Genomic DNA, 60,948 nt, shown 5'->3' on the forward strand with positions numbered 1-60,948 from the left:
ATCAAATTAGTTAGATAAAAATTAAAACAAAACATTCTACATTTCTAAGGTAGGAGCAGTGAAAAGACATTTAAATGCCTGTATAATCATGTGTTGGAAAATCCTTTCGTTACTAACCTTGAAATCAATACCCGACCTTGTCCATCCGTTCCTTCTAAAGCATACCAAGCCTTTAAATTCTTCATTACAAAATATTCAAGAATGTGACGTCATCAAAATAGAAGTGATATTCAGTAAATAATTTCTTCTTTCCCTCGTTTACACCACCAAAAAAACACATAAGAAATAGCGATGAAATCTAAAGTGAATAAAGTTCAAGGCCTTTACCTAGACAATGGTTTGTGTAGAGATCAAGAATTAGGGCGAGAGAAACAGGAAGCAACAGGCAGGTCGACTGGGGATCTGATGTGAAGTCTACAAAAGGTGGAGAAGAAGTGCCTTGGCATCATGTACTACAACTGCAATTGAAGAAAGCAAAAGTAAATCTTTATGACTATAGACAATAATTTATGCAAGAACATAAAAAAACGATGAATAACAAATGCAAATGATTAAACCATTTGGGATGTTTCTGGAAAACATGAGAAACGGGAGAAGCGGGGATAAGAAATGAAGAAGTATCTGAGGCGGTGGAGGGATTAATCCCAGAGAAGCACGGGAAAAATAATAACACTGATAGGAATTTGATTGGTTCGAGAAGCGGTGAAGCTAATCTAGAAACAACACGTGTCCACCAAGAATATAGATAATGCAATAAAAACATCCAAGGCAGAAAAGAGACGAATTTTAACATCCATAAATAAATAGGGAACCAATTTTGCAAAAGCCTTAGGAACTTTAGTGTTCCTAAGGATTGTTCTTCTTTATATATATATATATATATATATATATATATATATATATATATATATATATATATATATATATATATATATGTTAATAATAATAATAATAATAATTAAAAAAGTTTCATACCGAAAAATAAATGTTTGGATATATTATTTTTTAAAACCAGCTTATAGTGGTGTGGAACCAGAGATAAGTAATTTTTTATAAGTTATTAACCCCTAACTAGGGGTGAGCATTTGGACCTGTGGACCAGATTAGACCGGACCGTTTTTCTGGACCACTGGGCCGGTTTTCGGTTTTAGTATTTGAGAAAAACCAATTTGGTTCTTTTACTGCTCTGGTTCGACAGGTTCCGAGTAAAAACCGGTTTATTTTAAAAAAAATTATTCAGTAAAGTTTTTTAAATAAATGTATCTCATTCGTTTTAAGTTGAACTAACATGAGGTTTTCTCTAATGTGCAATTTAGAGTTTTTAGATGATTTTAGACTATAATTTTGTTTTTTTTGGTGTTATATTCGATGGGTTACAATCTTCCAAAGATGAGATATCAAAGCTGAAATATTTCAGCTTTTCAGCAAGAAATTTAAACTTTTGTATTCTGTGAAATTCTTTAAACAAGCACATCTCATTCATTTTAAGTCAGATTGAAATGCGATTTTTTCTAATGCGTAATTTAGAATTTGTAGATGATTTTAGACTATCATTTTGTTATATGCGATGAGTTACAATCCTTCAAAGATGAGATATTAAAGTTGAAATATTTTAGCTTTTCAGTAAAAAAATTTAAACTTTTGTATTCTGTGAAATTTTTTAAACTAGCATATCTCATTTGTTTTAAATCGGATTGACATATGGTTTTTTCCAACGTGCAATTTAGAATTTGTAGATGATTTTAGACTATAATTTTTTTTTGTTTTTGGTGTTATATTTGATGTGTTACAATACTTCAAAAATGAGATATCAAAGCTGAAATATTTTAGCTTTTCAACAATAAATTTAAACTTTTGTATTATGTGAAGTTCTTTAAACAAGAATATCTCATTTGTTTTAAGTTGGATTTATATATGTTTTTTTTCAGCGTATAATTTAGAACTTTTAGATGATTTTAAACTGTAATTTTGTTGTTTTAGGTGTTATATTCCTTGAGTTACAATCCTTCAAAGATGAGGTATCAAAGCTGAAATATTTCAGCTTTTGTAAAATTCTTTAAACAAGCATATCTTATTTGTTTTAAGTCGAATTGACATGAGGTTTTTTCCAACGTGTAATTTAGAGTTTGTAGATGAGTTTAGACTATAATTTTGAAACATCCCAAAAATACGGTCCAAAAATTTCATTTTTAATCATTAATAAAAACCATAAGTATCATTCATCATATAAAAATACTAAATTGAGTATCTCAAAAATATCATAACATCTGTAAATATATCAAAATCATATGTCAAAACATAAGAGTAAATCCTACCAGGCTAAAAGGCTGTGGTGTGTGCTATGAAGTCATCCCAAGCTCTTCCCCTTACTAGCGGAAGTACCTGAAATCAAAACCAAAAACTGTAAACAGGAAAGCTTAGTGTGTCTCCCCAAACTACCACATACCCTACACATAATCACATAATAGCATACATTGGGCCTTGCCCACTACAATGGGCCCCGCCCGGCATCGCACCAAAGTCCGGTATACATATAACATATCAAAAAGCATATAACATAAACACAAAATATAAACATATAAGCTAAACCTTCCTCGGGCTTGCCCCGACATCGGACCGAAGTCCGAAACATATAAACAAACATATGCAAGAATCACGTAGACATCAAGCATACAAACATTCCTTGGGCTTTCCCCAGTATCGAATCGAAGTCCGAAAACATATAACCTACATCAGGCTAACCCCGACATTGGACCTAAGTCCGACATACGCTAACATACATGAACGAACCGACATTGGTGCCTTAGACCCGTTCCTACTGGAGGAAAACTCACCTCACAAGCTGGCTACTGAATCTCTCGGTAAGGAAATCTCTATCGTCTGCTTCCGCGACTCCCCAACTAATATTATCACAGTAACACATAGTCAATATCCAAAATCATTTTTAGGGTAAACTGACTAATTTATCCCTGGTCAAAGTCAACATTCTTCGTCAAGTTCAACGTCCTAGGTTGACTCAACTCGTCGAGTTTTACAATTCAGAAATCCTGAAATTACGATCCAACTCGTCGAGTTCCTCTATGGACTCGACGAGTTCCTCAGTCTGTTTGGGCCTTCTTAATGGATTAAGCCCATACTCTTCAGATCTAAGCTTCTTACCTCTCACGCACTTTGAGAACATCATTTTAAGGGTAAAGTTTTCAACTTTACCCGTTAATACCTCTACTTCATGGGTTTAGCTCAAACCCTAACCCTTTAGGACCTAGATCTTGGTCCACAAGCCATCCATACTCCAAACTATGGCATATTCACTGAGATCTAGACTCTAATCACTCAATGAACACGTAAAGTTCGTAACTTTCCCCCCATACACGACCTTTTGGAGCTTAAAAGTCTAAAATGACAACTTATAGCATGCATGGAGCTTCCGTGGCCATAAAGTTTGCACCTTTATGCCATGTGAGCCCCTCGAGGTCATAGATCTGAAGGTATATGCACTTGGGACGTCCATGTCCCCAAAATCATGTTTCTTGGACCAAAAACTCCATAAAGTGATAACAAGGAGATCTAACAAGCTACTAAGCAAGTTTGAGACTTGCTTACCAGAAAATGAAGAGGACTTGACACTGTTTCTGGACCTACTAGCTTCCTTTTGAATCCCCAAGCTCCTCCTTCTTCAACAAGATTCAAAACACACAATATTCACTCAAAAACAATTCACAAGCTCATGCAAGGCACTAGGGTTTCGGGGATTAGGGTTTGGGAACTAGAGGCTGGAAATGAGGCCAACAAGTGGGGATTAAGATACTTAAATAGGGTGCAATACATTGAAATTAGGGTTTCATTCTAGAATTCCTACTCGCTGAGTTGAGGGCTCTCAACTCGTTGAGTAAATTGTTTAAAACCCGCGTCCCTTTCTAGTCTCTACTCGGTGAGTTTGGGCTACCAACTCGTCGAGTTGCTTTATAAAAATGAAAGAATTATTATTTAAATGCTTACCAAGAACCAGGCGTTACAATTCTCCCCCACTTGTCTTAGACTTCGTCCTCGAAGTCTTCTGCGTTAGGAAACAACTCCAGGTAGTGCTCCCCCATTTCCTCCTCGGGCTCCCAAGTCCACTCCGAGCCCTTGCGGTGCTGCCACTGCACCTTTATTGGCTCAACCCTCTTGTTCCTTAGTTTCTTCGTCTTCTTATTGAGAATAGCTACCGGTCTCTCGATGTAATTTAGGTTATCATCAACCTGAATATCCTCTAGGGGTACAATCGCTGAGTCATCCACTAAGCACTTCCGCAACTGAGAAACATGGAAATTGATGTGGATCTGGCTGAGCTCTACTCGAAGATCCAAATGGTAAGCAACCCGACCTAACCGAGCCAAAACCCTAAACATATTGATGTATCTGCGGCCCAGCTTGCCCCACTTCCTGAACCGGATGACACCCTTCCAAGGTAACACCTTCAGGAGGACCATGTCGCCCACCTGAAACTCCAAGTCTGAACGCAGCTTGTCGGCATAGCTTTTTTGCCAACTCTAAGCAGTTTGGAGCCTGATCCGGACCTACTGGATCCTCTTAGTAGTCTTGAGTACTACCTCAATACTCTCCATGACTCTCTGACCGACCTCGCCCCAACAGATTAGGGTCCTACACTTCCTAGCATAGAGCATATCAAAGGGAGGTCGGTCTATGCTGGAGTGGTAGCTTTTGTTATACGAAAATTCCGCTAACAGAAGATACGTATACCAACTGCCACCAAAATCTAAAACACATGCGCGTAACATGTCCTCGAGAGTTTGAATCGTCCTCTCGCTCTGCCCATCCGTCTGAGGGTGGAAAGCCGTGCTGAAGTGGAGACCAATACCCATCTTGTCGTGAAACCGCTTCCAAAATCTGGAAGTGAAATGAACATCCCGGTCTAACACAACCGAAACAGGCACTCCATGTCGTGCCACTACTTCGCGTATGTAGATATCGGCCAACTTCTCAGCCGATATACTCTCTTGGATCGGGATGAAGTGAGCACTCCTGGTCAACCGATCAACGATGACCCATATTGAATCTACTCCATGTGCGGTCCTGGGAAGCTTCGTGATGAAGTCCATAATGATATCTTCCCATTTCCACATGGGAATGTCTAACCGATGCATCTTTCTGTGTGGGCGCTGGTGTTTGGCCTTGAATTTCCTGTAAGTCAAACACCGTTCTACGTACCATGCTACGTCCCGCTTCATGCAGGGCCACCAGTAGTCAGGGTGAAGATCCCGATACGTCTTCGTAGTCCTAGGATGTATGGAGAACCTAGACTTGTGGGCCTCATCCATCAGAACCTGTTGTACTCCGCCCCAATACGAAACCCAGACCCTCCCATTCAAGGTCAACAACCCACAACTATCGTAATCAAATGAGGCCACCTGGCCTATAATTCGCTATCACTTCCGGCGCTCCTCCTTCAGGTCCTCGACTTGTACCTCCCGGATCTTCTCTAGCAACAGAGTAATCACTGTCATCCTCAGACATATGTCTCGAATCGGGTCCCCCACTGCCTTGTGGCTCAGGGCATCGACCACCACATCGGCCTTGCCTGGGTGGTAAAGGATCTTACAGTCATAGTCCTTCACCACATCTAACCACCGATGTTGCCTCATGTTTAGATTTGGATGATCCATGAGGCACCTCAAACTCTTGTGGTCAGTGTAAATGGTACAATGAACCCCCATAAAGGTAATGCCGCCAAATCTTGAGGGTGAAAACCATAGCCCCCATGTCTAAATCATGTGTCGGATAGTTCGCCTCGTGAGGCTTCAACTGCCTCGAAGTGTAAGTTATCATGTGACCCCCCTGAACTAAAACCACACCCATGCCCGTGATCGAAGCGTCACAGTAAACCACGAAGTCATCGACGCCCTCTAGGAAAGTCAGAATCAGTGCCTTGCATAACCGCTACCTGAGAGTCTTAAAGGCCGCTTGCTGCTCAGGCCCCTAACAGAATGTCACCGACTTCTTGGTCAGTTAAGTCAAAGGAACAACAATCTTGGAGAAATCCTGGATGAATCTCTGATAGTAACCTGCTAGACCAAGAAAACTCCGAATCACAGTTGGAGACCTCGGAACCTCCCATTGTATCACAGCCTCTATCTTGACCGGATCGACCAGAATACCCTTCTGGTTGACATGGTGCCTTAGAAACTTGACCTTGCATAACTAGAACTCACACTTGGAGAACTTTGCCAAAAGTCTCTCTCTCCTCGGTGTCTCCAGCACCTCCCTCAGGCGCTCCTCTTGCTGCTTCCGAGTCTTGGAATAAACCAAGATATCATCGATGAAGACTATCACAGACTGATCTAACATCGGTCTGCACATGCGGTTCATGAGGTCCATGAACGCGGTAGGAGCGTTGGTGAGCCTAAACGACATCACCACAAACTCATAATGACCATAGCGAGTCCTAAAAGCTGCCTTCTGTACATCGTCATCTCTGACTCGCATCTAATGATAACCCAACCATAAATCAATCTTGGAGAACCAAGATGCACTCTATAGCTGGTGAAACAAATCATCAATCATCGGGAGGAGATAACGGTTCCTCACCGTTACCTTATTTAGTTTCTGGTAGTCTATACACATGCGATGTGACCCATCGTTCTTCTTCACAAACAACATCGGGGCTCCCCATAGTGAACTGCTTGGCTTGATAAATCCCTTGTCTAGAAATTCTTGCAGCTGCGCAGACAACTCCTGCATCTTGGGAGGAGCCAACCGATATGGTGCCTTGGCTATCGGAGCCGCACCAGGGACTAGGTCAACCCTAAACTCAACCTATCTCTCTGAGGTATCCCAGACAAATCTGTCGGGAATACTTCCGGGTACTCTCGCACGACCGATACATCATCCACTGTTGCCTTACCTTTATCCAAGGTATCTATGAAATAAGCGACATAACTTGCGCAACCCTGCTGAAGGTAGAGCCTCACTCTCGTTGCTGAACTTAAGGTCAGTCCACCTTGCGCCCTCTCGCCCTGAATCACTATCCCTCCCTCACTAGGAGTCCAAACTCTCACTAGTTGCTGGTCGCAGTCAATCACTGCCCCATTGGGGCTTAAGCATTCCATACCAACTATAACCCTATTCCCTCATAGGGGAATAGGGACTAGATCCGTAGAAAACTGCTCATCGAACAATTGCAGTGTACACCCTCGGTGAACCCTTGCGACCCGAACGGTACTATCATCTTCTATCTCTACATCAAGTGGGAAATCCAGCTCCCCTGGAGCCCTTATGAACCGCTTGATGAACGCGAGTGACACAAAAGATCGGGTAGCTCCCGAATCAAAAAGTACTAAAGCTGATATACCGTTCACTAAGAACGATCATGTCACCACGTCGAGCATTGCATGTGCCTCCTCTGCTATCAACTGAAAGGCCCTGCTCTTCACCACATGAACCTCTGCTCGGACCTGACGGCCGTCTGTAATACTCAACTTAGCAGGAGCAGGTGCTGCCACCTGCCCTGCTATAGCTAGACTCGGACACTGGGACCACTTGTGTCCCCCCTGATTGTACTTAAAGCAAATCAGATCTCATACTGTCGGGGTGGTGGTAGTAGCTGTACAATCTCTACTCACATGTCCAGTTCGTCCATACTTAAAGCAACCTGAACTTCCTGCCTTGCACGTCCCCTCGTGCAACTTGCCACATTTGCCACAACGGTTGCAACCCTGCTGGCTCCTATATTTGTGATCTAACACCTTGGGCTTCTTCCCCGCACTCCCTGACCAAGCCCCCTCTAGTTTCCTCTTCTTCTCCATCTCCAAATCCAAATCTCTCTCTCTCTCTCTCTCTCTCTCTCTCTCTCTCTCTTTCTCTCTCCCCCCTCTCTCGAGGCCTAGCAATCATGTCTTCCAGCGTCTTGCAGCTGGATCGGCTCACAAACTAGCGGATATCACTCCGCAACATCTCATGATATCGGTCCTTCTTCATCTCCTCTTCCATCACGTACTGCGGAACGAGAAGGGCCCTCTCCCTGAACATAGCGGTGATCTCAGTCACCGTCTCAGTCGTCTGCTGGAGATCCTAGAAATCCCTAGCAAGTTGCCGCACCTTTATCACAGGTGTAAACTTGGCTCTGAACCTAGCCTAGAAGTCAGTCTAGGTCATAGTGTCAAGGGCAGCGTCACCTATAGCATACCCAACCTCCTCCCACCAGTTGCGTGCCCAATCCTTTAGGAGACAGAAAGCAAGTTGGACCTTGTCCCCCTCGAGACATTTGCTGGTACGGAATGCGTCGGCGACATCAGCCAACCATCTGGTGCTAGCAATGGGGTCCCGAGCCCCATGGTAGTTGGGAGCTCCACAAGCTCTGAACTCCTTGAAAGTCAGTGTGTGCGACCCCATCATGGCCGCCACCTCGGTGCGGAATACACTCAGCCTCTCATCCAAAAGCTCCAAGATACCATCCTTGAACGTGCCGAAGATCACAAAAGTCTGATCCAAAATATTGCGCATGATCTCAGATGAGATGAACTCGCTCCTCTGGTCATCTAGCTACCCAGCTCCAGAACCCGAGCCCGATTCCTCACCGGCGCCTGAACTGCCGATTGGTCTAGTGCATAGTACCACCATACTGAAAAACACATCATAACAACATCAGAATGCTCATCACATCTTAAGGGATCAAATATACTGCAAGTTCCCTGAATTCATCTTAGCCTTCCTTGATTCGAGTACGGGTCCTCTGCTTTAAGTAGTACAGGCCCATACTACCTTCAACATTATATGTACTTTCCTCAAGAATTGCCTTGACTTCACCAAGTCCCTCCTACTACTACTGCTTCGTGTGCTAATCTCATCCTAGGCTTGCCCTAAGGTAATCACCAACTCACTCTCCGCCATTAGCTGCATAAGCAGTCGCTGCTATCCCCCCTTAACTAGTTTGTGAATACCATTACATATCACTAAGACTAGATAATTCTTTGAATGAGAGGTCCTACCCTATAATGGTTAGACTCAAACGAGAGCTGCGAAAAAAGGCTAAACCTAACCTTCTGAAATTATTTAGTCCTCTCAATATGTAACTTAGTGTACTCGTTTACACATAATCAAGCATATCATAATCAGGCCATCATATCACTGACTAATCTGTACTAGCATGCAGTTCATAAAGCTGATACACATATAACAAGCACATAAGGCATCATTCCTAGATCCGTAGTCCTAATCTAGCATGTAGTTCCATAAGCATATTATAACATAAACTTGTATGGGTAATTTGGGATTACTTACTTGAGCTTGGTTGATTGCATGCATCACACCTTTTTCTCTTTTCAAAATTCATTTCTTTATTCAAAGTTCTTTTTATAAAAATTTTTTATACCAATTCCTTAGTTTGATTTTAGACACACCTGAGAGTGTGCCCGAATCCCTCAAACCAAGGCTCTGATACCAACTTGAAACATCCCAAAAATACGGTCCAAAAATTTCATTTTTAATCATTAATAAAAACCATAAGTATCATTCATCATATAAAAATCCTAAATCGTGTATCTCAAAAATATCATAACATCTGTCAATATAGCAAAATCATATGTCAAAACATCAGAGTAAATCCTTCCAGGCTAAAACGTTGTGGTGTGTGCTATGTAGTCATCCCAAGCTCTTCACCTTACTAGTGGAAGTACCTGAAAACAAAACTGAAAACTGTAAACAAGAAAGCTTAGTGAGTCTCCCCAAACTACCACATACCCTACACATAATCACATAATAGCATACATTGGGCCTTGCCCACTACATCGGGCCCCGCCCGACATCGGACGAATCCGGCATCAGGCCCCGCTTGGCATCGGATCGAAGTCCGGTATAGATATAACATATCAACAAGCATATAACAAAAATACATAACATAAACATATGAGCAAAACTGTAACAACGCAAATTTTCAAACAAATTTTTCATTTTTAAAATATAATTATTTCCATTCAAAACAAGGCATAAATAGTTTAAGTATTCTGTCAAATACAAATATTCAAAATCCCAAGATCATAAAAGCATTCTTCAGTGTGTATCGATCACGCCGGCGCCTTCCCACGGTCCTCGCTAGTACCTGAAACACATACATAACAACTGTAAGCATAAATGCTTAGTGAGTTCCCCAATATACAACTTATGTACATACGCCTTTCCAGGCCCTGACCTTCCGGTCCACAATACATTGCCTTCCGGCCCATAACGTATTCGCCTTCCGGCCCACATAACATACATAGCACATATAACAAATATCTTACCACATATAGCATACATATCACATATCGTATCCGACCTTCCGGTCACACCGTCAAACCCTTCCGGGTACAGTATAGTGAGAAGACTCACCTCGTGGTAATGAAAACTATCAACTCTTGAAACCACTCGCACTCGATCCGCCTATCTGCAGTCTCCCTATAATACCATATACCCTTATTAATACTCTTATCATCCAAGACAACTGACCCTAAGAAATTACATGCAGGTCAACTCTGGTCAACGGTCAACTTGACCGGACTCGTCGAGTGCAAAGGCGACTCGACGAGTCTAGACGTCCTCCCCAACTTTCCCTGTTGTTCCCTTTCTACTCGTCGAGTATCCCCCTTGACTCGACGAGATCCACGTGGAAGAATCGCGGGGCCACCCCGACTTCACTCGCCGAGTCTGAAGAACAACTCGGCGAGTCCCAGTGAATCTTCAAGCTACTCGCCGAGTCTGAAGAACACCTCGGCGAGTCCCCGTAAATCTTCAAGCTACTCGCCGAGTCTGATCATTGGACTCGGCGAGTCCATGCCATGCAGACGAGCAACTGCTTCCTGAAATACGTATGGTCCCGAGATATACAATCATGGGACTTTCTGGACTTCTAAACATCTTATTACTGGGGTATAAACGTCTGGGTAATAACATAATAACCCATCTAATCACTAAATGGGTTTCATAAACCCTAGATTCGTATACACATCAAAATAACAGAAATGGTCCGAGTATTACCTGAAAACGCACTCTCTGTGTCCCCAAACCTCAGGACTCGATCCTCCTTGATATTCCTTTGGCCAAACTCTTCTTCTTCTTGCCTAACAAGTTCCTCCAAGTTCCAATAGCTTTCTATCCTGCTCTAGACGTCCACAACGATTAGGGTTCTTCTCAATCGGCCAAAAGACGGACAATGACGGCCTAAGAGGCGTTATATACGATCCAAAACCAAACAGCTAGGGTTTCTGCTGAACAGCGTCGACTCGCCGAGTCCATATCTGGACTTGTCGAGTCCAGTCGCGAACCCGCGACCAAGTCTGCGGTCCTACTCGGCGAGTCTGGCTCCAACTCGCCGAGTCCCTTCCTAAAATGCCCCCAAAAATAGTTTTAAAGCAATACCTGAAATTCCGGGCTGTTACAACTCTCCCCCACTAGAACTAGACTTCGCCCTCGAAGTCTTACTCTGCGAATAACTCTGGATGTTGCTCCCGCATCTCACGTTCCGGCTCCCAAATCATCTCCGATCCCTTCCGGTGTTGCCACTGAACCAACACCAGAGGTACCTCCTTGTTTTGCAGAACCTTGATCTTCCGATCCCTGATAGCTACTGGTCTCTCGGCGTAATTCAGACTCGCATCCACCTGAATATCCTCTAACGGAACCACTGCCGATTCATCGGCTATACACTTCCTCAACTGTGATACGTGAAAGGTATTGTGAATATGTCCCAACTCTGCTGGCAACTCTAGCCGATAAGCTACCCGACCTACTCTTGCAATTACCCGAAATGGACCTATGAACCGGGGTCCCAACTTGCCCCTCTTTCTGAACCGGATCACTCCTTTCCAAGGAGAAACCTTCAGGAGAACGAAGTCGCCAACCTGGAATTCAAGCTCGGACCAGCGTCTGTCCGCATAACTCTTCTGTCGGCTCTGGGCGGTCAATAACCTCTGCCTAACCTGCTGAATCTGCTCTGTCGTTTGGAGTACGATCTCTGTACTGCCCATCACTCTCTGTCCCACCTCTCCCCAACAAATGGGAGTCCGACACCTCCTACCATACAACAACTCAAAAGGTGGCATACCAATGCTCGAATGATGGCTGTTGTTGTAGGAAAACTCAGCCAAGGGTAAATGCGCATCCCAGCTACCCCCGAAGTCTAACACACACGCTCTAAGCATGTCTTCCAATGTCTGAATCGTCCGCTCGCTCTGACCGTCTGTCTGGGGATGGTATGCGGTACTAAAATGCAATTTAGTACCCAGCTCCTCATGAAATTTCTTCCAGAACCTGGAAGTGAAACGCACATCACGGTCTGAAACAATCGAAATCGGTACCCCATGCCGAGATACCACCTCTCTCACATATATCTCCGCCAACTTCTCCGCTGAAGAACTCTCACTGATGGCAAGGAAGTGTGTACTCTTCGTCAACCTATCCACAATCACCCAAATTGCATCAACTCCCCTGGCAGTCCTCGACAATTTGGTGATGAAATCCATAGTGATCTGTTCCCACTTCCACTCGGGGATCTCCAATGGCTGTAACTTGCCATGCGGTCTCTGGTGCTCAGCCTTAACCCTACGGCAGGTCAAACACCTCTCAACGAACCATGCGACGTCTCTCTTCATACAAGGCCACCAATATTCCTTCCTCAAGTCCAAATACATCTTCGTAGCACCGGGATGGATCGAGAATTTCGATCTATGAGCCTCCTCCATCAAAGTAGTACGCGTACCGCCCACGAATGGTACCTAAATCCGACCTTGAAACGTCAGAAGTGCTCGTCCATCCTTAACGAACTCTGAAATTAACCTAACGACCCGCTCTTTCTTCTGCATCTCGGATCTCACAACCTCGGCCTGCGCCCCACGAATAGCATCCAATACCGGAGTCATCACCGTCAGTCTCAGACATACATCTCGCAATGGAGTGCTCTCCGCCCTACGACTCAATGCATCGGCTACCACATTAGCCTTGCCTGGGTGGTATAGGATCTCGCAGTCATAATCCTTAACCACGTCCAACCATCTCCTCTGACGCATATTTAGGTTGGGTTGATCCATCAAATACTTCAAACTCTTATGGTCCGTGTATATAGTACAACGAACCCCATACAGGTAGTGACGCCAAATCTTGAGAGCGAACACTACTGCCCCCAACTCCAAGTCATGCGTGGGATATCTCGCCTCGTGAGGCTTTAATTGCCTCGATGCATAAGCTATCACATGGCCCCTCTGCATCAACACTGCACCCAGTCCCGAAATCGATGCGTCGCAATATACAACAAAATCTTCCATCCCTTCCGGGAGGGCTAATACCGGGGCTTCGCACAGTCTCTGGCGTAGTGTCTCGAAGGAAGTCTGTTGCTCGGGTCCCCATGAGAATGTAACACCCTTCCGGGTCAATCTGGTGAGCGGTACTGCGATCTTGGAGAAGTCCCTAATAAACCTCCGATAGTACCCCGCCAACCCAAGGAAACTCCTGATCTCGGAAGGTGACTTCGGTGCTTCCCAACTCATCACTGCTTCCACCTTGGCCGGATCGACCAATATCCCTGACTGATTAACAACATGTCCAAGAAATTGGACCTCCCGCAACCAGAAGTCACATTTGGAGAATTTTGCATATAGCTTCTCCGACCTCAGTACCTCAAGGACCTCTCTCAAATGTCCCTCATGCTGCTCTCTAGTTCGCGAATACACTAGGATGTCGTCGATAAATACAATCACAGACCGATCCAGCATCGGCCTGCATACCCTGTTCATGAGGTCCATGAACACTGCTGGGGCATTGGTGAGCCCGAAAGGCATCACCACGAACTCATAATGCCCATACCGCGTCCTGAATGCTGTCTTCTGAACGTCCTCATCCCGTACTCTTACCTGATGGTACCCTGATCTCAAATCGATCTTGGAAAACCAAGATGCCCCTTGCAACTGATCGAATAGATCATCGATCCTCGGTAACGGATAGCGGTTCTTGACCGTCACCTTGTTCAACTCCCGGTAATCAATACACATCCGGTGTGAACCATCCTTCTTCTTGACGAACAGAATCGGTGCTCCCCACGGCGAGCTACTCGGCCGAATAAATCCCTTCCCCAGCAACTCCTGGAGTTGCGAGGACAACTCTTGCATCTCTGGAGGTGCAAGACGATAAGGCACATTCGCAATAGGCGCAGCCCCCGGAATCAGATCGATACCAAACTCCACTTGCCTCGCAGGAGGTACTCCCGACAATTCCTCGGGAAAAACATCTGGAAACTCACGCACCACTGGAACCTCCTCCACTGTCCTCGGTCTCTCGGAAGTCTCCCGCGTATCCATCACATACGCCACAAAACCTTTACATCCCTGCTGTAGGCATTGCCTCGCCCTAGCGGCCGAACAAAAAGCTGATCCTGAGTGGGTACCCTCGCCGTATACCGTAAGAACTCCCCCACTAAGGTCTCGTATAGTCACCAGCTGGCGCTCACAGTCGATGACAGCGCTGAATCGGCTCAACCAGTCCATGCCCACGATGACACAGACATCCCCCATCGCAATAGGAATTAGGTCAATCGGAAACGCAACCCCGAAAATCTCTAGTACGCATCCCCGAAGAACCTCCGTGGCACAAACCACCCTCTCGGCCGCTATAGAAACGCTCAGAGGCCGACTTAACGGCTCACGACTAATGCTGATATGCTGACTAAAAGCTAAGGATACAAAGGATCTACTCGCACCCGAATCAAATAACACTAGGGCAGGCATAGAGTTCACAAGAAAAGTACCTACGCATATAATAACATAAGCATAACATCTCGACATCAAAAATAAATACATGAATTACAACATACCTGCCACAACATCGGGCGCAGCGCGGACCTCCTCCGCAGTCAGCTGAAAGGCTCTCCCACGAGCCCTCGGGGCCTCGACCTTCACCGGTCGAGTCTCAGTAGTCCTGGCAGTAGGTGCAGATCCCTGACGAAGCTGAGGGCACTCGGCCTTCCGATGGCCGGTCTGGTTGCAATGAAAGCAAACCGTAAATCCCTTGGGACACTCCCTAGCAATGTGCCCCTCCTTGCCACACTTGTAGCAAGCACCGGCTCGACACGCCCCATCGTGACCCTTGCCGCACTTTCCGCAAGTGCGGCTCTTCGAACCTCCCATCCTCGAATCGGCGGACTTGATCCGCTTGGCTGCCGACTGAGACTGAGCCGGCCGCCGGTCTGTCTGCTGAGACTCGGCCTCCTCCCTGGCCTGAGTCTCTAACTCAATCTCACGCTTCCTGGCATTCGCCTGAAGCTCAGTAAAAGTATGGTAAGTGGAGTTTGACACAAACTCCCGGATCTCCCTCCTCAGAACACCCAAGTACCGGCTCATCCGAGTCTGCTCTGTGGCCACCAGCTCGGGGCAAAACATCGCCCTCTCATGAAACTTCCGCGTGATCGCCGCCACCGAGTCAGTACCCTGCTTGAGGGTTAAGAACTCCTGAACCAATCGTTCCCGCTCCACCGGGGGAACGTACTCATCCCTGAACATGGCAGTGAACCCCTCCCATGTCACTGTCGTAGTTTCTGCCAAAGTGAAGTTCGCCGTCACGAACTTCCACCAGTCCTTCGCTCCCAGACGGAGCTGGTTCAAAGCGAACCGTACCCTCAGGTGCTCCGGGCATGAAAAAGTGTAGAAGCACCCCTCTATATCTGCGATCCACCTCATCGCAGCAATCGGATCCTGCGTCCCATCGAACTCTGGTGGCTTCGTGTTGCTGAACTCTCGGAACAGCAACGAGTCACCTCCCTGTGGCCTAGCAGCGGCCACAGCTGCGGTAGCTGCAGCGGTTGCAGCCTCAGTCAATGCGGCGTACCGCTCATCGAACGTCTCCATCAGGGTGGTCTTAATAGACCCAAACATCTCTGGGATCTCAGCCCGGATCGCCGCCGCTACTTCCTCGTGAATCATCTGATGAATCTCCTCGTCACTCACACCGCTCGAACTCGCTCCGTGGCGTGGTCTAACCATGATGTCTCTAAAATACAACATAAATTATCAGAGACTCCAGCGAGTGTAATCGCACTCGATAACGCAACCCTACTCAGTCTCCGATATCCAGGGATTCTTACTTGGGCCTCCCACTGACCCGGTGTCCTCGGTAGTACGGGCCCAATACTACCGACCACACCGCATCAGCGTTCATCCCAAGTCTTCCTCCCCAAACTCAAGATAGTGAGTACTCTACTTCTGATATGCACTATCTACCCGCATACTAGCAAAGCATCTCATATAGGCAAACTTCCCTAGACTAAGGCATCACAAATCAGGCCACTCTAGTCCTATCATGATTACCTAGTCTTCTAGCATGCATAACAATTCATATTATATAATATTGTAAGGTATTTTGGGGATCTTTACCGTTCGGGCGCTGACTGATCGTACACACTGCTTCTTTCTTGTTTACCACAAAACCATTTACAAAAGTTTATGCCTTTATTTTAAAAAGTTTCCTCAAATCCTCGGTTTGAGTTCAGTTACCCCCGAAGGTGCACCCGAATCCCTCAAACCAAGGCTCTGATACCAATTGTAACAACGCAAATTTTCAAACAAATTTTTCATTTTTAAAATATAATTATTTCCATTCAAAACAAGGCATAAATAGTTTAAGTATTCTGTCAAATACAAATATTCAAAATCCCAAGATCATAAAAGCATTCTTCAGTGTGTATCGATCACGCCGGCGCCTTCCCACGGTCCTCGCTAGTACCTGAAACACATACATAACAACTGTAAGCATAAATGCTTAGTGAGTTCCCCAATATACAACTTACGTACATACTCCTTTCCAGGCCCTGACCTTCCGGTCCACAATACATTGCCTTCCGGCCCATAACGTATTCGCCTTCCGGCCCACATAACATACATAGCACATATAACAAATATCTTACCACATATAGCATACATATCACATATCGTATCCGACCTTCCGGTCACACCGTCAAACCCTTCCGGGTACAGTATAGTGAGAAGACTCACCTCGTGGTAATGAAAACTATCAACTCTTGAAACCACTCGCACTCGATCCGCCGATCTGCAGACTCCCTATAATACCATATACCCTTATTAATACTCTTATCATCCAAGACAACTGACCCTAAAAAATTACATGCAGGTCAACTCTGGTCAACGGTCAACTTGACCGGACTCGTCGAGTGCAAAGGCGACTCGACGAGTCTAGACGTCCTCCCCAACTTTCCCTGTTGTTCCCTTTCTACTCGTCGAGTATCCCCCTTGACTCGACGAGATCCACGTGGAAGAATCGCGGAGCCACCCCGACTTCACTCGCCGAGTCTGAAGAACAACTCGGCGAGTCCCAGTGAATCTTTAAGCTACTCGCCGAGTCTGAAGAACACCTCGGCGAGTCCCAGTAAATCTTCAAGCTACTCGCCGAGTCTGATCATTGGACTCGGCGAGTCCATGCCATGCAGACGAGCAGCTGCTTCCTGAAATACGTATGGTCCCGAGATATACAATCATGGGACTTTCTGGACTTCTAAACATCTTATTACTGGGGTATAAACGTCTGGGTAATAACATAATAACCCATCTAATCACTAAATGGGTTTCATAAACCCTAGATTCGTATACACATCAAAATAACAGAAATGGTCCGAGTATTACCTGAAAACGCACTCTCTGTGTCCCCAAACCTCAGGACTCAATCCTCCTTGATATTCCTTTGGCCAAACTCTTCTTCTTGCCTAACAAGTTCCTCCAAGTTCCAATAGCTTTCTATCCTGCTCTAGACGTCCACAATGATTAGGGTTCTTCTCAATCGGCCAAAAGACGGACAATGACGGCCTAAGAGGCGTTATATACGATCCAAAACCAAACGGCTAGGGTTTCTGCTGAACAGCGTCGACTCGCCGAGTCCATATCTGGACTCGTCGAGTCCAGTCGCGAACCCGCGACCAAGTCTGCGGTCCTACTCGGCGAGTCTGGCTCCAACTCGCCGAGTCCCTTCCTAAAATGCCCCCAAAAATAGTTTTAAAGCAATACCTGAAATTCCGGGCTGTTACAAAAACCTTCCTCGGGCTTGCTACGGCATCAGACCAAAGTCTGGAACATATAAACAAACACATGCGAGAATCACGAAGACATCAAGCATACAAACATTCCTCGGGCTTGCCCCGACATCGGACCGAAGTCCGGAAACATGTAATCTCCATCAGGTTAACCCCGACATCAGACCAAAGTCCGACATACGCTAACATATATAAACAGGTGGGCATTGGTGCCTTCGACCTGTTCCTACTGGAGGAAAGTCACCTCACAAGCTGGCTGCTGAATCTCTTGGTAAGGAAATCTCTATCGGCTACTTCTGCGACTCCACAGCTAACATCATCACAATAACACATATTCAACATCCAACATCTTTCTTAGGGTAAAATGACTACTTTACCCCTGGTCAAAGTCAACATTCTTGGTCACGGTCAATGTCCTAGGTTGACTCAACCCACCGAGTTGACCCATCAACTTGCCGAGTTCTATAATTCAGAAATCCTAAAAGCGCGGTCTTACTCGTCGAGTTCCTCTATGGACTCTACGAGTTCCTCAGTCTATTTGGACCTTCTTAATGGATTAAGCCCATACTCTTCAGATCTAAGCTTCTTACCTATTATGCACTATGAGAACTTCCTTTTAAGGGTAAAGTTTCCAACTTTACCCGTTAATACCTCTTCTTCATGGGTTTAGCTCAAACCCTAACCCTTTAGGACCTAGATCTTGGTCCACAAGCCATCCATACTCCAAACTAAGGCATATTCACTAAGATCTAGACTCTAAGCACTGCATGAACACGTAAAGTTCCAAAATTTCCTCCCATGCATGGGCTTTTGGAGCTTAAAATGCTAAAATGACAACTTATAGCATGCATGTGGCTTCCATGGCCATAAAGTTTGCACCTTTATGCGATGCGAGCCCCTAGAGGTCATAGATCTAAAGGTATACCCACTTAGGACGTCCATGTTCCAAAGACCATGTTTCTTGGACCAAAAACTCCATAAAGTGATAAAAAGGAGATCTAACAAGCTACTAAGCAAGTTTAATACTTTCTTACCAGAAAATGAAAAAGGACTAGTCGTTGTTTCTAGATCTACTAGCTTCCTTCTAAATCCCCAAGCTCCTCCTTCTTCAACAAGCTTCAAAACACACAATATTCACTTAAAAACGATTCACAAGCTCATGCAAGGCAATAGGGTTTCGTGGATTAGAGTTTGGAACCTGGAGGCTGGAAATGAGGCCAACAAGTGGGGATTAAGATGCTTAAATAGGGTGTTGAACCCCAGAATTAGGGTTTCATTCTAGCAGACCTACTTGCCGAGTTGAGGGCTCTCAACTCGTCTAGTAGATTGCTTAAAACCTGCATCCCTTTCTAGTCTCTACTCGACGAGTTTGGGCTACCAACTCGTCGAGTTGCTATATAAAAATGAAAGAATTATTATATAAACACGTACCAGGAACCAGGCGTTACAAATTTTATTGTTTTTGGTGTTATATTTCTATGAGTGACCATATTTCAAACAAATGGTATAACGTATAAACCATCAAAGTTTGACAAGCCCAAAGGGTGTAAGAAATGGAAACATATTCATTTTCAAACCCAAAAAGTATTCATTTTTAATGAGTTGTAATGTATTAAACTCAACAACTTATTCGTTTTAATGAGTTGTATACTTGTATCAAACCTAAATGTAACACCCGTTACTTGAGGTAATGATAATTATTCAATTTATTTTTAATTAATTGTTGGACTATGAAATTAATGTTGGATTGTTGAGTTGAGCCCTTTGTGTGTGGGCCGTTATATAATTGGGGCTGTCTGAAGATGTACGCTGGGCTTAAGCTTGGCGTACGCAGGGCATAATGGTGGCATTGGATGCGGGGTGTCAATACGCGTACGCGCAACATACCAAGGAGTACGTGCATCGTACACGAGCAGACTCAAAACCCTAATTTTTAGGGTTTAAGCCATTTAAATACCTCATTATGTCCCAAACCCTAGCCTCCTTACCATCTTCTCAAACTCAAAACCCTAGAAAGGCAAACCTTCTTCATCTTTGTGTGATTTTGATCTTGTGAAGTCCATTTTAGCGGCTTGAAGCTTGGAAGGAGAAAGAAGAAGTTGGTAAAGAAGAACTTGAGTAGCTTGAGCTCAAGGATATGATATATCATCCTCATCTAGTACTCATTTGAGGTAAAATGCTCACAACCTGCCTCATGTATGCTTAGATCTATGGTAAAGGTGTTTTGGACTTTTTTGTCCCAATAATGGATTTTTATGGTCCAAATCCGTTTCTAGGCTTAGGGTTGCCACCCTTAGTGCTATATGAGTCCCAAGAAAAGAAAAATTACCATCTTGAAGGTCTTTTTATGTCCATGTATGAGTTTTAGTCATTTATGTGGAAGTTAGTTGCCATATTTCAAGTTTGGGTCCATTTAGTGGTTTGCAAGTCACCAAGTAATCGACTTTAAGGGTTAAGATACTTTAGTGGACTCAGATCTATGTTTGGAGCTTAAGTTCTTAATGGATTAATCCTTTTTAGAGTTTATGGCTTGACAAGCCCGTACGCCCATCTTACAAGCCATGCAAGCTATACACTTAGCGTAAAGAGAAGTACGCCCCACGTACTCACTAGATATGGGTTTTTGTTATTTCAGCCTCGGTTTAGGCCGATCCTTGGACTTCTTAGCTATTGGGCCTTAGTGGGCCATTAGAAGTCAGTTATTGGGCTAATGACATGTTTGGGCTTAAGGGAACGCCTATTTGAGGAGTTGTGCCTAATTTAGAAAATTGGGCCATAAGTGGGCCATTAGTGGACTTGGAAAGGCTTTATAGAATTGGACCATTGATGTTATGGATTTGGGCCTTAGTTATTGTACGAATTAGATTAGAGGTAAAATGGTCATTTTATCCAAAGAAAGATTATTGAGTTTTGACTAGGTGTTATTTTGCACTAATAGCTCGGGGAGTCGTCAGAGCAGCCATTAGAGATTTCGTACCATGAGATTCTGCATTCAGCTTTGAGAGGCGAGTTTTCCTCCTGTATGAATGGGTCAAAGGCACCAATGTCGACCCGTATATGTATGCTAGTTTGTTCCGGACCGAGGTCCGATGCAAGGCAGTGCCCGATGTAGGTTTATTTGTTTCCGGATTCCGGTCCGATGTCGGTCGGTGCCCAAGGAATGTTTGTATGCTTGATGTATTCGTGATTCTTAAATGTGTCTATATTTTATGTTTCCAAATTATGGTCCGATGTCGAGCAATGCCTGAGGAATGTTTGCATGCTTTTGGATTTCGGTCCGATGTCGGGCGAGGCCTGAGGAATGTTGATATGTTTATGTTATGTGATTATTTATATGTATTTGTTGATATGTTTATATGTACACCGAGCTTTGCTCGATGCCGGGCGAAGCCCGATGCCAGACTCTGTCCGATGCCGGGCAGGGCCCATGATATGTTATTATGTGATTATGTGTATGATATGTGGTAGTTTGGGGAGACTCACTAAGCTTCGTGCTTACAGTTTGCAGTTGTGGTTTTAGGTACATCCGGTAGCAAAGGGAAGAGCTTGGGATGACTACATTGCACACACCATGATGTTAGCCTGGGTTGTTTACTATGATGTTTTGATACTCTGATTTGATGTTTGGAATACTATGACTTAAGTTTTGATGGAACAATTTTAATAATTATGGTTTATTTAATGGTTTAGAAATGAAATTTTTGGTCATGATTTTAGGGGTGTTTCGCTATAAACGCATTCTAACAAATTGTTGTACCGGTCCAAATGGGTCCAAGAACCGGAAAACTTAGACCTGGACCCGGTAAGTCTCATCCGGTCCGGTCCACGGTCCACAATATTCTCCGAAACTGGCTCGATCCAGGAGCCGGTCTGGTCCGGTCCAAATACTCATCACTACCCCTAGCATATCAAAACTCCTTATAATTTATAGGTGTCCAACATCTCTAGGAAACATTTTTTTGGTCATTTTACCAAACACTAAGGGCGTTTTTGTTGTGATGTATTTGGCTGCATTCTTTTGTAATTGGAATTGAATTCCAATTACAAAGTGTGTTTGACTAGATTTTTATAAGGAATTCAATTACTAAATGAAAAAAAAAACAATCCCTTCTCTAGTGTAATCAGATTCCTTGGCCATAAGAGAAGAATTCAAATACAACGCGTGCTCCATATTTTGTCTAGGCAAAAATACCCTTTTCCTTTCAACAAAAAAAGAAAGCAATCCCAATTCCATTCATTTCTCGCTTTCTTTCCATGAGACACCAACAAACTCACTTGGTGATTCCTTTGCTTTCGTGAAGAAGTAGGACCTTTAATCCATCGACTTTGATGATCCTCGCCATCTTCATTCATCATACAAGTATGTGAATGATTTTTGATTTCATTATTATCTTCGTTCACTATAGTTATCTGATTCGCTTGCCACATTCTAATCAGTGATTCTTGAATTGCTTCTGATTTCTTGAATCGATTTCTGAGGTCTTCATCATCTTCGTTTAACATAGTACCGTTGATTTTTGATTTATTGAATCGTTTCTGATTTCTTGGAAAAAGTCGATGTCGATTTTTGATTTCTATGTACTACCGACCCCAATCCAAGTTCACATTAAATCTATTATCAATTATAAATACCCGCTAGTTCAATTTCTGTTTGTTATCCTCAATTTTGGAGATGGCTTTTGGCAAGAAGTATGAATAAAAATGATGTAGTTCCTGTTATCCTATTAATAACCATGTTTTTTATGTTGTTACTTGAATTTGTTACAGGTTATGTCTTGATTTAGTTTAACATGTAGATGTAGTTTAAGGAGAAGGAAAGTTGTTCTGGCATATTGGAACCAAGTTATGTTATTGGTTGTATGGTTTATTATTACCTTGTGTAATTTGATAGGTAAATACAAAAGTAATAGACCACGTATACTGTGTATACAAACATGAAGTGGCCAATCTCCACCATGAAAATTCTTCCTAATTGATGATGATAAATCATAAATTGTAAATTCTTAACAAGTAACATGACATAAAATGATGGTGGCAAATCGACATTATACTTGAATTCCATCTCATTTTTCAAAATTTCAAACTTCTTTTCTTATTCTTCTTTGTGTTCTTGAGTTGGTGATTGGAAGAACATGGTGGATGGGTAGTTGTTAATTAGGTTGAAAGCAGGAGAGCATCTTAGGATATACATGATATAAGATTGATCTATTATATATTAGTAAAGTATGAGTGAAACTTCAAATTTAGGAATGAAGATTGAATGTACTTGTAAAATCAATCTGCGTCTATTTGTGGTTATTATATTACTGTTTCAATAATTTACTTGAGTTGATGTTCGGTTGACACATAGTTATGTATAATAGAAGAATAATTAGAGATATATTATATTTGAAATAAGGGTTTGTTTTGGAAAATTCTTATTTTGATTGTTAAAAATTCAATTACATTTTGTATGATTATGTCAGCTGCAAGGAGTATCATATGATTGAGGTGTTGTTTGTTTTTTCGAAGCGAAAATGCCTGAAATATTACGGACCACATCTACAACTCTCTGCAGCAGAAGAGGTGGACCAAACAGTTGCAACCTGTAATAACAAGTCTGTTTGTTTTTTAACGTCTGTAGGCTGCTATAGTAAATTAAAATTAACCATAAAATAGTTAAAAATAATTCTAAATCAAAATTTTATTTAGTTTAATCATATGTAAATCAAATATAAAGATCGTTGTGATTTTATGATTTTTAAAGACTTTTATATAAAACAATTAAACATAATATTTGCTAAATAATAATAAATAAAATTTTTAATTAATCAAACATGCACATTTTGTAAAATTTTCAAAGACGATGATGATGGGTTTTGAAATATAAAATAGAGAGTTTTCTTAAAAACAGGAACATAAACATTAATAAAATAACTAGTTTATTTTAGATCATTTTAAAACAGTGCCATCAAGGATCCTTTAACATGGGTTAAAATGATATATAACCAACCGTAAGATGCTTTAGAATGAAAGCCTTTATAGTCTTTGAACCCGCTCAGAATCATGGTGTTGATGTATATGACAAAAGACAAGAAACTTGATAGTCTCTACAAGTATCCACCACCAAGAGTAAGGCACAAGGATTTCTAGTTCCCTTGTATTTTTAGTTTCTTAAGCCTTTAAGTGCTTAACATAAATAATAATTAAAGGAGAAACACAAAGGATCACCAACACTTGCAATTAGCTTTAAAAGGAAGGCAAGAGTGAGGGAGAAAGACACCTATTGTTTCTTCTTCTTTTCTAAAGGAAAGAATGACTAATTTGAAAGACTTTACACATTTATTTATACTTCCATGCAAAAGGTAGAACCCATACTTTCATTTAATGCCAAGGTATGGATACTTGTAAATATTATATGTGTAAAAGGGAGGTTGCCTTACCTATGATTTTCATGACCAAAAAGGGAGGGAGACATTGTTGACTTTTTTGTTAGATATTGTAACATCCCAAAAATCAAGGTAAAATTTTCATTTTCAAAACCAAGCCAAAAACCAAAAATGTTTACATAACATAGTTTCCAAAAGTTATAATCACAAATCAGAGTATCCCAAAATTAAATATCATAAAATCTGAAGGATGTGCACGATCAAGCCTTCGATTTTCCCCGATCATCTAAAGTACTTGAAACCATAATAACAAACTGTAAGCATGAAACTTAGTGATTTCTCCCAAAATACCACCACATAACATATAACATATACAATCATGCATGTTGGGTCCAGTCTCTTATCAGACTGGAATACCCTCTGGTCCATAACCATCAGACTGGATTACCCCTGGCCCAATCAGTCATTGAACTAGAATTCTAATATACAACGGATCCAATCAATCATTGGACTGGAATACCCTCGGGTCCACAACCATTGGGATGGATTACCCTCGACCCAATCAATCATTGGACTAGAATGTCTCGGCCTAATCAATCATTGAACTGGAATGCCCCAGTTTGTTGGCTCACACACATAGCAGTAAAGCCTCAACCCAAAACCGTACTATGTCGACATATGAAATAGATAAACATATAACCAATCAACAGATAAATAGGAAGATATACAAATCACTACCGCATATCAACATCCTATATACCAGGATATTGATTGATGTGTGAATAAAGTACCTACTTAGTTTTAAATTTATAACCAAATAAACTTTTACTATCTATGCACCTATAGGCAGTGTACCTAGTCAGTTTGTAGTGTAGCTTAGGTAAGTCGAGTGTCAATCACAAGGAACGGGATTCAATTTAATAAATTAACTAGTCTAAGCAAACCATTAATCAAACTATGATTGGAGGGGGGGGGGGGGGGTTTACTAATTTTAAAGATCAGAATAACTTAATTTCAACTAGAAAACAAGCAAGAGACGAAAACAAAGTAACTTCAAGAATTAAAATAATACTTCTGTCTAGATCCAATTTCACTTTATCCTATGGTTGATTTCTAGTGGATAGATTATACTGTTTACTAATTATCTAGATATTATAGTCAAATATCTAGGCTTATCAATTTATGGATGACAAAGCAATGGTCATACACAAGTTAAGCACTAAATTGATAATAACATAATTGGACTATTAATGATATTAGTTACTTTTCTTTAGTCAAGTTAAGCAACCAAGCACAAATTAATGCTAATTATGCTCTCTAACACCGTTAAAGTTACTAACTTCAATTACTTTTAACTAAGATGTGATTAATCCTAACTATAACTATTTAATGGTCATAACAATTAGGAGATAGATTCATGCAATTAATATGATCACTTAACACACAAAATCTGATTTACGAGCAATATAAACTAGAACTAAAACATACTAGGGTTTATATATATATATATATATATATATATATATATATATATATATATATATCAAACACAAGTAAATCAATAATAATCATCCAATAAGTGAAATCAACACATAAGTAGCAAGCTCATCTTCAACAAATAGAAATAAAAGGTGTTTAACCTCTCATTCTACTAGAAAAACACATTAGATCTAAGCAAAATAAGATAGACTTAAGTTTAATATGCAAACAAACTAGATCAATGTTGAATATCTTCTAAATCTTCTTCAATCCTTGAGCTCTCTTGAATTTTGACTTCCTTTTGGTTTGTAAGGGTTTATTAGTCGCAAATAACCTCATAGAACCGAATGCATCCTCCCAAAATTTTGACCTAATGTTCAGGACTTTATATTTATGGAAATCTGACCACCACGATGTGGTCCATAAGTTTTTCCCGTATCTACCAAGTCAGCATAAGGGTCACGATTCTTCCGATCACCACGTTGCGGTTAACCCACCATGACGTATGTAAAACCACACTATATCGACATATGAAACATATAAACATATAACCAATCAACAGACAAATAGGCAGATCTACAGATCACTACCGCATAACAACATCCTCTACCCCAAGATACAGATCTAACATATCACTATAGTAAAGTAACATCCTATATACCAAGATACAGATATAACAGATCACTACAACATATCAACATCTGATATACTATATCACTACAACATAGCAACATCCTATATACTAGAATACATAACATAGTGGGCTGGCGTTGGTGCCTTCGACCCACAAGTATAGTTAAGAAACTCACCTATCAGCCTGAAAAGATAGCTAAACAAAACACTACTTTGAATACCAACTCTACAGGTCATATGTACAACTAATAGTGATTTGATCTCAAACTAGTGCTTAAAATACCCAAAATTCCCTTAAGTCAAATTTGGTCAAATGTCAAAGTCAGAAAATCAAAAGGTCAAAGAAATTCAAAGCTGACTGAGTACACCCTACATACTCAGTCACTATGCTGGGCATAGTCGAGACTTATCCAAACCATGGGTTTAAAAACCTGGTACGCGCAGTGTACCTCCAGGTACACCCAATGTACCAGATCTAAATTCCTAATTCATCATTAAGTCCTTATTTCAATAAGGCAACGCACCAAACTTCAGATCTAGAACCAAAACATTGTTCTAAGTCATAAAGTTTCCACCATTATGACTTTCCATGGCTATAAATGGTCCACAAGCTAAAACCCCAACTTATTAATCCATTAATACATCATAACTCTTGCATGGAAGGGACAGAAGGAAGAAAATCACATTTTTATGACTCAAAACACCCAAAAATGTCCGAAAAGAGAACTCATTTGGGTTAGAATAAGCCATACTCATGGATACCAAAATTATGGGAACAAAAAGCTCATAAAATCCAAAACTAGCTAGATCTAACAAATGCATCATTAAGGTTCAAGTTTTATACATTTTGGAGTTGAGAAAAACAATGTAGGCTCTAGATCCACAAGCTTGAAGTCCAACAATCAACTATCTTAAACTTCTCTTTCATCTAAAATGCACCCGAAACACATAAAAAGGCTCAATATTTGCTCTAGAGGCCAGGGTTTCGAGTTGGAGGCTCAAGAGGGTGGAGGATGATGTTAGGAAAGACCCCAAAGGGGTTAGAGTCCTTAAATAGGGCTCAGAACCATGAAAATATGGTTTTTACACTTCAATTGTAAGACTTTATTATTCTAGAAATGGGATTTTGATTTTCATTTAGTATTTGGATATTGGAACATTATAACAACAACTATTAGATAATGTTTTGATATATTGAGATACAGTCATCACATTAATACTTGTTGTGTTCTATGTTAACATGTTTAATCCATGAATAATGTTATTATTCTAAAGGTTCATAGTCGGTTATAACTATGGGGGCAATTATAAAATAAGACTAATGTAACATCCTATTTTGGATCGACCGTGATTAGGGTTCATGGGATTCAACCTGGGCAGGAGGAAATCTCGGGGTTGCGACGAGTTGCTAGAAGCGTAGGGCATCTCGTCACCTTTACGTGGATATAAGGTTCATTAGAAATAGAGTTATATCGAGGAAGCAATGGAAGTTTGAAGTTTTGGCAGGATAAATCCCTTATTTGAGAAAGGTGGCAACTGAGTATGCTAGGCGTATGTGTGAGTACGCTTAGCGTACTCATGTGCGTGATTTTTAAGCTGAGCCACCTAATACGTTGGGCGTACCAGAGAGTATGATGGGCATACTAGGCACTGAATGAAAAACCCTAGTTGAGGGGTGTCCATATATAAAGAATGAGATGGCCTCATTCTTGGCCACCATCCTCAGATTGCAAACCCTCTTAAACCGTAAATCTTCATTCATGGAGCTTGTGAGTGCATTTGAGAGCCTTTGGGTGTTTTTGTGTGTTCTTGGAGTGAAGAAGAAGCTTTGGAGAAGAAGGAGTGAGAGTCAAGGTCCTTGGATCCGAGCAAATCTATGTTGGGAGCTTCATATAGATGTATAAAGCTTCAAGCTTTCTCACTCTTTTGTTTTGTGCATCTTAGTAGAGTATTTTAGGATTTTGTCCCAAAATTTGGAGACTTTATGAGATATTGAGCTTCAGAGACTTTGATCAACCCCTTTGAGTGTATTTGGTGGTGTAATGTCATAAAAATCAAGACTTGGACGTTGGAATCAAGCCATGCATGAGATATGATCATTTTGTGAAAGAAGAGTGAGAGTTTTGTGTGTTTGTGACCTTATCAGCCATGCCAAGGCTTAAAGTCACTAACTTTATGAAGTAAGAGCTATTAGGGAGTCCAGATCTGTGATATGAGCCAAGGTCTTAACGGATTAAGACCAAATGAGTAGAAAGAATGAATCTGGGAAGTACACTGAGCGTAATTCCAGTACACCCCGCGTACTGACCAAGTGTCCCCGATGGACAATCTGGATTCGTGAGTACGCTGAGCGTACCAAGGGAGGTACGCCCCACAAAACCTCATTGTGGACTTTTTGGGCTAAGTCTCATTTTGGGCCTTGAGTGTTGGGCCTGGAGTTTGGGCTTGTCGCAATAGAGTTTTGGACCAGAGGAATATATATATATATATATATATATATATATATATATATATATATATATATATATATATATATATATGTGTGTGTGTGTGTGTGTGTGTGTGTGCGCTTTGGCCCCTTGAGTTGGGCTTGCCATTTAGCTTTGAGAGTTGGGCCTTGGAAGAGCCCATTTATTATTAGGCCTTGGTGGGCCCAATGGGTTTTAGGTTATTGATGGGCTGGTTAGTGGACTACCTTTACACCTAATGAGTGAGAGTTTGGACTTAATTCCTAATTGGGTTAATTGTGGGTTTGGATCAGAGATAGACACCGGTGCGCAACAAAAACATTTATAGGGGTTGTTCATCATCCGAGGTGAGTCTTCTCACTATACTTACCATGAGTGGTATCTTTATGTGACTGAGATGTCTTATGTGTTTACCTGTGTATTGTGATATTATGCATTATTTCTTTATGATTTATGATGAGTAGTATTATTATGAGCTTATTGAGTTAGGACCAGAGGGTCCACCCGAGTTTTGGGACCACAGGGTCCCACTGAGACACATTGACCGGAGGGTCTTATATGAGTATAGCCATGAGAGACTATTGAGATATGTGTGGTATTTTGGGGAACTCACTAAGCTTCGTGCTTGCCGTGTTATGTGATATATGTTTCAGGTTTTCTCAGGATCGCGGGAAGGCACCGGCTTGATTGTACACACCAGAGAAAGAGTTATGTTTTGAGGATCTTGGATTATTAATCAAAAAATTATGGAGTTGCGTTTTGTAAATTAAATCAATGGGATTTTTGTGAAATGTTTTATGAGAATTATGTGATTTTAAAATGAAAAACTTGTTTGAAAATTTACGGTGTTACAACTAATATGAATTGGATTTGTTGACTCTCACTAGATGAAAGTAGGCAAGTGGTTGTAACCAAGTTTCATAGATACTTTTCAGGGAGCTAGTATTGAACTGACCCGCACCAAGATCATCTCATGGATCGCTATCATGAATGATACTTGATTAAAATGTACTATCTTTGTATCCTTAACACCTGAGTTACATAGTGAGACTTAAGTGTAGGGAGTACTATGCTTTGATATGGTTAAATAATGTTCCTTAACCGGGCAGTTATAAAAGCCATTTTCAGGTATGGTGTGAAATATGCAAGAGGCTTATCTAGTCAAGATGGGTTTTGTTCCTCTTATGTGTTGAGAGTTAGACATCTAAGGCGCCTTACCAAAAGTTGAACAACTAATGAGATTGATCACGATCCGTATCTCATGTTCAACATGATGTCACCAATTGTAGCTTTGAGCTTTTGGGAATTGGGCGTTGATAGAATGGCACAAAGTCGTATGTTGTTGGGGGTGGTGAAATGTTGCTAGACGTTCTCGACTGTCTATATCAATCTAATATGAGTCGTGCACAAGTGGGAGATTGAAAGGTCTAGTATGTTCAAGAATCATATGAAAGTGATATTGCTAATTAACATATGATACTAATGGGTCACACTAACAACAACCTGATATAGTTGATTATCTATTAGAAATTGATTTTAATAAATATTCACTAAAACTATTATAATTAATTAGAAATTATTTATTTCATGGAAATATTAATTTTCAATTGCAAGTAACATAATATATCATATGGTATGATTTATTAAGTCATGTACATTATTTTAGACTAGATGACTTTTGTCTTTTAGCTAAAGCCAAAGTTTATATTTTATAAAAAAAGTTTACAAAATATATAAACTTTTGTCTTCTTTTATATCTTTATAAGAATGAATAAATGAAGCACGTCCTTTTGATTATTTAAATCAAAATAAAGTACGGATTAAAGTTATGGGACACATTAAGGACATCGTAGGTCTTAAAGTGCTAAGACCTTATGGGTATTACTTTTCTTTAAGACCATAACATGAAGGCTTTCATTTTTGGTGCTTTTTTAGTGTAAAAACATGACCTCTCTCCCCTTCTTACATCTCTATAGTTTTTGGTCATAATCTTGAAGAATACTTGCTTATGTTTTGCTCTCTTGAAGTTCATATTGGTAATGAACTTCAAGCTTACGAGTTAAGAGTTTATGGACTAGAATCTACATCAAGTGGAGTCATTGTTGGTTTCTTAAAAGGTTCCACATTCTTCATCAACTTCCAAGCCTCCAAGAGGACCTAAAGAACAACAAAGGTTGTTATTTCTTCATCCTTTCTATGTTTGGTATTTTAATCTTTCTATGAATTGCAAGAAGATCCTTGGTGGGTATAAAATGCTATGTTATGTTCGAAATTTAAGTCTTCCGTTTGCCATATTTTTCTATTTTATGAAACTATTTTTAAAATAATACCCAACACCTCATCCCACTGCTGATCCAACTACAAAAAATGAAGAAGAAGATTCGCAACCCATGATGGAGATTCAGAATACCAATCTTTGTTTGGTTCGAATGATTTATCAGTATCCAGAGCCATTTCGAATGCCTGTTCAAACCCTAAAAAACTCTGTATTATCAACTGCACTGTCTTCTTCATTCGTAGTTCTAATAAAATGGATTTCTCTTGCTGTCTCCACTGTTGTCTTCAACAAAAAACGATGGTGGTCACGTTTTAGTTAATGAGTTCAAAAATGAGGAAGCTTACAAGGAAGTAATTTGCCCAAATTCTGAAGTTGCAAGTATCAGGTACCTTTTATGAAGTTTCGACTGATCAAGTGCTTCATATGTTCAATGAAATGGGGGCATCAACAAGTTCTTACAAGGATACGTCATTTTATGAAGTCGAGTCTTCCTTTCATATGGAGTTTTCTGTTAGGGATCGTGTTATGTTGCTTAACAGGATGAAGCTTAGGGCTATAAAAAGTTAAACTTGAAATATATTTAGTCATCGCAGGAATGTACTATGGTCTGAATGTGGATTATGCCACACATCTTTAGGAGGAGTTTGAAACTTCAATTACTCACACCAATCTTTCTAATGGTGTTCGGAGTGCTCGTTATTAGAGTCTGATTTTGTAAGAGGTTTATCGACAAGAGATGATTTTTGTTCCTTCTGATGTCGAAACTGCTGAGTTTCCGATTATGGCTTCCCCAAGTGTAACATCCCGACTTCCATCTATTAGAATTGTTCTTTTAAGTATGTTTTTCCGTTGGAACACGACATGTTGGAATCCTCACCACTGCATATTGAAGGACTTTGGATCGCGTATAATTATGGACCAACACGACAAGTTGGTGTAGGGAAACTCAACGTGTTGGCAGCTGGATTCGAAACCCTAAATTTTAGTGTTTTGCACCCTATCCCTTTAAGTCCCTTGGGTTGATCTTTTATCAGCCTCTATACCCCCATATCGGCCCTTGTGAACCCTAATCATCCTTCCCTCTCATTTTTGAGCTAGTGTTGTATTTTCGGAGCAAAAGAAGAAGAAAGTTGGAAGAAGAAGCAAGGATCTAGCAAGCAAAGCTCTCATCTTCAGTTTGACACTCTTTTGGACCTTTGTAAGTGCCAAAGATCCAATTTTTATTCCTCTATGTAGATAGATATTGAGTTTTGTCCCCTTTTCTCCTTATTCTTGGATGTTGCAGTGGATGGATCTCATAAAGTTTGCAACTTTATGAATCTCCAGGTCAAGGTGACCTTATAGTTGTTTGGATCTGGTCTTTAGCAAAGTTTTGATGCCATGCATGGAGTTTAGGTCACATTTCTCCTTTTTCACCCATTTTAGGTTCAAGACATGCATTGGATATGCATGTCTATAAAGCACCAACCTTTGGGTTGATTTTGATGCTAGAATCTCTTCTGGAAAGGTTGGGTTCCAGATCTCAAGGATTTTGTGCTTATTGGTTAAGCCCTTGAATCTTTAAGATTTATGGATAGGTTTTTGAGAACTTGGAGTAACCCCAAAGGATAAAGTTGGAAAATTTATCCTTTTTGATAGCATTTGAAGTTATATCTGATTCTTGGAGTCCCTAGAATCATAGGAACAACTGAATGTTTTAAGCTCAGGAAAACTCAACGAGTTTGCAAGCCAACATGGCGTATTGGCTGGGATTTTCCTGACCCTCTGATTACTGTGGGGACTTAACGAGTTTATTGGTGCACTCGACGAGTTGGGTCAACATGGATTGTTGACCTTGACCGTTGACTTTGACCATTGTTGACCAAGTTTGACTTGTGAGGGCATTTTGGATATTTCACGATTTTGATGGAATTGGTCATGTGGTGGTTGTAGGCATTTAAGTCGGGAGCTGAGATTTGGAGTCAGACCTTATCAGTTCTGCACTACGTGTGAGGTAAGTGTTCCCCATTGCAACATCCAAGAATAAGGAGAAAAAGGGACAAAACTCAATATCTAGCTACATAGAGGAATTAAAATTGGATCTTTGGCACTTACAAAGGTCCAAAAGAGTGCCAAACTGAAGTTGAGAGCTTTGCTTGCTACATCCTTGCTTTCTTCTTCCAACTTTCTTCTTCTTTTGCTCCGTAAATACCACACTAGCTAAAAAATGAGAGGGAAGGATGATTAGGGTTCACAAGGGCCGATATAGGGGTTTAGAGGCTAATAAAAGATCAACCCAAGGGACTTAAAGGGATAGGGTGCAAAACGCTAAAATTTAGGGTTTCACATCCAGCCGCCAACATGCTGAGTTTCCCTACACCAACTTGCCGTGTTGGTCCATAATTATACGCGGTCCAAAGTCCTTCAACATGTCGTGGTGAGGCTTCCACCACCTCGTGTTCCAATGGAAAAACATACTTAAAGGAATAATTCTAATACATGGAATTCGGGATGTTACACTTGGGGCAGCCATAATCGGAAACTCAGTAGTTTCGACATCAGAAGGAACCAAAATCACCTCTTGTCGATAAACCTCTTACAAAATCAGAATCTAATAATGAGCACTCGAAACACCATTGAAAGATTGGTGTGAGTAATTGCAGTTGCAAAATCCTCCTAAAGATGTGTGGCATAATCCACATTCAGACCATAGTACAGTCCTGCAATGACTGAATATATTTCAAGTTTGGCTTTGTCTAGCCCTGAGCTTCATCCTGTTAAGCAAAATAACACGATCCCTAACAGAAAACTCCATATGAAAGGAAGACTTGACTTCATAAAATGACGTATCCTGGTAAGAACTTGTTGATGTCCCCATTTCATGTAACATATGAAGCACTTGATTAGTCGAAACTTCATAAAAGGTACCTGATACTTTCAACTTCAGAATTTAGGCAAATTACTTCCTTGTAAGCTTCCTCATTTTTGAATTCATTAACTAAAACGTGACCACTCTCGATACTTTGTACTATCTTCAGACTTAATACTAATAGTGATGGGCCCAGCCAAGACTAAATTGATGTGTTCAATTAGAAGTCTGATGATGTCATCACGAGTCAGAAATCAGGAAACAAAATCTTGGACAATGAGATTGATCATAATCCATCCCTCATGTCCTGATGATATCTTGAAGAACGGAGGAACATTTGTTATCTTATCTTAGGACACGTTTCTTACTAGATCAGAGTTTGATAGCAACTTTTGGAAGCTACAATTTGCTGATCGATTCAGAAATTATACTGGCAATTATAGTTATAGACTTATCTAAGCGGGAGACCGTTGGATTAGGTGTCTAAGCGCATAACTGAAAATTGGTATATACTTGAATTGATAGTAACACTGTCCTTTCGGGTTGCCCTTAAACCTAGCAATTGGTTATGATGACTAGAGAGAGAGAAAGAGAGAGATAGAGAGAGAGAGAGATAGAGAGAGAAAAAGAAAGAAAGAGAGAGATTAATCTATTATGTGCTTAATAAATTGAAATAAATAGTTTATTAATATATTCTGAAAATAATATATTAATTAGAAAACTATTATTTAATTAATAATTAATTAGAAATTAATTAGAATTAATTTTGGGATTAATGGAATTAATTAAAAGTGTAGGGTCTAAAGTGTAATTGTTCAATAGTTGAACAAAAGGATCCAGAACCTTCCACCATAGGTGGTGGAAAGTTTTGGAGGGATATTCTAGGGTTTCTAGAATATCCCATATGGATAAATAAGGAATGAGATAAATACCATATTTGAAATATTAATTTAATATTCAAATCAGGGTTATCTAGGGTTTTTTATGCCACTATATACAGACCCTTAGGCCTCTTATTTTTTGTGACTCCTTCTCCTTAAGAGATAGACGAATATCCTACTCTCCCCTCTCATCTCTCTTAAGCCTCCTTCTTGCTAGCTTAGGTGTGAACCATTAGAGGCACAACAATTGTGGTGCTTGTTTCCAAGAGATCTACAAGGAAGGAATTATTGTTATATACTATAATAACAATAAGGTATGTAATCCTAAACCCTTTCTTATGTTTTTTGAAAATAGCATAGGATTTCTAGGGTTTCTTGTTTAATGTTCATAGTTATAGGTTCAATAGTGAAAACATAGATCCTTTAGGTTGCATATGAACTTAAGGGTTTTAAGTTTATTTGTTTTACCTATTCTATCAATTGACGACTTTATGTCCGTTATCAACGTGAACACCACACCATTAATGGCGTGTTGGGTATGGTTTGAACCATAACTGACCATGGTTCTCTCTCTCTCTCTCTCTCTCTCTCTCTCTGACAATACTAAATACATAAAGTACAAGTATAGTAAGATGATGCGAAGTCTGATTGTTTTCCATAATAGAAATTTGGTGTAAGGAAACACTTGGAATTATAAGAATCGTGATGAACACTTTCAAATTGAAGTATTATGGTGGTACTCCCAAAATCTCAATTGGATAAGATTCAAAAAAAGAGAGACAAGAATAGAGAATGTTAGATGGTATGATTTTCGTGTGTACTAGAAAATGATGACCAAAAAATGATTATAAACCACCTTTGGGCATTCTTTTTATGACTCTCATGGTTTAACGTTTTCTGCGACTTTCATTTATATCGCTAAGGCTAAAACTCGCTTTATCGTAAATTCACTATTTACGCTTCTCGGTATCGTGCCAGTTCCGTCGCGAAACTTCAACTGGTTATAACTTCTTCGTTATAACTCGGATTTCGGCGTTCTTTATATCCCCAGAATCCTGGTTTCGACCACTACAACTTTATGTAAAGATATTGGGCTTATCTCACACTTTAATTTTGATGCTTATTTTTATCCTTTATTTATTATACATTTATAAATAAGTAATAAGCACACAAATACACATAATTCACATAATACTCAAATATTTCATCTTTATTACTTCAAAAAGAATTACAATAGTTGACCTAGACTATTATATTGTCTAAAAATGCTTAGCCCTGAAACCCGGACGTTACAAGTAATAAAGATGTAACGATGATGTGACAACATTTTTGGAATGGTCAAGTGGTTACCATTACTAATAGCCTCAAAACTTATTATGAAGTTATTCTATTATGATTTGTGACTTAACTCTTTAAACACTTGAACATTGTTATTTTTTAATGATTATTTTCCAATTTTTTAGGATATCGATAATATTTATTTTTTAAATAAATTCTCTTACAATTTATAGTCCCCCAACTACTCTTCGATGAGTCCCTTACTAGACCAATTAGTCCCTAGTTCCCGATCGACCAACCAAAAAAGGTTTATTGACTTTTACAACCCTGCATATATCCAAGTCATGTTTTAAATTTAACTTGTTTCATCACCATCACAAGATGCGATACTTAGTGTTCTTGGCATGAAATATATATATATATATATATATATATATATATATATATATATATATATATATATATATATATATATTTATTTGTTGTAACTAGTTTGTATTAGTTTTCTCTAACATATGTTCAGGGAATCAGTTGAGAAAAATCGCTAAAAATACAATTATTTTGATAAAAGTTGCTTTTATCAAGTAAATTCATTGAATTTGATCCGAAGGAAGAACATATGATTGTATTGTTTTCCCAAATTATTTACTTTAATGACACTAAATGCATGAGGGTGATAGTTATGCCTTCATTCAGTTCAAATTGTAAAAATAAGTATATATATATATTTTTTTCAAAATTTAAATACCTTGAGCTTATGGACTCGGCCTATGACCAAATCGCAAGCTATGACATCCTCTAATTTTTCAGAACCAAAAAAAATTTCTTTACGCTTTAAAAACCGTGATACTTCATTTGAGGAAAATCTGAGTATATAAAAATCTTTTAAGTACAAGATTGTCTCAAATAAAATCCTAAGGATATCATAGTCAATACAGGTACATAAGTTATTGTTGGAATAGTGTCTAAGGCTGCAACTATATTAGGCAAGTATTTGACCCGGTTGTGCATGGTCCTTTTGGGTTGCCTTTACCATAGCAACTTGATAGGATAATTTATTAAGAGAGAGTAAATATTATTAGTATATTATGAGAATAATATAAAGAGTAATATATTATTATTTGATTAATATAAGTCATAGAATTAATTGGAATTAATTTGGTGACTTAAAGAGATTAATTAAACAAGAGGGTATAAACTGTCAATTGTTTGATAGTTAAACTTTAGACTGTAAATCCATATAGATATGGATTGGACGGATTCTAGAAGCTAAGGATAGCTTCAAATCGTCCAAGGGGTTATCTAAGGAATGGATTTGGATAGCCTTAAGAGAAGATTATCCAATTAGGGTTTAGGTTGTAACCCTTAAGGAGTCTACAAGTATAAATAGACCCTATGGCTAAGGGAAATCGTGACTTCATCTAAAGTAAGAGAACCCTGGCCGATATCCTCCCCTCTCCTCTCTCCCAAATCATCCTCCTTGCTATTTGGTGTTTGTAAGCCATTAGAGGAGTGACAATTGTGACTCTAGAAGCTCCAAGACAACAAGATCAACAAGGAATTCAAAGGTATGATTCTAGATCTGTTTTAACATTGTTCTTATTCCTAAATAGTCATTAGAAGTCTTGGATTCAAAGCATGTTTAATTAGAAAGCCTAGATCCAAGCATTAGGGTTTTGCATGCGCACATAGGAAAGTTCTTATGGCAAAAACCCATCAGTTATAGCGTAAAGACCTAATGGTCCTAAACATCATTGCAGGTGCTCTCTTAGTCACTCAACATCCATGATTATCAGGAAGTTAAGCCATTTAAAGGAAAATGATTGACTACACTGCTAGGGGCTTCCTTGGCTAGTGAAAGTCATAAAGGCACCCGGGCCATCAAAGTGTTTGATGAATATGGTATCCCATTTCATCTATGTTTGTAGGTTATGAACCCACACTAGCAATGCAATTCATAAGACCGTCTAGAATGATCAAGTGTTCTCGTCTTACTCTGGGAGATGACCAAACATACCATTAAAGTTGCCTAATTTGGGCCCGCCATTTCTGGTCATCCAAGAAGGAATACGATTTGTACTCTGGTACATATTTCGTACAATTGACAGCTAAAAGTGTCACAAAGCAGAATTCTACAATGCTCTTAATACCAACTCTGTTTTGCAATACTATCCTATCTCAGTGTATATATTTAGCACAAAGTATTTAGGTATTAATATACCTTTATTCTTCTCTTTAATGATACTTCTATTATTATTATTATTATTATTATCATGTAATATATATATATATATATATATATATATATATATATATATATATATATATATATATATCTTTTAACATATATAGAACCATGTCTGGTTCACATATTGTATATCCTCAAATACATTTCTAACATGTAATCCAGACAATAAGAATATAGCTCACATATAAAATCCTAACAAATCTTTAATACTTTAATTAATACTTGTATTAAAATTATGTTCATGAAAGGGATTATGCACTCACTTGACTTAGGTGGGTGACTGGATAATTCGGCAGCGCTCCGCCTTTGACTTTTATTTTGACGTGACCTAAGTATGATTTATAATGAGTCTTAGTCTAATATTCTTGGTGACTAATGATAGTTTAGATTCCTCAATAATCCCAAGGTCTACATAAAGATCTATCAAGTAAGGAACAACCAGGTAGGATCATATTGGAGGTATGATCCATTTGGTATACATAGTATACTGTTTGGAAATCCCACTTAAACACATCACAAAATCCAGCATAGTCATCATTCCCGTAAGTAGATAAATCAGTATAATGACTTGGAATTAATGATAAATCTTATTTATAGGTTCATAATAAAGACTATGAACATAAATATAATTTACACTTGAAAGTGATATGAGTGTAGCTTAACTTACAAAAATTTTCTAGCAAAAACCAAGAGATTACATTGGCATAACTCCGACCCAAACACTTGGAATCTCTGACGACTTAGAGTTCCGCTAAAACTACTAAATACTAAAGAGATTTGGGATTCAAGGAGGAAGTTTTCAAATAGAATTATTTTGAATGGTGTGTGGAGTGAATGAAGGATGAGCCTCTATTTGTAGCAGGTTTTGACCATGCACGTCGTGCCTTTTAAGGTGCACGTCTCGACCTTAAGGTTGCGTCTCCCCTGTTATTTGTGCTATGTTTCGGCTTCTCTGTGGTCCGCGTTGCCTCATTCTAGAAGTACGTGCTGCGCAAAACATAGATTTTGTAAATTCCGTAAGTTCTTCATACGAGCTCTATTTTGGACGTTCTTTATATCTACGTGTAGCTATCGAGGAGATCTACAACTTTCATTTAGACCCCGTTGGATAATTCTCAATTTATTTTTAAAATTATATTTTTATAGGCTTGGACTGTTAAAATTCGTATAAAAATCACAACTCTTCCATATGACATCCGTTCTTTACTGTCTTTATATCGACAAGATCTACGACTCTCGTTTAGATTGTTTTTCCTAACAATCGACTGATTTGAATTCTAATTTATGTGTTGCACACTGCTACGGTCCAGCTTTGAAAAATCATAACTTCTTCATACAAAGTCAGATTTGGACGTTCTCTTTATGCACGAGTTCGCTTTTTCAATTACTACGACTTTCACTTAGGTTATTTATTCTAAATAATATACTATTAAAACATTTATTTATCACCGTGACAAATAATTATGCTATTATTCTTTAATCATCTAGCCCTATCTTGCGGGCGTTAAACAACCCATACCTTGAAATCGTAGTCCATTAAGGCTCACTTTGATTTAGTGGTTAGATTGGTCCTTTTTATGGTTAATTTATGCATAATAATCACAAAATCATTAAATTCAACTATATTTGTCTTTTTATCAATTTTATAACATGAGATACCGGTTGATTTTTTTTAACAACTTTAGAAACTTCGATACTTTGAATCGTAGGAAATAGAGACACAACCATTAAAATGTCAGGAACGGCTATAGCCGTACTGTAATATATACAATCTAGGAGAAATTAAATTGTCTCTGTTGGATTAGATGTCTAAGCCCATAATTATTATTGGTATGTATTCGACACGAGAGTAGCATGATCCATTTAGGTTGCATAACACCAGGACAATTTGTTAGGATGGACTCTTGAGAAAAGGTTACATATGATTTATTAATATAATATAGGTTATAATATGTTAATATGAAATCATAAGCTTTAACTATTATTGATCAAAAATTAATCTAGTGATCAAAAGAGACTAATTAAATCTATGGGGCCTAATTATGGTAATTAGTTATATTTATATGTGTTGGGCTTATGATCCATGTTGGACCAAGTTTATGTATGGACACACAAAGAGTTCGGCCACATGAACCATGGATCATAGAACCCATGGGTATGGATTTGGGTTATAACCATGACTCTTGAAATCCTACATATAAATACATACTCCATAGCCTAAAAACGCCTACTTCTAGTTCTTGGAGTTCTTGGGGGTGTTTTTGGTGCATGGAGATTCTCTCTCAAGAGCCACCTTTGTCCTAGGTGAGTTGTGAGCCATTTGAGGCATTCATACTTTTGGTGCTAACCTCTTAAGGCCAAATACAACAAGGTTTCAAACTGCATAAGTGGCATGTCATCCTAACTAGTATTTCATATTATTTATGTCAATTGCATGCTAGTTATATGCTTAATGCTTTGGAAATACCATTACATGTATAATTAGAGAAAACATAGATCCAAGGCATTTAGGGTTGTATGTGCACCATAGGATGTTGTAGTATACCATAACCCAGTAGTGGTATCAGAGTCATGGGTTGTTTTTCTATTATATTTGATGTTATTATTGGTTTTCGAAGCAAAAAAAATCGATTTTTCTGCATTCTGTCAGCCTGAATCGCCGAGTCCACTGGGTGACCTAACAAGTTGCTTGAAGATTGTCTTGGACTCGTCGAGTGCATCAAGTGGCTCGATGAGTTGGCAGTCCTGAATGTAGATTTTCGAGTTTTTTTTGGCCTGTTTTGGATTAGGATCATTACAACAATATGTTTTTGTTCATAAAATTTGATTTTGATGCTATAGTAATGATTATCCTCATCCAAATTAAGGATAATTGTCAAAGTTTCAAGATTTGTATTAGTTTATATGTTTAGCTAATTTCCTGAAAATTGTTGATGTGAATTAACTTTACTTATGAGTTTAATCTAGATCATAGAAAAAATTATTTGATTATTGTGTTAATTGGGATAATTGATATTAATGGTTTTTATGAATTCCATAACTTGTCTCAAGTTATGGAAAATGAAGAGTTTTTCATTTAAAAGCACATTAAGTCTCATAGGTTATGAAAATGTAAGAGTCTCTTATTTTTAATGTTATCATAAAATAGTTTTATGTCTTCCATAACATGTCCTCAAGTTACGGAACATGAAAAGTCTTCCATAAAAACCATATTAAACTCATAAGTTATGGAAACCAAAAGTTTTTGAATTGTTCAAAACTTGCCCTCGTGTTTTGGAATTTGTAAAGTTACCCCTATGTATACTTTAATTCCAACCCCTAGAATTTTAAAAGTTTAAAATTCAACCCTTATAATATTATAATATTATATGTTTAACATATATATATATATATATATATATATATATATATATATATAAGAGTAAGTCAGTCTTACCGTTAGTAGACCTCATTCACAAAGCCGGTCTATAAGGTGGTATAAAGTTACTGCTTATTAAATGACAATTTAATGGGTGTCCACTCTCACGCACCGCTTCCTTGACTGGTGGAGGTTCGTTAGCTGAACGAGTATGACATGACATTAATTCTCCCTTCATTAAAAGTATAATGATAAATACAAAGTAACTAATCTTTATTAAATTCCCAATCTTAGTTACTTTAGGAAAATGTGAATTTGGTGCTAACCCATGAAATAACACTTTGCACCTTGTTAAGTCATTAGTGGAGCGTGTGTGGTTAACCGGAACACTAATATGGGGCTGACAATGCGTAGCAAAGGGTAGCTTGATGTTAATAATAGATCAATGGAGTGTGTGTGGTTAACCGGTACATTGATTAGGTGGTTGTAACATTAAGTGTACCAAGTTAATTTGCATGGTTATTCACTCCTTGTTTGTGATCCTCAACATCCCAGTCACAAACTTGAAGGGCACAATCGAGATTTAAACATGTAATTGAATAGTTTAATGAATCTCAAAAGATCTAGGAGTTTCAATTCATTTATAACCTAATGTTAAATTTTGTTTTTCATGATGGAAATTGGTAAATCGTCATTTACGTACCTTCAAATACTTTGTAGCTTGGATTACGGCATCCCTCTTCCAAATTATAAAATATTGTGTTTGGTCCTAGCCTTAATATTTCATATTGGGTGTTATATCAAGGACTTAAGTCAACTAAACTTGAATTTCTCCCTCATAGATGTCTAGTTATGACAACTATGGTCTTCCTTATCCTTTTGGATAAAGCTTTCCTAAAGAAGATGATATCCCACATAGCGATCAAGGTGAAAGATTAATCCCTTTATCATGCATTAATGGGACTAGAAATCATACTTCACTTCCTCCACCTCCTCCAATTATTCTCCCTAACCCACAAGTTCTTGAAAAGTTCAAGGTCACTCAATCCCTATTAGCAATCAATGTCTATATGTGCTCACATCTTGGAGATGAATTCACATATTGACAAGATAGGAGAGTTGGGTGTCGAATAGACCTGACAGTGTATTCGTGTCATGAAAACGTGTCAGCCACGAATTTTACACGATGAGAAATAAGCTTTATCTCAAATTTTAAGATGTATTCGTGTCGTGTCGTGTCTCTCACAGATTCGTGTCTTCGTGTCTGAAATTGCCAGGTCTAGTGTCGAAGTCTCAAGGAAGTTGGCTGTTGATTGGGTTCTTCAATCACTTCCTAAGTCATATAGTGAGTTCTCTATAGGACTACTATGTGACAGACCACGACATGACCCTTATCAATCTTACATATTTGCGTGTTGCTGCTGAATCAACAATGATTTGGAGCGATGGCAAAGAAAATTTGATTGGAAGATCTACTTCCCAAACTTACATGGTCATTGACAATGGAAACATTGGAAGTCCAGAAAAGTCTTATCTTCCCAACGGAAAGGGATCGACCATAGTCAACCTGGTTGACCAAATGGTAATGAGAAAAGCTAAGTTTGAGATAGTCCCGTGTACCATTACTAAATATTCCATATGTTTCCATTGCCAAAAGAAGGGGCATTGGTTGCGAAGATACCCTATTTACCTGAAAGTTCACTAGAGGGTAAAAGTCAATAATTTGACTATGCTTCAGGTAAAATCCACTATCTAACTCTATTAAGTTCCTATTTGGAGATTCTTGTTATATGATGTGACTAGGTCACATTTTGATGTTTTGTAGAATCGAAGAAAAGAAAAAGAAGCTTAAAGGAAGAATAAGCTAATTCTGATCGTGAAGAGATGGATTTCGATTGCATGATCTGAAGATCAGAATTTTGAGTTGCTGCTAAGAGTTATGATAGATTGCTTAGGAAGGGATAACAACATAGTTTTCATATGTATTTGCATTGTAAGGATAAGTTCTTCTGCAATTTTAAAATAAAAGGAAAATTTTAATTTTGTTTATTTTAAGTAACCTTACAATGGAATTTGTGAAAAATTGTTGTTTATATGATTCCATTGATAGCAATATTGGAAAATGGTTATGATTCTTTCGTTTGTGGCAGTGTCATAATTTACCAAATAAAGGAAAGATTTTCAGTCATGCAACTTGTATTGTATGATGAATGAGAATTTTCATCTTTGGAAAGTAAGACTAATTCCTTGTTCACATGTAGATGCTTGTCAAGTGAAGGACTAGGAGATCGGGTACACTTGGTTGTGTGCTGATCAGGTCCACCATAAAGAACGATAAGGCTTTTCGTCATGATTTACTAAAGTTTAGTAAATATGGTTGTGCTTACAGGTTTAAGTATAATTCTGAAACATTGGAAAAGTTTCAATGTAAGACATGACGAATGAGCATAATTAAATTAGGCAGAAAGATAAAAGTTTCTTCAATCTGAAAAGATGGGAGAGTACTTCAGGATCATGTTTTATGATCATCTTAAAGATTATGGAAAGCCATATCACAATTGATCCTCTAAGGACATCTTGGTGCATTTGTTTGGCTAAGAAGAGAAATCGTGAATTGTTGAAATGGTTAAATCAAAAGATGAATCATACTTCGTTCCAAAATTGAGTCTATCGAGCCTTGAGTGACATAATGTTAAGAAGGTTTAAAAACACTTATCAAATGTAGAGTAAAATGTTTTCTTACTCTTGTACATTTGAAATCGGTAAGTTGTGATGTTTTTGATAAAATAAAAGACCAAGTAAGACCAATAGTGTGAAGTGTTTTTTCTTGATAAGAATTTGCACTAACTCTTGATTATTTGTTTGTCAAGGAATGGTTCTTGAAAAGAGAATCTCATATGTCATGCAGTCAGTGGGAGTCTTAATGATCTTGAAAAGGGTCTCAAGAAATAATCAAGAATAAACCTGTTGTTTATCACTAGTACACGACTTGCGGTTTGTAACCTATCATGTTGACATATTCTTGTTTCTGTGCCCATTCCAGTTAAAAGGTGACTATGAATGTGAGTTCTATGAGTTCTCAATTGTTTGCATGACAAATTGGAAGACATGGTAGACCCTTGTGCTACCAAGTGGCAAGAAGTTAAGATTGAACAAGTTCAGTTCATATGAGTTTGGATTTGTCACTAACCTTGTCTTATAATTATGGTTTGAAAAATTCACATGGATAGGAACACATACACCATAAAATCTGAGTGTCATAAGGTTTCTCTCCGACTCATGAAAATGATGGTGAGGAAACGATTTCACTAAGTAGATTTTAAAGAGATAACAATTATGGGATTTGCATTTTCAAATTCGATTATGATTATGGCATCCCTCTTCATAATTCGAATTGTGAGAAAGGGCAAAAGGTCTAAACATTATGATTACGACATCCCTCTTCATAATTGTTTAGAAACACATGTGAGTTATCTAAGGAAAGGTGTATGATTTTGATAAAGTCTTATCAAAGAATCTCGTATTAGAAATCTTAACTTTGAAAGAAAGTCAATAAAATATTGATTCTAAGAAGCCCAGCTGATTTTTGGGTACATGTCAAAGCTAGTGGGAGCATAAGTGATGTGCTAGTAAACTAATTATTATGCTAGTGGGGGCATAATCAATTATTGTAAGTGTTGCAAGTTAGCAATGTTAATTATAGAAAACAAAGGTTTCAATTCGCCAAGTTGCAGGGTTTGAAAAGTTGTTTTGCTATAATTAAGGGAGAGAAATTCATACTTCATTTCATTTCTAAATGCTTAAATTGAGATTTTAATCAAATTTAGTCAAGTATATATTTGAATGTTATGTTGAAATGGTTTAGCATAAGGAAATTCTATATATGGAAATATTAATTGCGTTCTCAAATTCGATTATGATGATGGAATCCTTCTTCATAGTCCGAATTTTGAAAACATGGAAAATAGAAAATTATAACAAAAGACTGGTCTAGGATTATGTCTTTATGTGAGACATTATGAATCGTATCCCATATGCTTCGAGTATAGGATCGATTGCATATGCTATAATATTTCTATGTGTTTTGAATTTTCCAAATGCCTAGGGCATTAAGAGGGAAAAAGGACTAGAACTGAATGATGACTAAAATGATTAAGCAATTTTCGAAGAAAATCAGAGGCTTACCAAAGATTGGTTGCTCATGGACAGTTGGAAGTATAGTGTTAATTTTGGAAGAACCTTATTGACATATTCTGAAAAGAGGAAACTCTTGTTTAGAAGTGATAGTTAAAATGGGAATATGGAAATGTTTCCATAGGAGGAAGTTATTCATTAAATCTGTGTAAGATTAGAAAACTTAATGCAAAAAGGATGTTCAAAGGAATGTACTTTGAACGTGAGACATCTTTTCCATGGAATTTCTCTCGATGGGAATACTTTGTAATATATGTTGCCAAGTCTTTGTGACTTTTGTGCATAGTCATTACAAGAGGATCATTGCATATAAGTTTAAGAATCTAACAGATTTCAATAAATGGCAAAGAATCTTGTATTCTTACATGTATCATAAGGATTTGGAATTGTGAAATGAGCATCATTGAAATGTTTTCAATTGAGCTATTCCACAAAGAAAAGACCATAGGTAAACATAGTGTGCATGTTTGTAGCATGGGGCAACTATTGTTTTAGTTCAAGTATTAAGTTTATTATTTGAAACATTATACAATGAATAATGAGTAATCAATATGACTCAAAAGTTTTTGGGTCATATAGGATTAGTATTATTCTTGTGTTTCACTTTGCATGTTTTGACTTCCCGAATAACTAGGTTATTCAAACCGTCCATATTCGATCATACTTTGGAAGTAGGTAATGAGGCAAGACTTTCATGAATGGGTCTGTAGTATGTCTAGGTGTTTTTTTAACATAGATGCAGTATTCATGAATGCTCCTGGAATAAGATTTGAGTATTGGATTAAACCCACGCTCATTTGAATCACTTCATGGATTTTATCACGAGTGATCATGAGACGATAATATCTTCTATTCTTCAAACAGAGAGATATGAGTTGCAGTTTACAAGTCGGTTGCACATTGATAATGTGAAAACGCACCAATAACTTGGTGTTATAAAACACATTGTTGTGTGTGATTTGATGAGTAGATAGAGCAAGCATATAAGTCGAAGTTTATCCATTACTATTACCCTTGGAGGGATAAAAGTGATATCTGTGGGCCCTAGATGATTTAGTGATGACAACCCCAAGTGCTCGGTCGGGCCTGGACTGGTTCAATTTGTTCAATTAGTCGGTCGTCATAAATCGGAAATCGGAAAACAACAGATGGACAGAGAGAATGATTATAATCCATGTCTCTGTCCATATGATATCTAGAATGGAGGAATATTTGATCCCTTATCTAATTGACACGTCATTGACTAGGGCAGAGTTCGACAGCGACTTTAAGAACTAAGATTGCTAGTTGGGTTTTGGAGTCTTACTTGCAATAATAGTTTTAGACTTATCCAAGTGGGAGACTGTTGGGTTAGATGTCTAAGCCCATAACTATTATTTGTATGTACTCGACCCAAGAGTAGCATGGTCCATTTGGGTTGCATAACACCATGACAATTTGTTAGGATGGACTCCTGAGAAAAGGTTACATATGATTTATTAATATATTATAAGTTATAATATATTAATATGAAATCATATGTTTTAATTAGTATTGATCAAGAATTAATTTGGAATTAATTTAGTGATCAAAAGAGACTAATTAAATCTATGGGGACTAATTATGGTAATTAGTTATATTTATATGTGTTGGGCTTATGATCCATGTTAGACCAAGTTTATGTATGGACACATAAAGAGTTGGGCCACATGAACCATGAATCATAGAACCCATGGGTATGGATTTGGGTTATACCCATGACTCTTGAAATCCTACATATGAATACAAACCCCATAGCCTAAAAACGCCTACTTCTAGTTTTTGGAGTTCTTGGAGGTGTTTTTGGTGAATGTAAATTATCTCTCAAGAGGCACCTTTGTCCTAGGTGAGTTTGAGGCATTCATACTTTTGGTGCTAAGCTCTTAAGGCTAAATGCAACAAGGTTTCAAGCTACATAAGAGGTATGTCATCCTAACTAGTATTTCATATTATTTGTGTCAACTGCATGCTAGTTATAGGCTTAATGATTTGGAAATACCATTACTTGTATAGTTAGAGAAAACATAGACCCAAGGCATTTAGGGCTGTATGTGCATCATAGGATGTTGTAGTATACAAAACCCAACAGTCTCCTATCTTTTATAGCTACAAGTATTCCTACCCACTAAAATTATGACAAGTGTCATCATTCCACCATTAAATTTAATTTTGTTTGATATATTTCTACTATATCCTTAATGAGATAATTAAAAAATATGGAATGATGACAATTGTCATAATTTTAACGGCTAGGAATATTTGTAGGAATAAAAGGAAAAAGGCAATTTAATTTTTCATAATCTAGTGTTTGATTTGAAACAATCAATCAAATAACTAATTGTCACCAAATGACTTCTAGCCCAACGGTATCAGATGTTGTCCTTCTCCTTGAGGTTGAAGATTCAAGTCTTATTAATTGTTGACATAAGTTGAATTAAGGAGTTGGAGTATATTGACATAAGTTGAATTAAGAATAGGGGTATATTAAGTTTGCTGTTCAAAATAAAAAAATAAAAAAATAAATAACTAATTGGACCAATGAAAACCAAAAAACCAAATATAATATACAACTTATTAACTCAACATTAAAGAAAAAACTCCCTATAAAACTACAGCCATCGGAAAGATAGTTTGAAAGAAATACATGCGGTTAACTCATTTTCGAACCAAAAGTAGCAAAGAGAAAGAACATCAAGATGTTGAACTCTCCTGAAATTCTTGCAGCTTAACAATATGGTCAATGACGCATCAAGAGCTAGAACATTGAACAAAAAAGAAATGAAAAATACTACCTATAGACATTTTTGGGGTTAAATTCCAAAATATAGACACAAAAAATTGGATTTCCGGGTATAGACATGGGTTCCGCGGAGGTAAGCTACGAAGGCTTCGTGGAATCCACTATAGCTCCACGGAATGACAAAATCGTAAATAAATCAAGATATTAAAAAAAACTCAAGATCCATTCCACGAGCTACCTCTGATGAATGCACTCATTCTACGGAGGTAGCTCCGAGGAATGCATCTTCAATTTTTTTCCCATATCGATTCTTTAGGATTTATACTCATTACCCAACTAATTATTTTCAAGAAAAGATTATGATAATATGAATTTTTCTTGACAATGTTTAAAATGAATGTAAGATGGAAAAAATGGCCTTTTGATCGGAGATCTTACATAAAAGAATCCTTGGAGGTGATTTTTTTTTTTTTTTTCTGAAGTTCCATTCCTTGAAGCTAGCTCCGCGGAATCAGTTCATTCCTCGGAGGTAGTTCCGCGGAATAGATCTTGAGTACTTTTTTTTAATCTTCTGATTTATTTACGATTTTGCCATTCCGCGGAGCTATATTGGATTCCATAGAGCCCTCTGAGCTTACCTCTGCGGAATCCATGTCTATACCCGGGAATCTAGTTTTTTATAACTATATTTTAAAATTGAACCCTAAAAAATGTCTATAGCCGGCATCAACAAAATAGGTAGACTAATTGTCATACAAAAATAAAATCCCAATACTAGTATAAATAATCGAGAACAAACCATTCGCTTCAGCACGTCAGTACTGTACTGAGTTGCTTTGATGTTCTTGTTTACTGATCCCATATACTAATCTCACAATGTTCTTATTTTCTTGTGACTCGATAACTCCTTGCAGCATTTAAAAAATACTTGTTACTCAACATAATTCAATTCCACAAGAATCTAATCTAACACTTGATCTTGTATAAATACCAAATTTTAAAAAATATTCGAAATTAACACTTTTAAACAACACATGTACTATAAATGCCATACACATATAGATTCCAAATATTAGTACAAATAAGCATAATATCGGTAATAGGAAAAAGCAAACTAATCATTTATAACATATACTTGGTAATTACATGCATCCCGAAGGATCTATGCGTCCATCCTTCCTCTCTTCAACTTGGCAACTCTTACCACAACTTCAACATGTATCAAGTCAATGGTTTTCTCAACAAACATGAAAAGCTTCCTTCTCCACTGCTCCTTAAAGAAAAAAAATACAATAATACCCCAAAATACTGTTGCAAAACCACACACTATGTCCAAGTAAAATAACCATACATTTGTATTGATGGATCTTCGTGGGCTCAACAGTTGTTGGGCCTTGATGATTTGAGCAACTCTTTGGCAATGGAGGTCCACATAGATCTTTGTTCCCATCATATATGGATGGATCAATAAGAGTCTGCAGTTGACTTCCTGTAGGAACTCGTCCTGAAAAATTATTGTGTGACAGATTCAAATGGCTCAAAAAGTTCAAACCTGCCATGCTTGAAGGGATCATTCCTATCAACTCGTTGTTGGAGAAATCCAGAGATTCTAAGTTCTTCATGTTTCCAATGTTGCCTGGAATACTGCCTCTGAGATGATTATTAGACAAATTGAGACCCATCAATGTACAAAGTGCAGTTAGCTCAAGCGGTATTTCTCCGACAAGTTTATTGCTTGAAAGATCCATGTTATAAACTAATTCCCAATTTGTTGTATATTCAAGATCAGCACCTTTCATGGCTTGAATTACATTCTCATCATAATCGATACTTCCAGAATACCAAGGTAATGGGTTGATTTCAACCATGGCACTCAACTCTCCTAAACAACGAGGGATAGTACCCGTTAAATTGTTGTGTGAAACATCCAAAATTCGAAGATTTGAAGATATGCATAAAGATTCAGGAATTCTACCGGTGAAGTTATTTCTACGTAACCTTAAAACCATCAATGACGTAAGGTTTTCTCCTATCCACTTGGGTATATTCCCAGTGAATCTATTATCACCCAAATCTAAAACATTTAAACATCGTAAATTCCCCAATTCTAGAGGAAGTTCACCTGTAAAGTTGTTGTCATTCAAGTTTAACCGGCATAACGATGTAAGGGCTACAGAGCTCGGAATGACACCAGACAGCTGATTTGAGCTAAATATCATTGTAGCCAAAGTTTTCAAATTCTCAAGGCACTTCGGAATTCTCCCAGTTAACCTATTTTTCGAAAGATCAAGAAATTGCAAATTTGTCCTTCTGCACAATGACCTTGGAATCGACTCACTGAAAAGGTTATCTTCTAGAAATAATACACGAGAAATTCCTCCACTAGGAAGGTTTGTCAAAGGTCCACTAAGTTTGTTGTGAGAAAGATCTAAGAAAGAAATGTTCATCTTCTATAGCCAGGTGGGGAGAGGTCCCGAAATTGTAGCATTGGACAACACTAACAGCTCAAGTTTCCTTTGATTTTGAAGCCATTGCGGAAATCCACTTCCGATATTGCAAGAACTGAGTTCAAGACTTTCTAATTGGAATGGAGGGACCCACTCACGTGAAACAATGAATTTCAATTTGTTAGAAGAAGCATACAACTCCTTCAACACCGCAAGGTTAGAAAAATGGGCTTCAGACAATACTCCTTGTAAAGAATTGTTAGCGATATCTAGAGAATGGAGTTTGGAAAGTTCCCCAATTGAAACCGGAATAGTCCCATTTAACAAATTTGAACCAACCAAAAATTTTCGTAATGAACCAAGTCTTCCTAAAGATGTTGGGATGGAGCCAGTTAACCAATTGAATTCTAGATCCAGATCTGTTAAGGTTGCTAACTTTCCAATGGATTCTGGAATTGAACCATTCAATTGATTAAAAGAAAGGTCAAGTTTGTGAAGTTTCCCAAGAAATGTTGGAATGAGACCTTTTATCTGGTTATAGGATAGATCTAATACTTCTAAAAACCTTAATCTTCCTAGAGATTCAGGGATTGGACTTGTCAATCTGCTATGTGATAGATCTATATCTATTAGATTTGACAATCTTCCAAATGCTTCTGGAATTGCACCATACAAACTCTCATGTAAATCCAATATCTCTCCAAAGCATATTGAGAACATTTTGATAAATTTTTTGGTGAGTCAATCATTTCTACATTAAAATGATTGTTTGAGGCACTCAGGACTTTCAGGTGACACTGTCTCCAGATTCCAACATGCTCGATCTGCTTAAACTCGTTAAACGAAAGATCGAGTTCTAGAAGGTTAGGTATTAGAGGAACCGATGAATTCAACGTGTTTCTTGAGAGGTCAAGGACTCTTAAGGAACTCATGTTTGTTAAAACTGATGGAAACATGCCTTGGATTGAATTGAAGCTAAGATCCAGATGTTGGATCTTAGAAAGTGCACTGAAATTATGATGAAAGGAAGATAGAAATGTCTTATCGAGCTCACAACTTGACAAATGAAGCTCTGATAAAGAAGGGATCAAGTTTAGCAAGTGTGCGAAGTTCCATGCATGTCAGACTAATATTGAAGTGTGAAATATCAAGGAACGCTAGGGATGTCATATTTTGAAAAAATCCAGGGAGTGGACCTTTGAAATAATTTTTGCTAAGATCCAGGTGTTTGATGTTGGGAAGTATTTTACTCGAATTAAGAAAAGGACGAACATCGGCATTGGAAAGTTGACAAGATGACAAACATAGTTCTTTCAACGAAGGAATCATGTAAAGCAACATGTCCCAGTTTTTTGTTCTACTAAGATCAAATGCACTCAAATCGAGATGCTCAAGTGACAAAAGACGAAAAGTCCATGCCACATCATCTGTCATCAGCCTATAGTTTGAACATAGATCAAGAACTTTTAAATTAGAAAGATTTCCAATGTGAGGAGTAACAAGACCACTAAAACCAGCATCAGAGAGATTGAGGTACCTCAGGTGTTTCAAAGATCCAATGAACTCAGGGATCCGACTTCCTCCAAATGAATTCGCACTTAAGTCCAAGTATTTGAGACGCCTCAACTCTGCCAATGAAGAGTTCACCTCATTACCAACCAAGTACTGGTAGCCTTGATCATCGTATGAATATGCTTTGTTTCCTCTAAGATTAAGGCTTTCGACTTCTCCAGTGACAACATCACACTGGATTCTTTCCCACCTGCAACAGTCATTGCCAACCCATGATGACAACATTTCATAGTCATCTTTGACATTGTGTTTGAACTTGAGAAGAGCAAGTTGCTCTTTCTTAGAGCAAACGACACTCATATTTCCAACACCCAAAAAAGTATATGTGGTTGCTGCCAAAAAAATACTTATTAAAATGAGATGGAGTCCCCAAACCCTCTGATTCCCCCATTATAAACCCTAGAATAGTTTAATACAGAAGAAAATCGAAGTGGAAAGATAGGTTCTAGTGATGAATTGATGGTTTTTTTAGTTAAGAAACTTGTTCATTTATAGAGCCATAAATGAACAGCAACATATAGCCATGCATGGAAGACTTGAAGTCAATAAAGATTTGTATCCACTAGTTACTTCTTGCGATGGAAGACTTGGCAAGTAACGGATAATCAATCAGTATCCACAAACATCCTCTTCTGGTCCCATACTATATATATTTCGTTTATGTGTTGTTTGGCTAAGTTTATTCTTCACGGCAAACTTAATGTAAATATCTTTGTCCACAAGTCTACTAATTATTGCAGCGACTTAAAATTCGATGGAATATATTTTCATACAGCTGAGTCAAAATGTTCATGCTTTCAAGCTCATCTAAACATGTAAAAATATGCATATCAAGCAGTATAACAAAAACTCGTAAAACAAATTTATATATAATGAATGATGAATGTGTCTCAATTTCAAAGTTCATGAAATTCACATACGTAATTGCTCCCAGCAGGCTCACATCAAGTTCTTTAAATCTTAATAACCTTTCTTTATGATTATGTCATGATAAAAAAAATAAATAAATAAAAAGAAAAAAGGTTATCTCTATGGACGTTATAGTTGTCCTCTGGTGGCTATATACAAGAATAACTGGCAAAAGCTCCACAACAAATTAAAAAAATACGTTATTTGTTGCCCCCAAAAGCGTTTGTCGCACTAAAGGCTTATGTTGGTGCAATGACGGATCCAAAACCAAAACTAAGGGGCCAAAATATATAAAGGAAAAATATAATAAAAATTAATAAAAGAATATGATTTTTTAGTTTTTTTCTTGGGGTTTTTTTCTGCAAGAATGGGTGCCAAAGAAAACTTAACTGAGGCCAATTGTTCAATTACATATTCAATTACATAACAAAATTCTTTTCCGTTTTGCTAAAATTTCCCATGGGAGCTATTTTTAAGTGGGCCATACACCCCACTTGTGATGCACTAAATCCGCCACTGTGTTGGTGATTGCATCATTTCAACTCCGTCTATCAATTTAAGTAATGATCCAACAACTAGGAGAACATAGGAAACCCTGTGTTGTTTTCCCTCTGGTATGTAGCCGCTAATGAGTATCCGTCGCCAATAAAGGCGTCACCGCTAAAGAGCGCCGACAATAAAACCCCCTCCATCCTCACTTTCGTTCTTGATCTTCTGTGTCTTCTCTTCTTTTCTCTGATCACCACCGTCGACCTTATCAGAATTTCGCTGATATCTTCACAATTTCACCCTTCTTCTTTTCCGTTTTTTCTCCTTTTCTTTTCATTTTCTGTTTTCCCTACTAAATTTCCAGCATTTGTGTTGGTTGTCGGGATTTTCAGATCCCCACCGTTCTCGTCGGCGTATAGCACCACCACCGCTGTTCTCGTCGTAATTTCGATTTTGTAGATGTGTATTTGTATGTGTCTTTTGTGTTTGTAGATGTGGATGTGTATTTAAATGTGCATTTTTATGTATGTATATTTTGAATGTGTGTATATATATATATATATATATATATATGTGTGTGTGTGTGTGTGTGTGTGTGTTTTTATGTGCATTTGCATGTATATGTGTATTTTGTATGTGTATTATGTATTTATATTTGTATTTGTATGTATATAGAAATATGTATAAATAGCGGCAACACTTTTAGTGGCGACGGAGAGCATTACTGGTGCGTTGACGCACCTGTAGAGGTGACGAACCATTAGCAGCGACGAAAGACAATAACGGCAACCAATGGAGCATTAACATCGAATGACAACCCTTCAGCGGCGACATGTCGCCTCCAATACCTTTAGCGGCAATGTTGTCGCCACTAAAGATCGATATTCTTATAGGCTTAATGCATCCAAATAACTAATATTAAGTCATTATCATCTGTTAAAATATCTACTAAAATCTCAAAAAATAAAATCTTGTTTGTAAAGTAGCTAGGGACTTTCTAGAATTTCCCATATAATAATTTTTTTTCAAGTTTATGTTAAATTAGAAATTTCATAAATTTAGGGACCCATCATATTTTATAAAAATCAATAAATCATTAATTGCCTAAAATCCAAATTTTATTACCTGAGAGGCCACTTAACAAGTTTTGATACTCGAATACTTTGCATTATAGAGAAAACTATTTAATTATTCAAAACTATTTTAGTAAATTGTATAAAACACAAATTATTTAACGTATAACAAATACTAACCTTTGAATATTTTGGGGTTAGCTAGTAATTTTAAAAAAACACAGAAGTTGCAACGTAGTCAACATATAAATTTCAAATCTTCACGGACCTAAATGTAAAATTAAGAATATTCAAAGTAAATAGCCAATAAATTTAATAGTATTTCTGGAATGAAATGAGAAGTATCAATGACTATAAATATGAAAGTGAATGTAGAAAGGGAAAAGCTTCCGTATTTGCTTCTTTAGCCCACGTTATAAGGCGTGTTTGGCAAAATTGGTTGGTAGCGGTTAGCTTGTAGCTTGTAGCGTTTTGTTAAACGCTACATGAAGTAGTATTTGGATTTTGAGCGTTTTGTTTAAACTAAACGCTAGAAGCTTGTAGTGCCGAACGAGACTTTTTGTTCAAAATGGAGCGTTTTGTCAAACGCTAGAAGCTAAAAGGGCGTCATTTTCCAATAATCATTCTTGTAATATATTTGCTAATGCATCTAACCTCTATTTTGGAATCATACTTTCGAATTTTTATCCATTAAGGCATCATACTTTCAATTTTTTTTTTCTAATTTAGGTAAGTTCCAATGTCTTTGAATCTTGTATCCATCATGTAATGAGTCACAAAGCCTAAGGTCACCTATTTACATCACACTTTGATTATATTTCCCGTTTAAGCATTGTACTTTTACTTTTCTTGATTCCAACACCCACAATCATTTTTCTTCTATGTTTTCCTTCCCACTCTAAAGCATATCCATTTTAAGGTCAATTTAAAATTAACCAATACATCATCATAATCAATTTTCTTCTATGTACATGTAGCCTGAATGTACATGTACATGAAAGTACTAAAAGAAAAGGAAGTGACATAGAAGATGCACATGATGAACTAAGTACTTAAATATTAAACATAGGATAGGACCAAGGTATGTAACTCAAATAAGTCCTTTAATCTACAATAAGCTATTGTTGTTGATAATCAAGACAAAAAAACAAATAATACAAGTAAAAACATTGGAAAAATAAATACACCGAAGGAATAAGTATACACAATCAATGCCCACCTATCTCTATCAATCTGGAAAATGCTTGAATCAGATCACATGATCCAGAAAAAGGAGAATGTAACAAGAAAATGACGATACCACCAACAACACAAGTGAGGTGATTTATAACTTAAATCTGCACCATAACTGCAAAAAGAGAAGATATGCAACTCGAAATTGGTGCAATGATGTTAAAAATATAACCTAACAACTTCATATTGTATAAATACCAATTCCAACAAAAGTTTTGACCTTTCACCCAATCATCAAATTAAAACAAGAAAACATAAAAAAAGTTACAACAGCAGGCCAAGAGCAGGAGTGATAGTAATAGTAGCAGCAGAAGGTTGAGAGCGAGAAAAAGGTATTTCAAGTTGAAGCACTAGTACTCATGGATCTTGTAAACACCAATACAATTCAATTCCTCAGTAATCCATTCTAACAACTTGATCTTTTGTATACATACAAAATCTAACAAATATTTAGAACTCAACACTTTTAAACAACACCTATATTACAAATGTCATAGAAATATAATAAAATCCAAATAGTATTATAAATAAACACAATAAAAGTCATAAAAAACAATATAACCATTGATAGCATATATTTAGGAATTACTTGAATCGCAAAGCCAAAGGATCTACACAACCTTTCTTCATCTTGACAACTCTTACCATGACTGCAATGTGTATCTTGTCAATAGTTTCCTCACAAAACAGGAAAAGCTTGTGTCGCAAATGCTTCTGAACCACAAAACTCCAATAATACCTCAAAAACATGTTGCAAAACCATTGATTATGTCCAAACCAAACAAATCATACCGTTTCCAACTCATCAGTATCTGCTTTGTACTTCTTTGTGGGCTCATCAATTGTTCTATCTTGGTGATTTGAGCAATTCTTTGGCAATGGAGCTCCACATAATTCTCATGGAACTTCACCGATAAGGTTGTTGTCGTTCAATTTTAACCGATGCAATGATGATGTAAGAGCTATACAACTTGGAATGACACCGAACAACCGATTTGAGCTGAATATCATGGTAGTCAGACTTCCCAAATTGCCAAGACACTTTGAAATTTTCCCAATTAACCTATTTTTAGAAAGATCAAGAAAACACAAACTTGTCCTTTTGCACAATGAACTTGGAATCGACATATTGAAAAAGGTTATTTTCCATATATATTCCCTCATGCCAAGAATGATCTCCCCTGTTAGGAAGGTTTGTCAAAGGTTTGATAAGTTGGTTGTAAGAGATATATAAGAAAGAAATGTTCATCTTTTGCAACCATGTGACGAGGGGTCATGAAATTTAAGCATTGGACAATACCAACTTCTCAAATTCTTTGGATTTTGAAGCCATTGTGGAAATCCATTTATGATATTACAAGAACTGAGATCAAGGTTTGACAATTGGAATGGAGGGACCCACTCATGAGAAATATTGAACGCCAACTTAGTTTTAGAAGTATCCAATTCCACCAACTCGGAAAGGTTAGAAAATGGGCTTAAAACACTTCTTCTTATAAATAATTATAGGAGATATCTAGAGAACGAAGTTTGGCAAGTTATTGAAACTGGAAGCGGGCCCGCTAAACAATTAAACTCTAGATTTAAATCAGCTAAAGTTGCTAGGTTTCCAAAGGATTCTAGGTTATAAGGTAGATCTAATACTTCTAAGAACCTTAATCTTCCTATAGATTCAGGGATTGGACCTATCAATCCATTACTGGATATATCTATGACTCTTAGATTTTCAAGTCTTCCAAGTGCTTTTGGAACTGTACCATTCAACTGCCATGTAAATACAACCTCTCCATAACATATTGGGAGCATTCTGATACATTTTTTTGGTGAGTCGATCATTTATATACCAAAAGGATTGTTTGACATGCTCAATGCCTTTAGGTGACACTATCTCCAGATTCCAACATGCTCAATGTGCTCAAACATATTAGAAAAAGATCGATTTCTAAAAGGCTAGGCATAACAAGAACAAATGAATTCATCATGTTTCCTGATATGTACAAGACTCTTAGGGAACTCATGTTGGTTAAAACTAGGGGTGTTCGCGGTGTGGTTTTGAGTCAACCGCAAACCACACCGCATATGCGGTTTGAGGTTTTTTTGAAACCGCAAACCGCACCACAAACGTTTAGAACCGCGTTAAGCGGTGCGGTTTGATGCAGGCGGTTTATGCGGTTTGAGTGCGGTTCGATAAGTTGTTTAATTAATAAATTTCACAAACCAAAATATTTAGGTAATTTTCGTATTAGCTTTTTAAAAACGAAAAATTTAGGCTGGATTTGATCCTTTTGGAAAAAGATAAAAACAACCCATAACAAGTAATTTGAAAGTATCTACTTTATGTGTAAGTTTAGTACTTTAGTCAAGTAATTTCATATATATATATATATATATATATATATATATATATATATATATATATATATATATATATATATATATATATATATTCTAACTGTATTTTAATTTCATGTTCGATGTAATAGTAAATCATATAATTATGTCATTTTCATTAAGAATTCTTAATAACTTTAATTGTAATTTCTACTTACAATCATACGATGCTAATTCTATATATAAAACTAAATAAACGAACTCTTATTTTATTTATGTAGAATGATTATATATATATATATATATATACACACACACACGCACACACACACACACACAGCGCAAACCACACCATGTAGTGTGGTTTACAAAATTAGAAACCACAGACCGCACCGCGAAAGTTCTAAACCACGTTATGCGGTTCGGTTTGGTGTGATGGGGATGGTTTATGCGGTTCGGGCGGTTTGGTGCACACCCATAGTTAAAACATACGAAAATATGCCTTCAACTTAATTAGCACTAAGATCCAGGTGTTGGATGTTACAAAGTGTACTGAAGTTAAGATGGGAGGAGTTATGATAGAAACGGAAACGGTTTATCAAACCGAGATCTTGAGAAATGCAGCTCTGATAAAGAACGGATCATGTTTACAAGTTTGCAAAGTTCCATGCCTAAATAATATTATAGGTTGAAGGAATGCCAAGGATGTCATGTTTTGAAGAAAGCGAGGGAGCGTACTTTTGAAATGTGTAACGCCCCGATTCTCAGGTATTATTTTAAATAAAAACTTCTTGGTTTTGGCCCTACTCGACGAGTCAGTAGCCCTACTCGTCGAGTAGCAGCGGGTGGGATCGCGAATTAAGTGAGCTACTCGGCGAGTCCTTTGTGGGACTCGGCGAGTAGGAGCTGGAAAGGAGAACCCTAATTTCTGGGGTTTGCACCCCTATTTAAAGAAGTTCAAGCCTCTTTCAGTTCCTTGGCAGCCCCCTTTGCATCTCTAACTCGTGTATATGTGTGCCTTTGTGTGTTGAAGCTTTGGGGAGAAGATTTTGGTGTGGGAGTTTGGGGAAAACAAGTGATTGAGGCAAGGAGCTGGGAGGAGATCTGAATTCTTCTGCTGTGTACATCTCTTGGGAAGGTATTAAACCATTACCCTTAGCTATTTCAGTCTAGACCTTATCTTTGAATGAGTTTAGGGGTTCTATGAAGGTATCAAGTTGGTATGACAATATATGGGCTAGATCTGAAGTTGTAACTTTAGATCTGGACCCTCCTTGGAGCATACAAGCATAAAGCTCCAACTTTAGTCAAGATTAAGGTTCCCTTGGTCCATGAACACCCATTAAAAGTATGGTTTTGGCATTAGGAGCTTATGAAGCAATGCATGCACGTAAAGTTTGCAACTTTACGTGATAAGCAGGCCTAAGGGGGTTGGATCTACAAATTTGGGGCCTTGCAATGGCTTAAAGACGCCTGCATGTTTACATGACTGAAAGGACCCGACGAGTCGCGAAGCCGACTCGGCGGGTCATATGAAGATGTGCATCGAACTCGACGAGTGGGATGAACAACTCGGCGAGCCAGATGAAGGAAACAGTGAACTCGACGAGTTGTTTGAACAACGCGAAGAGTTAGATGAAGATGGCCATGAAACTCGACGAGTTGAAGACCAACTAGGCGAGTCGGATGAGTTTAACCAAGGATATGGTTGCGTGTATACCCGTTGAGTTGCAAGGAGGAAACTCGATGGGTGGCCTTAAGTATTGATCGGGATTCAAAGGAGCTCGACGAGTCACTCTGATGACTCGGCGAATTGGAATGTGCTCCATGGACTCGGCGAGTGGCCGAGTGTACTCGGTGAGTTGAGGTCAACACGGATTGTTGACCTTGACCGAGGACATTGACCTTGATTAGGAATTTACTAGGAGGTTATGGAGTGCCTCATAAGGGTAAGGACTTATGAATATATTGTGCTATGGTTATAGGTGGTGGAGCCCGTGTCAAGTGATCCGATAGTTGGAGTTTACCTTTCTAGTCGACATCTGCGA

The 60,948-nt window shown here is 38.3% G+C and overlaps 3 protein-coding genes across 3 annotated transcripts; all 3 read right to left on the reverse strand.

Annotated features, from left to right (window-relative positions):
• Positions 1-49,795: 49,795 nt before the first annotated feature.
• On the reverse strand, positions 49,796-51,293 carry LOC111907313 (receptor-like protein EIX2). Its single transcript, XM_042900012.1, has 2 exons — positions 50,198-51,293; positions 49,796-50,113 (listed from the first exon to the last, which is right to left on the reverse strand). Exons 1-2 carry the CDS (start codon positions 51,291-51,293, stop codon positions 50,085-50,087), a joined length of 1,125 nt encoding a protein of 374 aa, XP_042755946.1. The 3' UTR covers positions 49,796-50,084.
• Positions 49,861-53,165, reverse strand: LOC111907337 (receptor-like protein EIX2). Its single transcript, XM_023903102.2, has 2 exons — positions 52,831-53,165; positions 49,861-52,731 (listed from the first exon to the last, which is right to left on the reverse strand). Exons 1-2 carry the CDS (start codon positions 53,163-53,165, stop codon positions 52,344-52,346), a joined length of 723 nt encoding a protein of 240 aa, XP_023758870.1. The 3' UTR covers positions 49,861-52,343.
• LOC111907312 (receptor-like protein EIX1) lies at positions 51,297-52,013 on the reverse strand. The gene has a single exon (XM_023903081.1). The coding sequence runs from the start codon at positions 52,011-52,013 to the stop codon at positions 51,297-51,299; it is 717 nt and encodes a 238-aa protein (XP_023758849.1).
• Positions 53,166-60,948: the final 7,783 nt, after the last annotated feature.

Source organism: Lactuca sativa, chromosome 3 (assembly GCF_002870075.4).
Source record: "Lactuca sativa cultivar Salinas chromosome 3, Lsat_Salinas_v11, whole genome shotgun sequence".
NCBI lineage: Eukaryota > Viridiplantae > Streptophyta > Magnoliopsida > Asterales > Asteraceae > Lactuca > Lactuca sativa.

What these genes read in the sequence shown, in the direction of transcription:
- LOC111907337 (XM_023903102.2), bottom strand. Translation starts at nt 53,165, where the DNA reads ATGAGTGTCGTTTGCTCTAAGAAAGAGCAACTTGCTCTTCTCAAGTTC. An exon ending in GGATCTTTGAAACACCTGAG is followed by an intron (nt 52,732 to 52,830) that starts GTACCTCAATCT and finishes TTCAAACTATAG; the next exon opens with GCTGATGACAGATGATGTGG.
- LOC111907313 (XM_042900012.1), bottom strand. Translation starts at nt 51,293, where the DNA reads ATGAACATTTCTTTCTTAGATCTTTCTCACAACAAACTTAGTGGACCT. An exon ending in GAAGATCCATCAATACAAAT is followed by an intron (nt 50,114 to 50,197) that starts GTATGGTTATTT and finishes TTTAAGGAGCAG; the next exon opens with TGGAGAAGGAAGCTTTTCAT.
- LOC111907312 (XM_023903081.1), bottom strand. Translation starts at nt 52,013, where the DNA reads ATGTTCTCAATATGCTTTGGAGAGATATTGGATTTACATGAGAGTTTG.